Here is a 68,612-nt window from a genome sequence, read left to right as displayed (position 1 = left end):
TTATTTGGCCTGGGTGATAGACACCATGATGTGGTAATTACTAAGTTTTACCTTCTTGTCTGTTGCATTTAATCTTCAGGGACCTCACAAGCATATCTTTTAAACAACATGGTGTCCATAAATTTGACATAATCCTTATGTTACTTGTCTTTTAGCATCTTTTGCTTTTGCCAAATGACTTGTTTAAGAGCTTATTCCTTTGCTACATGGGATTGGAGACTCGTTTCTTAAAGGATGAGGAATTTCAAAATGGCCATCAACGAATTTGAGATTTTGTTCAGTGTCTTTCATAAAACCGAATGTTGGTTCGTTCGCCGACTTAGCTGCAAATTATGAAGTCGAACAGGTCTGGAAAGCCAGAAGTGTGGTTTCGATTCCTTGCTTGGGTTACGCGATCCCTGCACTTGGTCTGCAGGTACTGTCGAAGCAATTGCTTGCATATGTGGAGCATGATTAAGAACAATCATGTGTGAAATGTCTTGTAATATTTGATCAGAAGAAAGGAGAACTGTTTAAGTCCCATATAGTCATCAATTTTCAATACAGGCCATGAAAGACTTTTGTTCAAGTATGCTGTAGAAACTTTGTGTGGGTCACCATGTTCATTATCAATAAATCTAATTCCTTGTTGTAGCCAGTATTTACATGCATGTAGAGCAACCAGAAACGAGATCCATTGCCTCTCCTTGCAACTTTTGACCAAGGTAGTAAAGTATATCAGCATCGGTCTGTGCGTGTGGAACAATCCAAGCATCGAACGCCATCAAGAAAGCTGCAAATTCCGTTGGGTCAACTTTGAACTAGGACACTTCCGGATCCGGTAAAAACATGGCGTTGGCCACATGTCTGTGAGTCTCTAGGAAAACATGGCTTGATGAATGAAGTTGGTTATCAGATACTCCTTCATGATCTTGAACAAAGTTATTTGAAATATTGCTATTTTCCTGCATAAAGTCATTTACATTAGGATTTAACCATGGCTGAAAGGACTGATCAGTGTAATGCACAGGATTCGACATTTGCCGAGATGGCCAGTCAGTGCTGTGATTCACAGGATTGAAAAGTATTTGCTCATCGCCCATATCAGGTTTAATTTCGGATCTGAAAGGAAAGATCTGATTTACCCCACCGTGGTCTGCACCTTATATCTTTACCTTCATCTCTGTTGTTGACTTTAGCTCCGCATCGGCGAATATCTGTTCTGTCGGCCTGGTCTTGGCGATCTCCTTGTCAAGCTGCAGCTTTGTCATCTTCAACTGCGTTTCATGCATGGATGTCTGTGTCATCGAATGTAGCATGGCCTACTCGCTTTCTCAAAAATATGAGCAGACCTAGGAGAGCTAATGGTAGACTTTTTAGAATTAACTGAACGCTTAGACAGCCCACTGATTACAGAATTTTGTTTAGAAATGGATTCTCTGTTAACTTGATCAGACAACTCACGTTCAACACCTTAGATCCAATTCACGACCAAATCCCCGAAACCATGAGCTTCATTCAGCCTAACCTCAGCATGCTGAATAACCTTCATTGTTTCCTCAGGAGTGTCAAGTTCACAGGAACAGAGCTGAGAGAATTTTGCATAACTGAAAAACAGAACTGCAAAATTATCAAGAAAACATTTAACTAAATGCAAATTATGATTGTTCATAAGAGAAACGAATTCAATTTTGCAGATGTCAACGCAGAAAGAGCCGCAGTACTCTTGTTCCACAGCAAAAATATGTGTTCACTTTTGCCCTTCTCCGTCAGAATTCTTTGTCGTACTGAATGTTGTGTGGTGTCCTTTTTCTCTTCACCTCCCAGCATGTCCCAGTATTCGTCCTCCACTGCAGCAATGGAAATGGAAAGGGTAATCTCTCACGTCTCTTGTAGCCATGACTTAATTCACTTTCAATGAATACAGATGTCACTTTCCAACAATTAACACCTGTTGTGCGATAAACTGCTTAACAGTTAAACGTTAACTCCCTGTACTGTTGAGCCAGAAACAGTTCAATATCACCTTGGAACTATCCCAGAATGGTAACTGATAACCGTTTTGAAGTCTAAGATATGTGTGTATTGGCCTCCATTACGGGTAAGACGTTCAATATACAGCCATTTTCCCAATAATTCACCCTACTGTCTGTATATCTTTCTGAACTAATGTGGATGCAAGAACACAAAACAAATACACGCATCAACAGGGTTTATTGAGTGACATTTTATAGCAAGAACCATGGCTTTCGGACGAGTTGGTAACGAGTAGAAGTTGAAGCGTTGACAAGTTTATGAGGTTCTGCTTTCTGTAAAATTCAGAAAATATTTACCAATTTTCCTAGTATTAAGCAAATTCAAAATTACATCCAAATGAAGCAATAAAATACATTGTATACATTGAAATATTGCAAAATTAACAACCACACTTTTGCAAATATAATATAACAGCAGGTGAAATATCTAAACAATTTTGCACTAAATATATATTTTGGCATACATACAATTTCAGGATGTTTAGAAATAAACATAAAACCTAGCAATGAAAGGTACTGACATGTGTCTTAACTTAGTTCTGATATAGCAGGCAGCAAGGTGAGAAGCTGGCTGCATACACACTTGCAAGCATGTGCTTCGAAAAACGAGCTTGGTCATTACGCATGAAGGTTATAACGACATGTGACACGCAAGTAGAGCAGGGTGTTTAATATAACGACGTATGACACACAAGTAGTGCGTGGTGGTAAATTTAACGACATATGACACGCAAGTAGAGCAGGGTATTTAATATAACGACATATGACACACGAGTAGTGCGTGGTGGTAAATTTAACGACATATGACACACAAGTAGAGCAGGGTGTTTAATCTAATGACATATGGCACACAGGTAGTGAAGGGCGTTTAATATAACGACATATGGCACACAAGTAGTGCATGGTGGTCAATATAACGACATATCATATAATATTAGTGCAATGTTTTCAATATAACGACTACTGAAACACATGTGGTGGTGCACTCCGCTAGTGAAATATGTACGTATTGCCACATGTTGCCACATGTCACATGTATTACCAACTGTGGCACGCCGTAGATGAAGATGGCGATGACGGAAATGGTATAAACACCGCATTGGTGCAGCTTTCTAAGATGTGTAAGATGCATTGTATGTTGCGAATAATACAATATGCTATTGCTGACATTGGCCTTTTATGTCCATCATCATTTCAAGACAAATCTAATTGAATTGAAAAATGTGCCTTGTATCTAAAAGGCCAATGCTCCTTCCTTAACACGTAATATATGTAGATTTGTGCTGAACTCCGGGGTATATGACATTTAATATGTAATAGACGTTGCAATGTAGGACCCGCAGTGGTGTGGTCGTGCATGGTTCAGTGGGTGTTACTTATATATTTATCAACATCTTCTCATATTAATTACGACCACATGTATAGTTTCCACGTGGTCATTGGGCATACATGAATATTAAATGCAGGTTTGAAACGTAGTACATGTACATGTAATGTGCTTATCTGGATAGTGTGTAAATACTTATTTAAAGGTTAAATATCATAATCCCTCAAAGGCAACAAGTCTCTGTTATGGAATTTTGTACAATGAGACAAAGTTATTTACTGTCACTGTGTCACAACATCACTGTATCATACAGAACTGAGAAGGTAGTCATACAACAATATCTCTAACAATGCTGTGTTAATGTGCAGACTGTGCCAACATGAAGGGTTATAATATCCATATGGAAATAACCTGTTTACGTAGTGGGATAATACGTGCAATAGTGTAAGCCTCACCACGGGGACCAGCAATCATATGCATTTGGGAAATGCTAGAAGCCACAACCACTTTGGAATTGAGCGTGCAGGTTGTGTATCCACGCGATGGCAAGTGTTTGGTTGTTGTGGAAGGCGGCGTATATAGGGACAACGTTGAGTTTGATACACGGAGAGAGTGGAAACCACCCCCAGGTCCAAATCAACACTCGCTCCTCTGTGAGTCCATATGCCGAGCTGAGACCAGTATCATTAGTAGTTGAGAAATATGACCACGAGGTGGCGTACACTCTCATTTACGCAGCGCAACAGGAACCGGAAGTGTTATGGTTTGAGGAAGGATCCATCGTACCGTCTCACGGATATTTTCATTCAATGACAGGTACAGGTCTGGTGCAGATATGGACAAACGACGTACGGTTTGGGTTTGTGCTACTGAAACCGCCCTCTTACAAGTTCTACATCTACATCGAGACCCCGACCCTCGTGGGCGAAGGCCCTGTCTGGGAGTACAGCTACCAGCAGATGGACGTCACTATCGAACCAGGCTACGACATCGCCTATGCTGAGGGTATTTCCCCCTCAATAACAATGCTGAACAACCGCAATATGGGAGATGTCAAGGTAGCGGAGTTTATAGAATCCTTTTTCTACGACTCACGAGATGTTTCAGTGCATGCAGATCCGACAGTTTTAGACGACGAAACCGACCAGGGGCCTATAGAACGGAATGAAAGTACCACCACTGATAGTCAACAGCGTGTGCGGTTGACAATAAACAGTGCGTTCAATGACACAGCTCCTGAAGGTGTAAGCATCTTCAAGATAGTGCCTATTGTTGAGCCTCTTGACGAAATGGTTCTCGGATATCAGCTGGTCGTGTTTGTTACCGTCCATCCTGACGCTCTAGTACGCGGACCATTCCCCACAGAAAATGTTCAGCTCATTGCTTCCCGCTGTGATACTAACAAGACCTGCGAGGCAGGGCGGCCATGTAGACTCACGTGCCTGGCTGTAGGCAATGACATACAGAAGGTGGAGGTATTCAAGGGCGATAAAAACAGCTCCACTCAAGCCATCACACCTCGAGACACAGTCTACTTCCGATATACAGCCGATGCGAACTTTATTGTCAATGACGTCACTTTCGGTGATACGTACACGTTCAAGGCGACGGGAAGGGACGGTAGCACGGATTCTATAACAGTCCAGGTCACAGTAGAAGATTAGATGTGAAGACGGGTTGGTGTCGTAGTCGCTCCCTATTGACAATTTCTACATTTTCTGATAAGATTACATGTAGTTTCAACTGTCAGTCAGCATAACAATTAATGCATGTAGAATGATTGATTTCAGAACGCGCATTTCTTTTACAGTATGGAACTTGTCGATGTACAGTAAATCATATTTAGGTCATGATACTGAATATAAAATTGAATAAAGTCTTTAGAAGTATTACGTGTTTTGCTGGTTTGCATTTCAATGTGTACAAACCAGACGCTGACAGTTGACATTGGACAGACATATATAACGGTATATAATCGTTGAATAAGGATGTATCCTATTTTATGTTCATGCTTTGCAGATTCGTGGTTGAACAGTTTTCTTGACATGAGATTGTAACATTACACAAAAGCTACAGATAAAGTTTCTTTGACGTTGGCTCTCCCATTAGCTGTTACTACCCTCACCTTCATATGTGCGAAGTCTGCTTACATGATGACGGATTTAGTGGACTGAATGAAACTCTTGTAAATGGTGCATCGTAGGCGCCTTTTGTTTGGTACTTTCACATTGCACCCATGAAGATCCAGGTTAGAATAGGTCTTCAGCAACCCACGCTTGCCGTAAAAGGCGACTATGCTTGTCGTAAGAGGCAACTCACGGGGTCAGTTGGTCAACCTCGCTGATTTGGTCGATGCATGTCATCGTATTCCAATTGCATGGATCGATGCCCATGATATCAATCACTGGATTGTCTTATCCTGACTGGGTTATTTACAGACAGATGTCATATAGCTAGAATACTGCTGAGTGCGGCGTTAAACAACAAACAGATTTTCATATTCTTAAATGTGATAGTAAAGATGGGGCGCAGTTGGTTCTGGATCGAGGCCGCCATAATTCGCAGAGAGTTGTGGTCGTCAGTAGCAGCGGGTTGTATGTTGTGCTTCATGTGTTCCACACCCACGTTCGTAGTTAACCGTCTACGACCTGTGTCACTTTGGTATGTCACCTCACTTAAGATGACAAGTTAACGTTGACTAAAGGGATGTTATTAGTCAGTGGCTCACATTACACCTCGTAGGGCTTCTGATGCGCGATAGGTCGACATGCAATAACGTGTTTGTTGAAAGATTCACCCTCATCTCTTTGGATATCAGATAATCTGCTTTAATCTACGAGGACGTGGACCGTTACTCGCTGTCTTATGGTAGGAACACTGCATTGTAATAGACATGACTGGATGACTATATACTGGACTAATACACACCACATCCTGGCTGGAACGCTATATACTCGACTAATACACACTACATCCTGACTGGAACGCTATATACTGGACTGATACACACCACATCCTGACTGGAACGCTATATACTGGACTGATACACACCACATCCTGACTGGAACGCTATATACTGGACTGATACACACCACATCCTGGCTGGAACGCTATATACTGGACTGATACACACCACATCCTGGCTGGAACGCTATATACTGGACTGATACACACCACATCCTGGCTGGAACGCTATATACTGGACTGATACACACCACATCCTGGCTGGAACGCTATATACTGGACTGATACACACCACATCCTGGCTGGAACGCTATATACTGGACTGATACACACCACATCCTGGCTGGAACGCTATATACTGGACTGATACACACCACATCCTGACTGGAACGCTATATACTGCACTGATACACACCACATCCTGGCTGGAACGCTATATACTGGACTAATACACACCACATTCTGGCTGGAACGCTATATACTGGACTGATACACACCACATCCTGGCTGGAACGCTATATACTGGACTGATACACGCCACATCCTGGCTTGAACACTATATACTGGACTAATACACACCACATCCTGACTGGAACGCTATATACTGGACTGATACACACCACATCCTGACTGGAACGCTATATACTGGACTGATACACAGCACGTCCTGGCTGGAACGCTATATACTGGACTAAAACACACCACATCCTGACTGGAACGCTATATACTGGACTGATACACCCCACATCCTGACTGGAACGCTATGTACTGGACTAATAAACACCACATCCTGACTGGAACGCTATGTACTGGACTAATAAACACCACATCCTGGCTGGAACGCTATATACTGGACTGATACACACCACATCCTGGCTTTAACGCTATATACTGGACTGATACACACCACATCCTGGCTGGGACGCTATATACTGGACTGATACACTACATCCTGGCTGAAAAGCTATATACTGGACTAAAACACACCACATCCTGGCTGGAACGTTATATACTGGACTGATGCACACCACATCCTGTCTGGAACGCTATATACTGGACTAATACACACCACATCCTGGCTGGAACGCTATATACTGGACTAAAACACACCACATCCTGGCTGGAACGCTATATACTGGACTAATATACACCACATCCTGACTGGAACGCTATATACTGGACTGATACACACCACATCCTGGCTGGAACGCTATATACTGGACTGATACACACCACATCCTGGCTGGAACGCTATATACTGGACTGATACACACCACATCCTGGCTGGAACGCTATATACTGGACTGATACACACCACATCCTGGCTTGAACACTATATACTGGACTAATACACACTACATCCTGACTGGAACGCTATATACTGGACTGATACACACCACATCCTGGCTGGAACGCTATATACTGGACTGATACACAGCACGTCCTGGCTGGAACGCTATATACTGGACTAAAACAAGCTACATCCTGACTGGAACGCTATATACTGGACTGATACACCCCACATCCTGACTGGAACGCTATGTACTGGACTAATAAACACCACATCCTGGCTGGAACGCTATATACTGGACTGATACACACCACATCCTGGCTGGAACGCTATATACTGGACTGATACACACCACATCCTGGCTGGGACGCTATATACTGGACTGATACACTACATCCTGGCTGAAACGCTATATACTGGACTAAAACACACCACATCCTGGCTGGAACGTTATATACTGGACTGATGCACACCACATCCTGGCTGAAACGCTATATACTGGACTAATACACACCACATCCAGGCTGGAACGCTATATACTGGACTGATACACACCACATCCTGGCTGGAACGCTATATACTGGACTAATACACACCACATCCTGACTGGAACGCTATATACTGGACTGATACACACCACATCCTGGCTGAAACGCTATATACTGATACACACCACATCCTGGCTTGAACGCTATATACTGGACTAATATACACCACATCCTGACTGGAACGCTATATACTGATACACACCACATCCTGGCTGGAACGCTATATACTGGACTAATATACACCACATCCTGACTGGAACGCTATATACTGGACTGATACACACCACATCCTGGCTGACACGCTATATACTGGACTAATACATGTAGTAGCACCTGATTGTCGGGGTGGTAAACACAACAAACGGCTACAGGGTGGGAGCTGATGGCTGTTTATTCTCTCAGGAGAGAAAGGTGAATAAATACGGCCTGCAACAATGTATAAATAATAAGACATACTGCATACAAGACATGGAACATTGACATTGTTATAATATACATAATGGCCTTAAATCTAATGGACATTCAATAATATGAACTTAAAATAGCGAGAAACCTATGTGACTCACGTAGTAAGAAACCTGCACAATGATACAGTAATATGTATATATATACTTATGACCCTATAATCAGTTTAAACTAAACATAAACCCTGTCTACTGTCGTAACACTAGACAAGTACAATACTACATGATAATTACAAAGATATACGACGTCAGCATATATATAGATACATACATTTATACATTCATGAATAACATATAAACAATACATACCAGATTGGTGAAACCTGTGCCGTGTCTTCAAGGCTTCCAAGATTGTACCAGTTACATCTGCATTGACAAAGTATAAACTAATGCAGATACTATATTTACACTATAATTATACACAACACAAAAGTAAAATAGGTATTTAAAATATGGATTGATCAAATTACTTAAATAATGCACTTTCATACATATGCATTCATTCTTATACACAATTACCTTAATGTGATATGAGGTATAGAATTACTACAGTTTATTTAGGGTTTAGTTTTATTTAGTTAATGTTCAAGTTAAGATGATAATAGCCTAGGATAAATTAGCTATTTATCAATTAAAGAAACTGCTTTATAATACTTTATCATATAAAATAATCGTTACCAGAATACACTGAACTGTGAATTCAATACACAACCTGATTAGCAATAAACCAAGCACAACTTATTTCCAACTTTAAGAATTAGAAATATACAAATACATATAAGTCATCACACAAAAAATATACAACGACTAACCTTCAAATCCATGAAATTATCAGATCCATTGGATCCATGAATAATATTATGAACACGAGATCCATCCAAAATATACACAAAATGACTGATGTATATACGTCCAGTGTAATCTGGCAACTCCCCCAGATTACTAGAAAACAAAGGTATACCTGTGGTCAGCTGTGAGTGACCACAGAGAACAATAGAGTAGTCTAAGCGCAGGGTGGGATACTAAGTGCTGTGGGTGAAAAGCATGCAGTGGTATGGTAAGTCAAGGCTGGATAAATAATAGATGAAACAGATAAGCTATGGCATTAATGTTTAAGTTGAAATACAATTATATGGTAAAAGTAAGACATAGTAAATAAACTATGTACTTAATTCAAATTTGAAAGAGAATGTGTATAAAACTATGGCTAAAATAAAATTAAAACCTAACTTGTATGTACAAAATATTACTCTGCCACATACACACCACATCCTGGCTGGGACGCTATGTATGGGGCCATGGACTAATGCACCCCACATCCTGGCTGGAACGCTATGTATGGGGTCATGGACTGATACACACTACATCCTGACTGGGACGCTATGTATGGGGCCATGGACTGATGCACACTACATCCTGACTGGGACACTATGTATGGGGCCATGGACTGATGCACACTACATCGTGGCTGGAACGCTATGTATGGGGCCATGGACTGATGCACAGTACATCATGGCTGGAACGCTATATATGGGGCCATGGACTGATACACACCATATCCTGGCTGGGACGCTATGTATGGGGCCATGGACTAATGCACCCAATATCCTGGCTGGAACGCTATGTATTGGGCCATGGACTAATGCACCCTACATCCCGGCTGGAACGCTATGTATGGGGCCATGGACTGATACACCCTACATCCTGGCTGGAACGCTATATGTATGGGGCCATGGACTTATGCACACCACAACTCGACTAGAACGCTATGTATGGGGTCATGGACTGATACACACTACATCCAGACTGGAACACTATGTATGGGGTCATGGACTGATACACACCACATCCTGACTGGAATGCTATGTATGGGGCCATGGACTGATACACCCCACATCCTGACTGGAACGCTATGTATGGGGCCATGGACTGATACACACTACATTATGGATAGAACGCTATATGTGAGGCCATGAACTGATACACACCACATCCGGGCAGGAATGCTATGTATGGGGCCATGGACTAATACACCCCACATCCTGACTGGAACGCTATGTATGGGGCCATGGACTGATACACACTACATTCTGGATAGAACGCTATACGTGAGGCCATGGACTGATACACCCCACATCCGGGCAGGAACGCTATGTATGGGGCCATGGACAGATACACCCCACATCCTGACTGGAACGCTATGTATGGGGCCATGGACTGATGCACACTACATTCTGGATAGAACGCTATATGTGAGGCCATGGACTGATACACCCCACATCCTGGCAGGAACGCTATGTATGAGGCCATGGACTAATGCACCTCACATTCTGACTGGAACGCTATGTATGAGGCCATGGACTGATGCACACTACATCTTGGCTGGAACGCTATGCATGGGACCATGGACTGATACACACCATATCCTGGCTGGGACGCTATGTATAGGGCCATGGACTAATGCACCCCACATCCTGGCTGGAACGCTATGTATTGGGCCATGGACTAATGCACCCCACATCCTGGCTGGAACGCTATATGTATGGGGCCATGGACTTATGCACACCACAACCCGACTAGAACGCTATGTATGGGGTCATGGACTGATACACACTACATCCTGACTGGAACACTATGTATGGGGCCATGGACTGATGCACACTACATTCTGGATAGAACGCTATTTGTGAGGCCATGGACTGATACACCCCACATCCTGGCAGGAACGCTATGTATGAGGCCATGGACTAATGCACCTCACATTCTGACTGGAACGCTATGTATGAGGCCATGGACTGATGCACACTACATCTTGTCTGGAACGCTATGCATGGGACCATGGACTGATACACACCATATCCTGGCTGGGACGCTATGTATAGGGCCATGGACTAATGCACCCCACATCCTGGCTGGAACGCTATGTATTGGGCCATGGACTAATGCACCCCACATCCTGGCTGGAACGCTATGTATGGGGCCATGGACTGATACACCCTACATCCTGGCTGGAACGCTATATGTATGGGGCCATGGACTTATGCACACCACAACCCGACTAGAACGCTATGTATGGGGTCATGGACTGATACACACTACATCCTGACTGGAACACTATGTATGGGGTCATGGACTGATACACACCACATCCTGACTGGGAGGCTATGTATGGGGCCATGGACTGATGCACAATACATCCTGACTGGGACGCTATGTATGGGGCCATGGACTGATGCACACTACATCATGGCTGGAACGCTATGTATGGGGCCATGGACTGATGCACACTACATCATGGCTGGAACGCTTTATATGGGGCCATGGACTAATACACCCCACATCCTGACTGGAACGCTATGTATGGGGCCATGGACTGATACACACCATATCCTGGCTGGGACGCTATGTATGGGGCCATGGACTAATGCACCCCACATCCTGGCTGGAACGCTATGTATTGGGCCATGGACTAATGCACCCCACATCCTGGATGGAACGCTATGTATGGGGCCATGGACTGATACACCCTACATCCTGGCTGGAACGCTATATGTATGGGGCCATGGACTTATGCACACCACAATCCGACTAGAACGCTATGTATGGGGTCATGGACTGATACACACTACATCCAGACTGGAACACTATGTATTGGGTCATGGACTGATACACACCACATCCTGGCAGGAACGCTATGTATGAGGCCATGGACTAATGCACCTCACATTCTGACTGGAACGCTATGTATGAGGCCATGGACTGATGCACACTACATCTTGGCTGGAACGCTATCCATGGGACCATGGACTGATACACACCATATCCTGGCTGGGACGCTATGTATGGGGCCATGGACTAATGCACCCCACATCCTGGCTGGAACGCTATGTATTGGGCCATGGACTAATGCACCCCACATCCTGGCTGGAACGCTATGTATGGGGCCATGGACTGATACACCCTACATCCTGGCTGGAACGCTATATGTATGGGGCCATGGACTTATGCACACCACAACCCGACTAGAACGCTATGTATGGGGCCATGGACTGATACACACCACATCCTGACTGGGACGCTATGTATGGGGCCATGGACTGATGCACACTACATCCTGACTGGGACGCTATGTATGGGGCCATGGACTGATGCACACTACATCATGGCTGGAACGCTATGTATGGGGCCATGGACTGATGCACACTACATCATGGCTGGAACGCTATATATGGGGCCATGGACTAATACACCCCACATCCTGACTGGAACGCTATGTATGGGGCCATGGACTGATACACACCATATCCTGGCTGGGACGCTATGTATGGGGCCATGGACTAATGCACCCCACATCCTGGCTGGAACGCTATGTATTGGGCCATGGACTAATGCACCCCACATCCTGGCTGGAACGCTATGTATGGGGCCATGGACTGATACACCCTACATCCTGGCTGGAACGCTATATGTATGGGGCCATGGACTTATGCACACCACAATCCGACTAGAACGCTATGTATGGGGTCATGGACTGATACACACTACATCCAGACTGGAACACTATGTATGGGGTCATGGACTGATACACACCACATCCTGACTGGAATGCTATGTATGAGGCCATGGACTGATACACAATACATCCTGACTGGAATGTTATGTATGGGGCCATGGACTGATACACCCCACATCCTGATTGGAATGCTATGTATGGGGCCATGGACTGATACACCCCACATCCTGACTGGAACGCTATGTATGGGGCCATGGACTGATACACCCCACATCCTAACTGGAATGCTATGTATGGGGCCATGGACTGATACACCCCTCATCCTGACTGGAACGCTATGTATGGGGCCATGGACTGATACACCCTACATCCTGGCTGGAACGCTATATGTATGGGGCCATGGACTTATGCACACCACAACCCGACTAGAACGCTATGTATGGGGTCATGGACTGATACACACCACATCCTGACTGGGACGCTATGTATGGGGCCATGGACTGATGCACACTACATCCTGACTGGGACGCTATGTATGGGGCCGTGGACTGATGCACACTACATCATGGCTGGAACGCTATGTATGGGGCCATGGACTGATGCACACTACATCATGGCTGGAACGCTATATATGGGGCCATGGACTAATACACCCCACATCCTGACTGGAACGCTATGTATGGGGCCATGGACTGATACACACCATATCCTGGCTGGGACGCTATGTATGGGGCCATGGACTAATGCACCCCACATCCTGGCTGGAACGCTATGTATTGGGCCATGGACTAATGCACCCCACATCCTGGCTGGAACGCTATGTATGGGGCCATGGACTGATACACCCTACATCCTGGCTGGAACGCTATATGTATGGGGCCATGGACTTATGCACACCACAATCCGACTAGAACGCTATGTATGGGGTCATGGACTGATACACACTACATCCAGACTGGAACACTATGTATTGGGTCATGGACTGATACACACCACATCCTGACTGGAATGCTATGTATGAGGCCATGGACTGATACACAATACATCCTGACTGGAATGTTATGTATGGGGCCATGGACTGATACACCCCACATCCTGATTGGAATGCTATGTATGGGGCCATGGACTGATACACCCCACATCCTGACTGGAACGCTATGTATGGGGCCATGGACTGATACACCCCACATCCTAACTGGAATGCTATGTATGGGGCCATGGACTGATACACCCCTCATCCTGACTGGAACGCTATGTATGGGGCCATGGACTGATACACACTACATTCTGGATAGAATGCTATATGTGAGGCCATGGACTGATACACCCCACATCCGGGCAGGAACGCTATGTATGGGGCCATGGACAGATACACCGCACATCCTGACTGGAACGCTATGTATGGGGCCATGGACTGATACACACTACATTCTGGATAGAACGCTATATGTGAGGCCATGGACTGATACACCCCACATCCTGGATGGAACGCTATGTATGGGGCCATGGACTGATGCACACTACATTCTGGATAGAACGCTATATGTGAGGCCATGGACTGATACACCCCACATCCTGGCAGGAACGCTATGTAAGGGGCCATGGACTAATACACCCCACATCCTGACTGGAACGCTATGTATGAGGCCATGGACTAATGCACCCCACATTCTGACTGGAACGCTATGTAAGGGGCCATGGACTGATGCACACTACATCCTGGCTGGAACGCTATGTATGGGGCCATGGACTGATACACTCCACATCCTTGCTGGAACTATAAGAACGGGGAAATGGACTGATGCACCCCACATCCTGGATGGAACGCTATGTATGGGGCAAAGGACTGATACACCCCATATCCTGCATAGAACGCTATGTATGGGGAAATGGACTAATACACCCCACATCCTGACTGGAACACTATGTATGAGGCCATGGTCTAATGCACCTCACATTCTGACTGGAACGCTATGTATGAGGCCATGGACTGATGCACACTACATCTTGGCTGGAACGCTATGCATGGGACCATGGACTGATACACACCATATCCTGGCTGGGACGCTATGTATGGGGCCATGGACTAATGCACCCCACATCCTGGCTGGAACGCTATGTATTGGGCCATGGACTAATGCACCCCACATCCTGGCTGGAACGCTATGTATGGGGCCATGGACTGATACACCCTACATCCTGGCTGGAACGCTATATGTATGGGGCCATGGACTTATGCACACCACAACCCGACTAGAACGCTATGTATGGGGTCATGGACTGATACACACTACATCCTGACTGGAACACTATGTATGGGGTCATGGACTGATACGCACCACATCCTGACTGGGACGCTACGTATGGGGCCATGGACTGATGCACACTACATCCTGACTGGGACGCTATGTATGGGGCCATAGACTGATGCACACTACATCATGGCTGGAACGCTATGTATGGGGCCATGGACTGATGCACACTACATCATGGCTGGAACGCTATATATGGGGCCATGGACTAATACACCCCACATCCTGACTGGAACGCTATGTATGGGGCCATGGACTGATACACACCATATCCTGGCTGGGACGCTATGTATGGGGCCATGGACTAATGCACCCCACATCCTGGCTGGAACGCTATGTATGGGGCCATGGACTGATACACCCTACATCCTGGCTGGAACGCTATATGTATGGGGCCATGGACTTATGCACACCACAATCCGACTAGAACGCTATATGTATGGGGCCATGGACTTATGCACACCACAATCCGACTAGAACGCTATGCATGGGACCATGGACTGATACACACCACATCCTGACTGGAACGCTATGTATGGGACCATGGACTGATGCACACTACATCCTGGTTGGAACGCTATGTATGGGACCATGGACTGATGCACACTACATCTTGGCTGGAGACGCTATGTATGGGACCATGGACTGATGCACACTACATCTTGGCTGGAGACGCTATGTAAGGGGCCATGGACTGATGCACACTACATCCTGGCTGGAACGCTGTGTACGGGGCCATGGACTGATACACTCCACATCCTTGCTGGAACTATAAGAACGGGGAAATGGACTGATGCACCCCACATCCTGGATGGAACGCTATGTATGGGGCAAAGGACTGATACACCCCATATCCTGGATAGAACGCTATGTATGGGGAAATGGACTAATACACCCCACATCCTGACTGGAACACTATGTATGAGGCCATGGTCTAATGCACCTCACACTCTGACTGGAACGCTATGTATGAGGCCATGGACTGATGCACACTACATCTTGGCTGGAACGCTATCCATGGGACCATGGACTGATACACACCATATCCTGGCTGGGACGCTATGTATGGGGCCATGGACTAATGCACCCCACATCCTGGCTGGAACGCTATGTATTGGGCCATGGACTAATGCACCCCACATCCTGGCTGGAACGCTATGTATGGGGCCATGGACTGATACACCCTACATCCTGGCTGGAACGCTATATGTATGGGGCCATGGACTTATGCACACCACAACCCGACTAGAACGCTATGTATGGGGTCATGGACTGATACACACTACATCCTGACTGGAACACTATGTATGGGGTCATGGACTGATACGCACCACATCCTGACTGGGACGCTACGTATGGGGCCATGGACTGATGCACACTACATCCTGACTGGGACGCTATGTATGGGGCCATGGACTGATGCACACTACATCATGGCTGGAACGCTATATATGGGGCCATGGACTAATACACCCCACATCCTGACTGGAACGCTATGTATGGGGCCATGGACTAATGCACCCCACATCCTGGCTGGAACGCTATGTATGGGGCCATGGACTAATGCACCCCACATCCTGGCTGGAACGCTATGTATGGGGCCATGGACTGATACACCCTACATCCTGGCTGGAACGCTATATGTATGGGGCCATGGACTTATGCACACCACAATCCGACTAGAACGCTATATGTATGGGGCCATGGACTTATGCACACCACAATCCGACTAGAACGCTATGTATGGGGTCATGGACTGATACACACCACATCCTGACTGGAATGCTATGTATGGGGCCATGGACTGATACACACTACATCCTGACTGGAATGTTATGTATGGGGCCATGGACTGATATACCCCACATCCTGATTGGAATCCTATGTATGGGGCCATGGACTGATACACCCCACATCCTGACTGGAACGCTATGTATGGGGCCATGGACTGATACACCCCACATCCTAACTGGAATGCTATGTGTGGGGCCATGGACTGATACACCCCACATCCTGACTGGAACGCTATGTATTGGGCCATGGACTGATACACACTATATTCTGGATAGAACGCTATATGTGAGGCCATGGACTGATACACACTATATTCTGGATAGAACGCTATATGTGAGGCCATGGACTGATACACCCCACATCCTGGATGGAACGCTATGTATGGGGCCATGGACTAATACACCCCACATCCTGACTGGAACGCTATGTATGAGGCCATGGACTGATGCACACTACATTCTGGATAGAACGCTATATGTGAGGCCATGGACTGATACACCCCACATCCTGACTGGAACGCTATGTATGAGGCCATGGACTAATGCACCCCACATTCTGACTGGAACGCTATGTATGAGGCCATGGACTGATGCACACTACATCCTGGCTGGAACGCTATGCATGGGACCATGGACTGATGCACAATACATCCTGGCTGGAACGCTATGTATGGGGCCATGGACTGATGCACAATACATCCTGGCTGGGACGCTATGCATGGGACCATGGACTGATGCACAATACATCCTGGCTGGAACGCTATGTATGGGGCCATGGACTGATGCACACTACATCCTGGCTGGAACGCTATGTACGGGGACATGGACTGATACACACTACACCCTGGCTGGAACGCTATGTACGGGGACATGGACTGATGCACACTACACCCTGGCTGGAACGCTGTGTACGGGGCCATGGACTGATACACTCCACATCCTTGCTGGAACTCTAAGAACGGGGAAATGGACTGATGCACCCCACATCCTGGCTGGGACGCTATGTATAGGGCAAAGGACTGATACACCCCATATCCTGGATAGAACGCTATGTATGGGGACATGGACTAATACACCCCACATCCTGACTGGAACGCTATGTATGGGGCCATGGACTGATGCACACTACATCATGGCTGGAACGCTATGCATGGGACCATTGACTGATGCACAATACATCCTGGCTGGAACGCTATGTATGGGGCCATGGACTGATGCACACTACATCCTGGCTGGAGCGCTATGTATGGGGTCATGGACTGATGCACACTACATCCTGGCTGGAACGCTGTGTACGGGGCCATGGACTGATACACTCCACATCCTTGCTGGAACTCTAAGAAGGGGGAAATGGACTGATGCACCCTACATCCTGGATGGAACGCTATGTACGGGGACATTGACTGGTACACCCCATATCCTGGATAGAACGCTATGTACGGGGACATGGACTGATACACCCTACATCGTGGACGGAACGCTATGTACGGGGACATGGACTGGTACACCCCACATCCTGGATGGAACGCTATGTACGGGGACATGGACTGGTACACCCCACATCCTGGATGGAACGCTATGAACATGGACTGGTACACCCTGCATCGTGGATGGAACGGTATGTAAGGGGACATGGACTGATACACCCCAAATCCTGGATGGAGCGCTATGTACTGGTCTGATATACACGTCATCCTGACTGGAACGCTATATACTCGACTGATACACACCACATCCTGGCTGGAACGCTATATACTGGACTGATACACACCACATTCATGGCTGGGACGCTATATACTGGACTGATACGCCACATTCTGGCTGGAACGCTATATACTGGACTGATACACCCCACATCCTGGCTGGAACGCTATATACTGGACTGATACACACCACATCCTGGCTGGAACGCTATATACTGGACTGATACACGCCACATCCTGGCTTGAACGCTATATACTGGATTGATACACACCACATTCATGGCTGGGACGCTATATACAGGACTGATACACGCCACATCCTGACTGGAACTCTATATACTGGACTGAAACAGACCACATCCTGGATGGGACACTATGTACGGGGACCTGGACTGATGCACCCCACATCCTGGCTGGAACGCTATATACTGGATTGATACACACCACATTCATGGCTGGGACGTTATATACTGGACTGATACACGCCACATCCTGACTGGAACGCTATATACTGGACTGAAACAGACCACATCCTGGATGGAACACTATGTTATGGGACATGGACTGATGCATCCCACATCCTGACTGGAACGCTATATACTGGACTGATGCTCCCCACATCCTGGCTGGAACGCTATTTACTGGACTGATACACACCACATCCTGGCTGGAACGCTATATACTGGACTGATACACGCCACATCCTCGCTGGAACGCTATATACTGGACTGATACACGCCACATCCTGGCTGGAACGCTATATACTGGACTGATACACACCACTTTCATGGCTGGGACGCTATATACAGGACTGATACACGCCACATCCTGACTGGAACGCTATATACTGGACTGAAACAGACCACATCCTGGATGGAACACTATGTACGGGGACATGGACTGATGCACCCCACATCCTGACTGGAACGCTATGTACTGGACTGATGCTCCCCATATCCTGGCTGGAACGCTATATACTGGACTGATACACACCACATTCATGGCTGGGACGTTATATACTGGACTGATGCTCCCCACATCCTGACTGGGACGTTATATACTGGACTGATACACACTACATCCTGGAAGGAACCCTATGTTATGGGACATGGACTGATGCATCCCACATCCTGGCTGGGACGCTATATACTGGACTGATATACACTACATCCTGGATGGAACGCTATGTACAGAGAGATCGACTGATGCTCCCTTCATCCTTAGTGGAACGCTACATACTGGACTGATACACACTACATCCTGGATGAAACGCTATATACGGGGACATGGACTGACACACATCCCATCCTTGCTGGGACGCTATATACTGGATTGATCCACCCCACATCCTGGCTGGGACGCTGTATACTGGACTGATACACACCACATCCTGGCTGGGACGCTATATACTGGACTGATACACACTACATCCTGGATGGAACGCTATGTACGGAGACATGGACTGATACACATCCCATCCTAGCTGGGACGCTATATACTGGATTGATGCTCCCCACATCCTGACTGGAACGCTATATACTGGACTGATACACACTACATGCTGGCTCGGACGCTATGTACGGGGACATGGACTGATACACACAACATCCTGGCTGTGACGCTATATACTGGACTGATGCTCCACACATCCTGACTGGAACACTATATACTTGACTGATACACACTACATCCTGGATGGAACGCTATGTACGGGGACATGGACTGATACACACTACATCCTGGATGGAACGCTATGTACGAGGACATGGACTGATACACACCACATCCTGGCTGGGACGCTATATACTGGACTGATACATACTACATCCTGGATGGAACGCTATGTACGAGGACATGGACTGATACACACCACATCCTGGCTGGGACGCTATATACTGGACTGATACACACTACATCCTGGATGGAACGCTATGTACGGGGACATGGACTGATACACACCACATCCTGACTGGAACGCTATATACTGGACTGATACACACTACATCCTGGATGGAACGCTATGTACGGGGACATGGACTGATACACACCACATCCTGGCTGGGACGCTATATACTGGACTGATACACACCACATCCTGTCTGGAACGCTATATACTGGACTAATACACACCACATCCTGGCTGGAACGCTAAATACTGGACTGATACACACCACATCCTGGATGGAACGCTACGTACGGGGACATTGACTGATGCTCCCTTCATCCTTACTGGAACGCCATATACTTGACTGATACACACTACACCCTGGATGAACGCTATGTACGGGGACATGGACTGACACACATCCCATCCTGGCTGGGACGCTTTATACTGGATTGATCCACCCCACATCCTGACTGGGACGCTATATACTGGACTGATACACACTACATCCTGGATGGAACACTATGTACGGGGTCATGGAGTGATACACCCCACATCCTGGATGGAACGCTATGTACGGGGACATGGACTGATACACACCACATCCTGGCTGGGACGCTATATAATTGATTGATGCTCCCCACATCCTGACTGGGACGCTATATAATTGATTGATGCTCCCCACATCCTGACTGGAACGCTATATACTGGACTGATACACACTACATGCTGGCTCGGACGCTATATACCGGACTGATACACACCACATCCTGGCTGGGACGCTATGTACTGGACTGATACACACTACATCCTGGCTGGGACGCTATGTACTGGACTGATACACACTACATCCTTGATGGAACGATATGTACGGGGACATGGACTGATACACACCACATCATGACTGGAACGCTATATACTGGACTGATGCTCCCCACATCCTGGCTGGAACGCTATATACTGGACTGATACACACCACATCCTGGCTGGGACGCTATATACTGGACTGATACACACCACATCCTGGCTGGGACGCTATGTACTGGACTGATACACACTACATCCTTGATGGAACGATATGTACGGGGACATGGACTGATACACACCACAACCTGGCTGGGATGCTATATACTGGACTGATACACACTACATTCTTGATGGAACGATATGTACGGGGACATGGACTGATACACCCCACATCCTGGCTGTGACGCTATATACTGGACTGATACACACTACATCCTTGATGGAACGATATGTACGGGGACATGGACTGATACACCCCACATCCTGGCTGTGACGCTATATACTGGACTGATACACACTACATCCTTGATGGAACGATATGTACGGGGACATGGACTGATACACCCCACACCCTGCTGTAAGGTATTTCTAACGTGTACTTTCAACTGTTGGCGATCGTTTACCTGTTTTATTATATCAAACCAATAAAATACTTCAACTTACTTACAAGACATTCAGATGCCAGGCCAGCAATTGCCGATGTTTAGTGGTGTTCGGTGTTCTGACTACTGGGACTACCAGCGAGGGTGGTAATAGGTCACATGTAGGGAGGCACTCGCAGCCTGCTCAAGATTCAGTTTATTCAGAGAAGGAAAACAGTTAGTCATGTAATTTAGCATGCACTCGTCTGGTCGTCTGGGTATTTTTACTTCTAAAGAGTTAACGAAGGGACAAGCCCGTGATCGGCTTCTAAATATAGCAGTTATGAAATCATGTTATTGCTTGCGTAATCAAAGATGAGAAAAAATAATGACTTGTTGACTCGATAATGTAGACTATTAAAGTGCTCTCGAATACCACTGTCGTGTTAGCACTTTATCTTTCACAAAACACGAGCAAAGTGTGACAGAAGGCGAGACTATATCAGAACCTCGACATTCGTGTAAAAAATAAATCCTGGGGCTAGTGCTGACAAACCCTGGAGTGTGGGTCTAGACGAGTATATAGTACTGGTATTAAAAGTACCCTGGTGTGTGGGTCTGGACGAGTCTATGGTACTGGTGGTAACAGTACCCTGGTGTGTTGGTCTAGACGAGTCTATAGTACTCGTGGTAACAGTACCCTGGTGTGTGGGTCTGGACGAGCTCACAGTACAGGTGGTAACAGTACGCTGGTGTGTGGGTCTAGACGAGTCTATAGTACTGGTGGTAACAGTACGCTGATGTGGGTCTGGACGAGTCTTGGTGTAACAGTACCCTGGTGTGAGGGTCTGGACGAGTCTATAGTACTGGTGGTAACAGTACCCTTGTGTGTGGGTCTGGACGGGCTGAGAGAACTGGTGGTAACAGTACCCTGGTGTGACGGTCTAGACGAGTCTATATTACTGGTGGTAACAGTACCCTGGTGTGTGGGTCTAGACGAGTCTATAGTACTTGTGCTTACAGTACTCTGGTGTGTGGGTCTGGACGAGTCTATAGTACTGGTGGTAACAGTGCTCTGGTGTTAGAGTCTAGACGAGTCTATAGTACTGGTGGTAACAATACCCTGGTGTGTGGGTCTAGATGAGTCTATATTACTGGTGGGAACAATATCCTGTTATGTGGGTCTAGACGATCTTAGAGTACTTGTGGTAACAGAACCCTGTTGTGTCAGTCTAGACGTGTCTATAGTACTGGTTGTAACAGTACCATGGTGTGTGTGTCTGGACGAGTCTATAGCACTGGTGTTAACAGTACCCTGGTGTGTGGGTCTAAACGTGTCTATAGTACTGGTGGTAACAGTAGCCTGGTGTGTGGGTCTGGACGTGTCTATAGTACTGGTGGTAACAGTACCCTGGTGTGTGGGTCTAGACGAGTCTATAGTACTGGTGGTAACAGTACCCTGGTGTGTGGGTCTGGACGTGTCTATAGTACTGGTGGTAACAGTACCCTGGTGTGTTGGTCTAGACGAGTCTATTCTTCTGGTGGTACCACTACCCTGGTGTGGGGGTCTTAACGTGTCTATAGTACTGGTGTTAACAGTACCCTGGTGTGTGGGTCTGGACGAGCTGACAGAACTGGTGGTAACAGTACCCTGGTGTGAGCGTCTAAACGTGTCTGCAGTACTGGTGGTAACAGAACCCTGTTGTGTCAGTCTAGACGTGTCTATAGTACTGGTTGTAACAGTACCCTGGTGTGTGTGTCTGAACGAGTCTATAGTACTGGTGGTAAGAGTACCCTGGTGTGAGGGTCTCAACGTGTCTATAGTACAGGTGGTAATAGTACCCTGGTGTGTTGGTCTAGACGAGCTTACAGTACTGGTGGTAATAGTACCTTGGTATGTGGGTGTAGACGATCTTACAGTATTTGTGGTAATAGTACACTGGTGTGTTGGTCTAGACGAGCTTACAGTACTGGTGGTAATAGTACCCTGGTGTGTGGGTCTAGACGAGTCTATAGTACTTGTGGTAACAGTACTCTTGTGTGTGGGTCTAGTCGTGTCAATAGTACTGGTGTTAACAGTACCCTGGTGTGTGGATCTAGACGTGGCTATAGTACTGGTGTAAACAGTACACTGGTGTGTGGGTCTGGACGAGCTGACAAAACTGGTGTTAACAGTACCCGGGTGTGTGGGTCTAAACGTGTCTATAGTACTGGTGGTAACGGTACCCTGGTGTGTGGGTCTGGACGTGTCTATAGTACTGGTGGTAACAGTACCCTGGTGTGTGGGTCTAGACGAGTCTATAGCACTGGTGGTAACAGTACCCCGGTGTTAGGGTCTAGACGAGTCTATAGTACTCGTGGTAACAATACCCTGGTTTGTGGGTCTAGATGAGTCTATAGTACTGGTGGTAACAGTACCCTTGTGTGTGGGTCTGGACGAGTCTATAGTACTGGTGGGAACAATATCCTGTTATGTGTGTCTAGACGATCTTGCAGTACTTGTGGTAACAGAACCCTGTTGTGTCAGTCTAGACGTGTCTATAGTACTGGTTGTTACAGTACCATGGTGTGTGGGTCTGGACGTGTCTATAGTACTGGTGTTAACAGTACCCTGGTGTGTGGGTCTAGACGAGTCTATAGTACTGGTGGTAACAGTACCCTGGTGTGTGGGTCTGGACGTGTCTATAGTACTGGTGGTAACAGTACCCTGGTGTGTTGGTCTAGACGAGTCTATTCTTCTGGTGGTACCACTACCCTGATGTGGGGGTCTAGACGTGTCTATAGTACTGGTGTTATCAGTACCCTGGTGTGTGGGTCTGGACGAGCTGACAGAACTGGTGGTAACAGTACCCTGGTGTGAGCGTCTAAATGTGTCTGCAGTACTGGTGGTAACAGAACCCTGTTGTGTCAGTCTAGACATGTCTGTAGTACTGGTTGTAACAGTACCATGGTGTTTGTGTCTGAACGAGTCTATAGTACTGGTGTTAACAGTACCCTGGTGTGTGGGTCTAAACGTGTCTATAGTACTGGTGGTAACAGTAGCCTGGTGTGTGGGTCTGGACGTGTCTATAGTACTGGTGTTAACAGTACCCTGGTGTGTGGGTCTGGACGAGCTGACAGAACTGGTGGTAACAGTACCCTGGTGTGAGGGTCTAAAGGTGTCTGCAGTACTGGTGGTAACAGTACCCTGGTGTGTGGGTCTGGACGAGTCTATAGTACTGGTGGAAACAGTACCCTGGTGTTTGAGTCTGGACAAGCTGACAGAACTAGTGGTAACAGTACCCTGGTGTGAGGGTCTCAACGTGTCTATAGTACAGGTGGTAATAGTACCCTGGTGTGTTGGTCTAGACGAGCTTACAGTACTGGTGGTAATAGTACCCTGGTATGTGGGTGTAGACGATCTTTCAGTACTTGTGGTAATAGTACACTGGTGTTTTGGTCTAGACGAGCTTACAGTACTGGTGGTAATAGTACCCTGGTGTGTGGGTCTAGACGAGTCTATAGTACTAGTGGTAACAGTACTCTTGTGTGTGGGTCTAGTCGTGTCAATAGTACTGGTGTTAACAGTACCCTGGCGTGTGGATCTAGACATGGCTATAGTACTGGTGTAAACAGTACACTGGTGTGTGGGTCTGGACGAGCTGACAAAGCTGGTGGTAACAGTACCCTGGTGTGAGGGACTAAACGTGTCTATAGTACTGGTGGTAACAGTACCCTGGTGTGTGGGTCTGGACGAGCTCAGAGTACAGGTGGTAATAGTACTCTGGTGTGTGGGTTTAGACGAGCTTACAGTACTGGTGGTAATACTACCCTGGTGTGTGGGTCTAGACGAGCTTACAGTACTGGCGGTAACGGTACCCTGGTGTGTGGGTCTTGAGGTGTCTATAGTACTGGTTGTAGCAGTACTCTTGTGTGTGAGTCTAGTCGTGTCAATAGTACTTGTGTTAACAGTACCCTGGTGTGTGGATCTAGACGTGGCTATAGTACTGGTGTAAACAGTACCCTGGTGTGTGGGTCTGGTCGAGCTGACAAAACTGGTGGTAACAGTACCCTGGTGTGAGGGTCTAAACGTGTCTATAGTACTGGTGGTAACAGTACCCTGGTGTGGGGTTCTAAACGTATCTATAGTACTGGTGGTAACAGTACCCTGGTGTGTGGGTCTAAACGTGTCTATAGTACTGGTGGTAACAGTACCCTGGTGTGGGGTTCTAAACGTATCTATAGTACTGGTGGTAACAATACCCTGGTGTGTGGGTCTAAACGTGTCTACAGTACTGGTGGTAACACTACCCTGGTTTGTGGGTCTGGACGAGTTTATAGTACTGGTGGTAACAGTACCCAGGTGTGTGGGTCTAAACGTGTCTATAGTACTGGTGGTAACAGTACCCAGGTGTGTGGGTCTAAACGTGTCTATAGTACTGGTGGTAACAGTACCCTGGTGTGGGGGTCTAAACGTATCTATAGTACTGGTGGTAATAGTACCCTGCTGTGTGGGTGTAAACGTGTCTACAGTACTGGTGGTAACACTACCCTGGTGTGTGGGTCTAAACGTGTCTATATTACTGGTGGTAACAGTACCCTGGTGTGTGGGTCTAAACGTGTCTACAGTACTGGTGGTAACAGTACCCTGGTGTGTGGGTCTATACGTGTCTATAGTACTGGTTTGTAACAGTACCCTGGTGTGTGGGTCTAAACGTGTCTACAGTACTGGTGGTAACAGTACCCTCTTGTGTGGGTCTAGACGAGTCTATAGTACTCGTGGTAACAGTACCCTTGTGTGTGGGTCTAGACGAGTCTATAGTACTGGTGGTAACAGTACCCTGGTGTGTGGGTCTGGACGAGTCTATAGTACTGGTGGTAACAGTACCCTGGTGTGTGGGTCTAGACGAGTCTATAGTACTGGTGGTAACAGTACCCTGGTGTGTGGGTCTGGACGAGTCTATAGTACTGTTGGTAATAGTACCCTGGTGTGTGGGCCTAGACGAGTCTATGGTACTGGTGTTAACAGTACCCTGGTGTGTGGTACTGGACGAGCTCAGAGTACTGGTGGTAATAGTACTCTGGTGTGTGGGTCTAGACGAGCTTACAGTACTGGTGGTAATACTACCCTGGTGTGTGGGTCTAGACGAGCTTACAGTACTGGCGGTAACGGTACCCGGGTGTGTGGGTCTGGACGTGTCTATAGTACTGGTGGTAACAGTACCCTGGTGTGTGGGTCTAGACGAGTTTATAGTACTTGTGGTAACAGTACCCTGGTGTGTGGGTCTGGACGAGTTGATAGTACTGGTGGTAACAGTACCCTGGTGTGTGGATCTGGACGAGTTTATAGTACTGTTGGTAACAGTATCCTGGTGTATGGGTCTGGACGAGCTGACAGAACTGGTGGTAATAGTACCCTGGTGTGTGGGTCTAGACGAGCTTACAGTACTGCCGGTAACGGTACCCGGGTGTGTGGGACTGGACGTGTCTATAGTACTTGTGGTAACAGTACCCTGGTGTGTGGGTCTAGACGAGTCTATAGCACTGGTGGTAACACTATCCTGGTGTGTGGGTCTAAACGTGTCTATTGTACTGGTTGTAACAGTACCCTGGTGTGTGGGTCTAAACGTGTCTATAGCACTGGTGGTAACAGTACCCTGGTGTGTGGGTCTAAACGTTTCTACAGTTCTTGTGGTAACAGTACCCTGGTGTGTGGGTCTAGACGAGTCTATAGTACTGGTGGTAACAGTACCCTGGTGTGTGGTCTGGACGAGTCTATAGTACTGTTGGTAATAGTACCCTGGTGTGTGGGCCTAGACGAGTCTATGGTACTGGTGTTAACAGTACCCTGGTGTGTGGGCCTGGACGAGTCTATAGTAGTGGTGTTAACAGTATCCTGGTGTGTGGGTCTGGACGAGTTTATAGTACTGGTGGTAACAGTACCCTGGTGTGTGGGTCTGGACGAGTTTATAGTACTGGTGGTAACAATACCCTGGTGTGTGGGTCTGGACGAGTTTATAGTACTGGTGGTAACAGTACCCTGGTGTGTGGGTGTGGACGTGTCTATAGTACTGGTTGAACTCGTCACAGAAAGTACCATGTTACAATAAACAAATAAGTCTTTCCCCACTACTTGACCAACACAGCTACTTTTCACTAATGATCCGGTACTTCGATCTAATTCTCCTGTTACAATGAAGAAATTTGTATTAACAATTATCAAAAATGAAAAAGTCTGATGTTGTTATTTTGTGGGTCTGAAGGATGTCATGATGCATATTAAAGTGGTCAGTATGCCATGACATAATACTGTCAGACAGATATAGTAGATAGCTTTTTTGGAATTGTCTTACACCAAAAGTTTCGATTAAAGCAGAGTCTGTAATCTCTTGTAAGGAAGGGACAGAGAGCATACCACATGCTTTCTTCTATTCTATTGCAGTTAGATTTGCTCCTAATGTAAGCTGTAACGATTTAAGGCAATTATAGAACCCGACGTTTACATTCAAAAACATGTTTTAGGGTGTTTTGTTCAGAATACACCCAATTTGGGTTGACAGACCAGAGCTGTGATTCTTTCCCTATTATTTACAAACCTTAATAGAAATGAGAAATGTTACTGGTATACTAGCATACTGGCATACTGGCATACTGGCATACTGGTATAACTGGCATCTGACAAACTTTTCCAACATGTTAATGTAGAGAAGAACATATTAATAATTTCATTGTAATGCTCGCAACATTTTCAATTTACGATATTTACGTTTTGTGAATATGTCCTACAACCACAATTTTTCTGTTCCTCACTTCGCTTTGTTTTCAAAAGAATTTGAGAATCTAAACTCAGTGTAACTCAGTGTAACTCAGTGTAACAGCTGAGCCTCTGTGTTGACAACGTGGTCTAATGGAGGGTGACAGACACTGCAGCAATGAGTGATAAGGCCGGGGCATAATATGACCTGATGTTGATGGTATATCCACATTTGGCCTACTGAAAGGCAAAACCCAATGCGAATCGGTCAAAGACATTTACTGTCGTGGATGAATCATATCACATGAATAGAACGATATATTTCCTGCCATCGGATCGGTGAAGAAGGAAACGTCAGTTATCACCGATGGGGGCCCTTCTTCACGAACGTGCTGTTAAACTCAAGTACTGTCTGCACCACTGTAGACGTCGAAGCTTTTTTTAAAGATTTATTTCACATTTGGTGTTCTGCAGTCAGGATTAGCCTTCTTTCTGACTGGGCACCTCGCACGAATACTCTAAACGCGTGGACGTCGTAGGATTGTCCTCAAGGATACGCCTGTTGCTAGAGATGTAGACCTGTACAAGTCCCTAAGGCAAACAATATTAGTTTCAGTCATAAATTTCTAGATTAATAAATAATAAGAATAAGTTGTCCCTACAAGAGACTGACGCCCTTACTCGACTTCTCACACCCAGATGAAGAACCGTGAGAAGAACACATCCTCGACCTGGTATATCTTCGTATAACTTCTTCCAGTTTTCATGTCAATGTTTCTGAAAACCAAATGCTATTGCCTTGACAATATAATGTTCGATAACTGCATTCCCCAATATTAATCAATGAAATATGAGTTAAAGTTGGCCAAATCATTATTAACGCATGACCACTGATACCAACAGAAAGGAGTCCCACGGACAGGAACTCGTTATTGGTTGGTTAATATAATATGTACCCAATATGTAAGTATATAACGGGGGGCATATATGTTTAGTTACTGACCAATAACGAGTTCCTTCGAGTCCGACTCACAATGGTCTCACATGTGAAGGAATAAACTGATGGGGTGTGAAACAGGTGTCTGTTATATCATATGAACAACATGCAGAAAATGTGTGATGCATGTTTACTGGTTTACTGTCAGGTATTGTTAAATAAGAACTTCTCGCGTTTATCCGAGTTCATTGCTTGAGTGTTATGATATGCATTAATATGTTCGTTTTATCTTTACCACACTGGCCCTATTCCTCAAAGCGTAGTTTTACTTGCCATGTGGGAAATAACATTGTGGTCATAATCAGCAAGGGAAAGGAGGATAGTGACAGCATCCGGGATGGGGAAGGGGAGTGGGGCATAGGCATTCCATCTGGCCATAGCAGGTTCCGACCATACAGACGGTCCGTAAAACTCTGGATTTCACAAAGCTGTACTGTCCGCTTATATCTAGACATGCTTATTATAAAGATAGAATTACTATACACCCATGGACATATCATTCAGTTAAATCAGCCTTGGAGCAAAGCTACCAGAGATGGTGCGGGCTGTGACAGCTCGTGTCTGTAACCTGTGTCGAAGATGCATGGTTGGAATCCGTATGTCATCCACACGGGTGGGCGGCCACTTCCGGCACGGTCTCTAACGAAGTTATTCTCTTGATAACGTCGCCAACAGTGCCATAGGCAGAACTTTGACGGGTGGTCCAGAAGGAAATGTAGGCCAGAAGCGTGGTGAGTTTAGACAGGTGGTCCAGAAGGAAATGTAGGCCAGAAGCGTGGTGAGTTTAGACGGGTGGTCCAGAAGGAAATGTAGGCCAGGTGCGTGGTGAGTTTAGACGGGTGGTCCAGAAGGAAATGTAGGCCAGAAGCGTGGTGAGTTTAGACGGGTGATCCAGAAGGAAATGTAGGCCAGAAGCGTGGTGAGTTTAGACAGGTGGTCCAGAAAGAAATGTAGGCCAGAAGCGTGGTGAGTTTAGACGGGTGGTCCAGAAGGAAATGTAGGCCAGGTGCGTGGTGAGTTTAGACGGGTGGTCCAGAAGGAAATGTAGGCCAGGTGCGTGGTGAGTTTAGACAGGTGGTCCAGAAGAAAATGTAGGCCAGAAGCATGGTGAGTTTAGACGGGTGGTCCAGAAGGAAATGTAGGCCAGGTGCGTGGTGAGTTTAGACGGGTGGTCCAGAAGAAAATGTAGGCCAGAAGCATGGTGAGTTTAGACGGGTGGTCCAGAAGGAAATGTAGGCCAGGTGCGTTGTGAGTTTAGACAGGTGGTCCAGAAGGAAATGTAGGCCAGAAGCATGGTGAGTTTAGACGGGTGGTCCAGAAGGAAATGTAGGCCAGGTGCGTGGTGAGTTTAGACGGGTGGTCCAGAAGAAAATGTAGGCCAGGTGCGTGGTGAGTTTAGACGGGTGGTCCAGAAGAAAATGTAGGCCAGGTGCCTTGTGAGTTTAAACGGGTGGTCCAGAAGGAAATGTAGGCCAGGTGCGTGGTGAGTTTAGACGGGTGGTCCAGAAGAAAATGTAGGCCAGGTGCGTGGTGAGTTTAGACAGGTGGTCCAGAAGAAAATGTAGGCCAGAAGCATGGTGAGTTTAGACGGGTGGTCCAGAAGGAAATGTAGGCCAGGTGCGTGGTGAGTTTAGACGGGTGGTCCAGAAGAAAATGTAGGCCAGAAGCATGGTGAGTTTAGACGGGTGGTCCAGAAGGAAATGTAGGCCAGGTGCGTTGTGAGTTTAGACAGGTGGTCCAGAAGGAAATGTAGGCCAGAAGCATGGTGAGTTTAGACGGGTGGTCCAGAAGGAAATGTAGGCCAGGTGCGTGGTGAGTTTAGACGGGTGGTCCAGAAGAAAATGTAGGCCAGGTGCGTGGTGAGTTTAGACGGGTGGTCCAGAAGAAAATGTAGGCCAGGTGCCTTGTGAGTTTAAACGGGTGGTCCAGAAGGAAATGTAGGCCAGGTGCGTGGTGAGTTTAGACGGGTGGTCCAGAAGGAAATGTAGGCCAGGTGCGTGGTGAGTTTAGACGTGTGGTCCAGAAGGAAATGTAGGCCAGGTGCGTGGTGAGTTTAGACGGGTGGTCCGGAAGGAAATGTAGGCCAGAAGCGTGGTGAGTTTAGACGGGTGGCCCAGAAGGAAATGTAGGCCAGGTGCGTGGTGAGTTTAGACGGGTGGTCCAGAAAGAAGTGAAAGTCAGGTGGAGGTATAATGATGTAGCAGAGAGTTGTGTAAGGACGACAGTAACGTCTCCATATAATCATCCAGTAGGGTGTCTTTGTAAGGACGACAACAATGGTGAGAGAGAAAAAGGAGAGTGGTGATACAACAACACAGACGTTAATGCTATTTCATTTGTATAATTTTATTTATTCAAACAAGCATGTGACTCTCATATACAGAGGTTACTACTTTCACAGGAAGATTGTACATTCACTATATACACTTTTGTTGTCTACGTTAGTTGTCTACCATACTGTCACTTGTAATGCTGAATCTAGCTGGAGTGACTGGTTGAGTAACCAAGGTTAATAAACAAAATGGACGAGCCGTGCTACAATGCAAGGCTATGTTCTCCTGTGTTAATGGTTCAAGTGACAACGCTAACTTCATTTGTTGTTGCGGATTCTCAAATAAATCTTTAGTGCAACAACTGGAAATACATCAGCATGGACATACCTTTCTGAATATACCATGTGACATATCGGACACCTGGGCTGGTTGTCCTTAATTCTAATATTCATAGCATATATTATATTGCAAGTCGTCCAATGATGTGATGTGGTAAAGTACATGCAGTACCCCCGTTTCGGCCGCCGTGGTACTCAACTGACAACCATTCTGTCGCCTGCGTACAGATGTTACCAAAACTCGTAGTCTGAGGCATAGAATTGTATCACCCTTGGTCGAACTCTGAAACATGACAGAAACCATGCAGACAACGACTGTGTCGAGAGAAAGAGTCCGTTCCCAGACAAGCGTGTATGTTAAGCATATGTTCATATGCAGACATTTAATCACATCCTCAAGAACATCACTTACCGGACATCCATTGACTTGGACTTGGTGCGACGGAACTCTCCCTCGAAGCTGATGGTGCGCTCAAGTTCATCTCTCTTCTCAGTCTGAGCCTGAGTTTCTGTTGTCTCAGGCTCGAGTACACGAAATCTGTATCCTGTAACATAGTGCTCCTCAACATGCTCTGCGTGGAACTGAAACACGCATCACAACATCCGGTCACAACACTACCAACAAATGGGATGCTAGACTGGGGATATCGACGGAATAACAATCAGCGGACTTGGGTAATGATATGTATTATTATGTACGATTTTTTTTGAATAGTTGGCAGTTGGGAGAGAGCACATAACCAACTACATTGTATACTATTAATTGAAATGATATACGCCTTTACTCCCAAACGCGCAGACCACCTCCCTGGTCTGGTGGACAGAGCGTTTGCCCTGAGAATGGAATATCGGGGGTTTGATACCGGCCGTGTCATACCAAAAGACCATGTCTGTGTCGGTCAACTCAGCACATCACTGTGTATGTTCTAGAACTGATACAGCCACTCTATGTCGGCTTTGGACCCTGTCTGTGTGTCGGTCAACTCAGCACGTTACTGTGTATGTTCTAGAACTGATACAGCCACTCTATGTCGGCTTTGGACCCTGTCTGTGTCGGTCAACTCAGCACGTTACTGTGTATGTTCTAGAACTGATACAACCACTCTATGTCGGCTTTGGACCCCGTCTGTGTCGGTCAACTCAGCACGTTACTGTGTATGTCCTGGAATTGATACAACAACACTTTAAGTAGGCTTTTGACCCTGTCTATGTCGGTCAACTCACCACGTTACTGTGTATGTTCTAGAACTGATACAGCCACTCTCTGTCGGCTTTGGACCCTGTCTGTGTCGGTCAACTCAGCACGTTACTGTGTATGTCCTGGAACTGATACAGCCACTCTATGTCGGCTTTTGACCCTGTCTGTGTCGGTCAACTCACCACGTCACTGTGTATGTTCAAGAACTGATACAACCACACTTTAAGTAGGCTTTTGACCCTGTCTGCGTCGGTCAACTCAGCACGTTACTGTGTATGTTCTGGAACTGATACAGCCTCTCTATGTCGGCTTTTGACCCTGTCTGCGTCGGTCAACTCAGCACGTTACTGTTTATGTTCTGGAACTGATACAGCCTCTCTATGTCGGCTTTGGACCCTGTCTGTGTCGGTCAACTCAGCACGTTACTGTGTATGTTCTTGAACTGATACAACCAATCTATGTCGGCTTTGGACCCTGTCTGTGTCGGTCAACTCAGCACGTTACTGTGTATGTCCTGGAACTGATACAGCCACACTTTAAGTAGGCTTTTGACCCTGTCTGTGTCGGTCAACTCACCACGTCACTTTGTATGTTCTAGAACTGATACAACCACACTTTAAGTAGGCTTTTGACCCTGTCTGCGTCGGTCAACTCAGCACGTTACTGTGTATGTTCTTGAACTGATACAACCAATCTATGTCGGCTTTGGACCCTGTCTGCGTCGGTCAACTCAGCACGTTACTGTGTATGTTCTTGAACTGATACAACCAATCTATGTCGGCTTTGGACCCTGTCTGCGTCGGTCAACTCAGCACGTTACTGTGTATGTCCTGGAACTGATACAGCCACACTTTAAGTAGGCTTTTGACCCTGTCTGTGTCGGTCAACTCACCAGGTCACTGTGTATGTTCTAGAACTGATACAACCACACTTTAAGTAGGCTTTTGACCCTGTCTGTGTCGGTCAACTCAGCACGTTACTGTGTATGTTCTAGAACTGATACAGCCACTCTATGTCGGCTTTTGACCCTGTCTGTGTCGGTCAACTCAGCACGTTACTGTGTATGTTCTAGAACTGATACAGCCTCTCTATGTCGGCTTTGGACCCTGTCTGTGTCGGTCAACTCAGCACGTTACTGTGTATGTTCTAGAACTGATACAGCCACTCTATGTCGGCTTTGGACCCTGTCTGTGTCGGTCAACTCAGCACGTTACTGTGTATGTTCTAGAACTGATACAACCACTCTATGTCGGCTTTGGACCCCGTCTGTGTCGGTCAACTCAGCACGTTACTGTGTATGTCCTGGAATTGATACAACCACACTTTAAGTAGGCTTTTGACCCTGTCTATGTCGGTCAACTCACCACGTTACTGTGTATGTTCTAGAACTGATACAGCCACTCTATGTCGGCTTTGGACCCTGTCTGTGTCGGTCAACTCAGCACGTTACTGTGTATGTCCTGGAACTGATACAGCCACTCTATGTCGGCTTTGGACCCTGTCTGCGTCGGTCAACTCAGCACGTTACTGTGTATGTTCTGGAACTGATACAGCCTCTCTATGTCGGCTTTGGACCCTGTCTGTGTCGGTCAACTCAGCACGTTACTGTGTATGTTCTTGAACTGATACAACCAATCTATGTCGGCTTTTGACCCTGTCTGTGTCGGTCAACTCAGCACGTCACTGTGTATGTTCTAGAACTGATACAACCACACTTTAAGTAGGCTTTTGACCCTGTCTGCGTCGGTCAACTCAGCACGTTACTGTGTATGTTCTAGAACTGATACAGCCACTCTATGTCGGCTTTGGACCCTGTCTGTGTCGGTCAACTCAGCACGTTACTGTGTATGTTCTAGAACTGATACAGCCACTCTATGTCGGCTTTGGACCCTGTCTGTGTCGGTCAACTCACCACGTTACTGTGTATGTTCCAGAACTGATACAGCCACTCTATGTCGGCTTTGGACCCTGTCTGTGTCGGTCAACTCAGCACGTTACTGTGTATGTTCTAGAACTGATACAGCCTCTCTATGTCGGCTTTGGACCCTGTCTGTGTCGGTCAACTCACCACGTCACTGTGTATGTTCTAGAACTGATACAACCACACTTTAAGTAGGCTTTTGACCCTGTCTGCATCGGTCAACTCAGCACGTTACTGTGTATGATCTGGGAATGATACAGCCACTCTATGTCGGCTTTTGACCCTGTCTGTGTCGGTCAACTCAGCACGTTACTGTGTATGTTCTAGAACTGATACAGCCTCTCTATGTCGGCTTTGGACCCTGTCTGTGTCGGTCAACTCAGCACGTTACTGTGTATGTTCTAGAACTGATACAGCCTCTCTATGTCGGCTTTGGACCCTGTCTGTGTCGGTCAACTCAGCACGTTACTGTGTATGTTCTAGAACTGATACAGCCACTCTATGTCGGCTTTGGACCCTGTCTGTGTCGGTCAACTCAGCACGTTACTGTGTATGTTCCAGAACTGATACAGCCACTCTATGTCGGCTTTGGACCCTGTCTGTGTCGGTCAACTCAGCACGTTACTGTGTATGTTCTAGAACTGATACAGCCTCTCTATATCGGCTTTGGACCCTGTCTGTGTCGGTCAACTCACCACGTCACTGTGTATGTTCTAGAACTGATACAACCACACTTTAAGTAGGCTTTTGACCCTGTCTGCGTCGGTCAACTCAGCACGTTACTGTGTATGATCTGGGAATGATATAGCCACTCTATGTCGGCTTTTGACCCTGTCTGTGTCGGTCAACTCAGCACGTTACTGTGTATGTTCCAGAACTGATACAGCCACTCTATGTCGGCTTTGGACCCTGTCTGTGTCGGTCAACTCAGCACGTTACTGTGTATGTTCTAGAACTGATACAGCCTCTCTATGTCGGCTTTGGACCCTGTCTGTGTCGGTCAACTCACCACGTCACTGTGTATGTTCTAGAACTGATACAACCACACTTTAAGTAGGCTTTTGACCCTGTCTGCGTCGGTCAACTCAGCACGTTACTGTGTATGTTCCAGAACTGATACAGCCTCTCTATGTCGGCTTTGGACCCTGTCTGTGTCGGTCAGCTCAGCACGTTACTGTGTATGTCCTGGAACTGATACAGCCACTCTATGTCGGCTTTGGACCCTGTCTGTGTCGGTTAACTCAGCACGTCGCTGTTCATGTTCTGGAACTGATACAGCCACACTTTAAGTAGGCTTTTGACCCTGTCTGTGTCGGTCAACTCACCACTTTACTGTTCATGTTCTGGAAATGATACAGCCACTTTAAGTAGGCTATTGACCCCGTCTGTGTCTCCAGCAGCACGTTAATCCCGGCGCCCTGCTGACCAATCTGTAGCTTGTCCTGGCCGGCCACCTGGTGGAAGCCAGCTAACATTCCATTGATGCCGGTATACGTGCCGGAAAACTTCACCCAACCTGGAGCAACAGTTCGTATGTCACACTTGTGGAAGACACTCTCGAGTGTAGAACACATCTCAGCTAAACCTGTCTCAATATTCCTGCTTCAACAATGGACCCGCTTAACTGATACGTCATGATAATAGCTTTTCTCCAAGTGATCTTGGTATGAATTGGTGACATCATTGAGTGAATGGAATCAAGAATGTTTTGAATGGGTTCAAATTGCATCCTTCACATATGTGTCTTGGTGTGTCAGCAACATAGCCGTGCATGAAGGTTTCACAAACATCATAAAACAATATGCTCTTAACTTTAGATTTTCTTAACACATTAACAAACGGAGCCATTGCTGCAGTACGTAAGAAATAGTCTGGATTAGTCTTCCCAAATGATTCCCACTAATTTAAAGTTACCTTCCGAGTGGGCGTTTTTGTCTACATCTTCACCAGCGCTGCCATAGAACAGAGGAAACACATTCTGAAAACCGTTTATTACCGTAACAATAATATAAAATAAATGTATAAAGTGATATAAGATGCTGCCTTCAACTGATATCGACTGATTACAAACTCGTAAACTCGCCCAACCTAAAAATGAAGAGCATATAGCGCGAAATGAAAAATAAGATACTAACATTTAGACGCAGCTTCCCCGTTGGGCATAATAACAGTTTTGATGATCTTAACAAAAACAAACGAGAACATAACATACTTTTATCTTTTGAATTTGAGGAAAGTACAATTTGGGGGCTCCAGTTTGTCCTTACCGGACATCCCTGTGTGGTCTTTGAGCAGGCAGATACTCCCCCTCTGCGTGGAACTCACGTTTCTTGGAGGCTAGACTCTTCGCCATACCCACTACAACAGAACATCTGGTCTATGCAGGATGGTTATATACTTCATCATTTATATAAGGGTAACGCTATTTGTCAGGGTATCGCTTGCCCCCTACGTCTTAATGGCAGACCTCGAGATTCTGCAAATGACAATGCCCTGAAAATATTGTTACCGTAATTTTACAGTAATAGATAGCATTGGTCATTATCATGATAAATATCCCTAAAGTGAGTCAAAGGAAACAAACAGCAACAGCGTATGATAAGAAGCTGCATTACAAGCGATGGAGCGACAGGTGTGGACTTAATTACCAACGTCACACGTGGCGCACACGGCTCACTTCGTTTTATTTGATTTGATAAGAAGGTGTTGTTTTCATTCATTACTAATAACGAGACGTTTTAAATTGACACTTTATTAAACCTAACAAGATCGTTGGATGTTCCGTCTGTGTCATCAGTGCCCCCTTTGACGTTATTTTGTGGCATTGTTTCCGAAAGTGTTTGTTTTGGAAACAACGTACATAGCCATCAGATCAGATCACTCAAAGTGAACAGTCCCAAACCAGATCATACAGGAACTCCACGGAAGTGTCCTGACTTCTGATTTGGTGTTCTAAAACATGACCAATAACATTCTGTGTTGATCTCTAGCTGTAACCGTTGTGTGTAGATCACAGTGGTCTTTTCTTATTCTGTTGGTGACCTTTTCCTTCGTTTGAAGCTGTCACTGACACGATATGGGACTCGAATGTATTAGGGTCGTTTCAGTTTATCTGAACGTCTTTGATGAGTACTCTGATTCTCTTTTCCAAAATGGTACGGACAGCATGTTGATTCAGCTGACAGATCATGGAACTTTACACTTAAATACATCTTTAACAATCTACGGAAAGGTACTATGGACTACCTATTGAATACATCATCTGCCTCCAAACACAAGTACGTTAGTGCATTACTTAAACTGAAGGTGACTTTTTGAATTTGACGGATATTTAATACAAAGAATGCATACACATTCTAATATTATTTTCTGTAAATACGGTATATATCAGTTTCAGTCTGTATGGCATGTACTCACCATGGTAACGAAATGTCTTCAGCCAGCGATTGTCATCCGTCTTCATCAGCAAGTCCGACCAGAATCCATAGCCAAGGGCACAACCGGCATATCCTATTAGGGGACCAGGGTATTCATGCACACTAATAATATTCATATAGTGTTTCTTCCCTACAAATGCAAAGACAAATGAAATGTCAGTGACCTGCACATGCATGTCAAAAGATCTGTTTTACTTACGGGTTTGGTCACTCTTGACACAAGGAACCATTCTTCTCAGCAGTATATGGTAACCGTTTGTATACAGGTGGATACAGCTGTGAGGAAGGACCTCAGTCAATCTTACCTCGGACAGCCACGAGTGCCCCTGTCTCCAGGTCCGTGCATCCATGACACGACATAGAGATTCCGTTACCCGTGCCTGAAATGGATAGAATATCATGTGATTAGCATCGTTAGGAAGGTAAAGTCTTGTTAACACATCTGCAGGAGAAGAAGAAACACACGCGTATTTCTTGCATTTGTAGTTCAACTCTGAACTTATATTATCAGTATGTGTACTGTTGTCCTATTATCTTCGAGATGTTGCATTAACATGCATACTGACCTGTAGGTAGAGTGCCAAGTGCTATTGGCAATAGCTTGAGTTCTGCATCTGGGTCATCAAGGTCTACCCCCTCGTTATAGCGGGGTATTAACGTATGCAGCACCTCCTGGAACAACCCATCTCCCCCGGACACAATCAACCTGTGTGACAGTGTGGAGAGATGGAACAGTCGTACGCATAGAAGCAGCAACAGTGTGGAGAGATGGAACAGTCGTACGCATAGAAGCAGTAACAGTGTGGAGAGATGGAACAATCGCAGACATAGAAGCAGTAACAGTGTGGAGAGATGGAACAGTCGTACGCATAGAAGCAGTAACAGTGTGAAGAGATGGAACAATCACAGACATAGAAGCAGTAACAGTGTGGAGAGATGGAACAATCACAGACATAGAAGCAGTAACAGTGTGAAGAGAAGGAACAGTCACAGACATAGAAGCAGTAACAGTGTGGAGAGATGGAACAGTCGAAGGCAGATGTAGTAACAGTGTGGAGAGATGGAACAATTACAGACATAGAAGCAGTAACAGTGTGGATAGATGGAACAATCACAGACATAGAAGCAGTAACAGTGTGAAGAGATGGAACAATCACAGACATAGAAGCAGTAACAGTGTGAAGAGATGGAACAATCACAAACATAGAAGCAGTAACAGTGTGGAGAGATGGAACAATCACAGACATAGAAGCAGTAACAGTGTGAAGAGATGGAACAATCACAGACATAGAAACAGCAACAGTGTGGAGAGATGGAACAATCACAGACATAGAAGCAGTAACAGTGTGGAGAGATGGAACAATCACAGACATAGAAGCAGTAACAGTGTGAAGAGAAGGAACAGTCACAGACATAGAAGCAGTAACAGTGTGAAGAGATGGAACAATCACAGACATAGAAGCAGTAACAGTGTGAAGAGATGGAACAATCACAGACATAGAAGCAGTAACAGTGTGGAGAGATGGAACAATCACAGACAAAGAAGCAGTAACAGTGTGGAGAGATGGAACAGTCGCAGACATAGAAGCAGTAACTGTGTGGAGAGATGGAACAGTCGTAGGCACTGAAGCAGTTACAGTGTGGAGAGATGGAACAGTCGTAGGCACAGTGGCAGTAACAGTGTGGAGAGATAGAACAGTCGTAGGCACAGAAGCAGTTACAGTGTGGAGAGATGGACCAGTCGGAGGCACAGAAGCAGTAACTGTGTGGAGAGCTGGAACAGTCGTAGGCACAGAAGCAGTAACAGTGTGGAGAGATGGACCAGTCGTAGGCACAGAAGCAGTAACTGTGTGGAGAGATGGAACAGTCGTAGGCACAGAGGCAGTAACAGTGTGGAGAGATGGAACAGTCGTAGGCACAGAGGCAGTAACAGTGTGGAGAGATGGAACAGTCGTAGGCACTGAAGCAGTAACAGTGTGGAGAGATGGAACAGTCGTAGGCACTGAAGCAGTAACAGTGTGGAGAGATGGAACAGTGATAGGCACAGAAGCAGTATGCATGTAACATGACGTTCCTTATTTGGTTATCGACATTATCACGCCTATTTTGCATTATTTTGCAATAAGTAAGTCACATATCAACTCGTCCAAAGAAAAGCAGAGAACAAACATAGTTTACTTGGATTCTTCCCACCAGTTTAAATCCAAACCCATGTCAAACTTACCCGTCCACAGTGGAGAAGTCATACGTTTTGGCTATTTCTTCTGCATGACGGAATCTTTCTGTGACTGCATTTAATATAACATGTTTTTGATAAGCTGTATATCGACAAACATTTTATTAACAAAATCAGTTGGTCATTTCGGGTTCCAAGTTGCAACTTTCGATACCTGTTCACTACTCATACTTTGTACTTGAAGAGAAGAAAGGGGACATTTGAAATTACAGACTACCCTGAATGTGTGTACTGATATGTATCAGTATGAACAGATGATTGACATATACACCATGTGTAGGTAATTCAAAAAATATATATACCGTGTAATATACAATGATAGAAATATATACTATGTGTAGCATACACTGAACGAATATATAAATGTAATGAATAAATTCAATGAGAGAGTTGACATGATCCACACATATACTACATTGTATATGTACGAGGGCTGGCTGAAAAGTTCTAAGCCTAAGTGGGATATATCAATCGGATTGAAACAAACTTTTACCACCAACAAGTACAACCATTTAATGAATCATAGACATAAGAACTGAAACTGTAGTGTTATTATTGTCTTTGTACCAGACCATCTTGTGAACCTACCCATTGAAATCACCAGAAATGGACGAAACTGGCTATAGGGCAGTCATCAAGAACATGCAACTGAAAGGGCTAACTCCAACACAGATACATGCTGACATGGTCTCCACTTTAGGGGATGATGCCCCTTCCTTTTCCACTGTAAAGAAGTGGGCTGCGGAATTCAAGCGTGACAGAGAGAGCCTTGACGATGACCCGCGTCCAGGAAGGCCTTCAACAGCAACCATTCTGGAAAACATTACCCGGGTGCATGACATGGTGATGGCTGATCAACGATTGACCACTCGACATATTGCCAGTGGTGTGGGCATCTCTCGTGAGAGGGTTGAGCACATTATCACCAACGAGTTGGGAATGACAAAAGTTTCTGCAAGATGGGTGCCAAAGCTCTTGACAGCGGATCAGAAACGTGTCAGATTCCTGACGTCCCGTGACAATATATATCGTTTTGAAGCAGATCCCGATGATTTTTTGGCCCGATTTGTAACCATGGATGAGACCTGGATTCATCACTTTCAACCAGAAACCAAAATTCAGTCTTAACAATGGAAGCATCCGGAATGCTCACTAAAGGAGTCCTGTTCCACCAAGACAATGCTCCTGTTCACAAATCGGTGGTTGCCATGTCAGCGATCCATGATTGTGGCTTCGAACTCATTGACCATCCCCCTTATTCACCCGATTTGGCCCCGTCAGACTTCCACCTGTTTCCCAAAATGAAAAAGGAACTAGCCGGTCGCCATTTTCCTAGTAATGATGACGTCATTTCCGCTGTGAATGACTTTTCTAAGGACGGTTGAAGAAAATTTCTTCTTGACCGGCATCCAGGCCTTGCAGCATCGCAGGCAAAAGTGTGTAAACCTGGAAGGGGACTATGTGGATAAATAAATAAAAACCATCGACTTGATACGGGTCTTTCACAGTTAGGCTTAGAACTTTTCAGCCAGCCCTCGTACTTGATATGAGGTGGCACGGGTGGCCCAGTCGTCTAAGGCGCCGCGATTCGCTGTGCAGAGTTGCGTCCCTTGGGCATCCCGGTTCGCCCCGATTATGTTTCTAGGTTTGTCAGCACCATACCCGTGCTCGTGGGTTTCACCGAAGTGGTAAACGTCTGAGACCTGCATCACTTCGGGCTTTCCTCCCATATTAAGCTGACACGCCGCGATATAACTGGAATACTGTTAAAAACAGCGTTAAGCCCAACTCACTCACTCACTCACTCACTACATGACATGATGTATTGCTAAAGGCGGCGTAAAACCCAACTCACACACTCACTCACTTGACATGATGCACATGGTTACCATATAGAGTTGACATAATCCACACATATACCATGTGTATATGATCAACATGCATGTGGTAAAAAAAAAATCAATATTTGATCAATAACAATATCAATACGATATATGTGATTCACATATATACCATAATTAAAGTAACACCTACTTATAAGCTTCGCGTCAATCCCCGCCAGTGCAAACAGTGGTTCTACAATAGTCTCGTACAGCTTGGCTCCTTTCTTCTGTCCCCCGATTGGGTTGACCAGAGTCAGCAGACATTTAGGGCGACCTGAGAGAATAAGAAATGTAGCCTGACATGTTTTAGAAAAATAAAAAGTCAGCGGTTCAAGAAATACAATTTGTTTCTCTGAAAGTAGGAACCAAACATTTTCACTACATGTCAAGAGTTTCCAACCTCCTCAGAACAAATTGAAGCCATTCCTTCTGTTGTCCCGCCTGTACTCACCATGTCCAGTTTTATCACCTACACTGTCTAGCCATTCCGGCTGTTGTCCCGCCCGTACTCACCATGTCCAGTTTTATCAGAGACACTGTCTCGCCATTCCTTCTGTTGTCCCACCTTTACTCACCATGTCACCAGTTTTATCACCTACACTGTCTAGCCATTCCGTCTGTTGTCCCGCCTGTACTCACCATGTCCAGTTTTATCACCTACACTGTCTAGCCATTCCGGCTGTTGTCCCGCCCGTACTCACCATGTCCAGTTTTATCAGACACACTGTCTAGCCATTCCTTCTGTTGTCCCACCTTTACCCACCATGTCACCAGTTTTATCACCTACACTGTCTAGCCATTCCGTCTGTTGTCCCGCCTGTACTCACCATGTCCAGTTTTATCACCTACACTGTCTAGCCATTCCGGCTGTTGTCCCGCCTGTACTCACCATGTCCAGTTTCATCAGACACACTGTCTAGCCATTCCTTCTGTTGTCCCACCTTTACTCACCATGTCACCAGTTTTATCACCTTCACTGTCTAGCCATTCCGTCTGTTGTCCCGCCTGTACTCACCATGTCCAGTCTTATCACCTACACTGTCTAGCCATTCCGTCTGTTGTCCCGCCTGCACTCACCATGTCCAGCCTTATCAGCTACACTGTCTAGCCATTCCGTCATTTGTCCAGCCTGTACTCACCATGTTACCAGTTTTATCAACTAGACTGTCTAGCCATTCCGTCTGTTGTCCCGCCTGTACTCACCATGTCCAGTCTTATCAACCACACTGTCTAGCCATTCCTTCTGTTGTCACACCTGTACTCACCATGTCCAGTCTTATCAATCACACTGTTTAGCCATTCCTTCTGTTATCCCGCCTGTACTCGCCATGTCAGCAGTTTTATCAGCTCCACTGTCTAGCCATTCCGTCAGTTGTCCCGCCTGTACTCACCATGTCCAGTCTTATCAGCTACACTGTCTCGCCATTCCGTCTGTTGTCCCGCCTGTACTCACCATGTCCAGTTTTATCAGCTACACTGTCTCGCCATTCCGTCTGTTGTCCCGCCTGTACTCGCCATGTCCAGTCTTATCAGCTACACTGTCTAGCCATTCCGTCTGTTGTCCCGCCTGTACTCACCATGTCACCAGTTTTATCAACTACACTGTCTAGCCATTCCGTCTGTTGTCCCGCCTGTACTCGCCATGTCCAGTCTTATCAGCTACACTGTCTAGCCATTCCGTCTGTTGTCCCGCCTGTACTCACCATGTCCAGTCTTATCAACTACACTGTCTCGCCATTCCGTCTGTTGTCCCGCCTGTACTCGCCATGTCCAGTCTTATCAGCTCCACTGTCTAGCCATTCCGTCAGTTGTCCCGCCTGTACTCACCATGTCCAGTCTTATCAACTACACTGTCTAGCCATTCCGTCTGTTGTCCCGCCTGTACTCACCATGTCGAGTTTTATCAGCTGCACAGTCTAACCATTCCGTCTGTTGTCCCGCCTGTACTTACCATGTCGAGTTTTATCAGCTGCACAGTCTAACCATTCCGTCTGTTGTCCCGCCTGTACTCACCATGACCAGTCTTATCAGCTACACTGTCTAGCCATTCCGTCTGTTGTCCCGCCTGTACTCACCATTTCACCAGTTTTATCACCTACACTGTCTAGCCATTCCTTCTGTTGTCCCGCCTGTACTCACCATGTCACCAGTTTTATCAACTACACTGTCTAGCCATTCCTTCTGTTGTCCCGCCTGTACTCACCATGTCACCAGTTGTATCACCTACACTGTCTAGCCATTCCGTCAATTGTCCCGCCTGTACTCACCATGACCAGTCTTATCAGCTACACTGTCTAGCCATTCCTTCTGTTGTCCCGCCTGTACTCACCATGTCACCAGTTTTATCACCTACACTGTCTAGCCATTCCGTCTGTTGTCCCGCCTGTGCTCACCATGTCCAGTCTTATCACCTACACTGTCTAGCCATTCCGTCTGTTGTCCCGCCTGTATTCACCATGTCCAGTCTTATCACCTACACTGTCTAGCCATTCCTTCTGTTGTCCCGCCTGTACTCACCATGTCCAGTCTTATCAGCTACACAGTCTAGCCATTCCGTCTGTTGTCACGTCTGTACTCACCCTGTCCAGTTTTATCAGCTACACAGTCTAGCCATTCCTTCTGTTGTCCCGCATGTCCTATAAACGTAACGTGTTTGTGTCTGAGGATGTTGTTCTCCTGATGTTCGATGTAGTGTAGGGTGAATCTGTCCTCCTGTGGCGCCACCCCCACCCTCGCCTTCACGCCCGGCCCCCGGGACACCCCGCCCAGGTAGGCAGTGATCACGTCATCCCATTCGACACGACTGTCTAAAATATAAAAAGTACCATAAAAGTTTCTCTGTTTGCAAAGCTTAGATAATAAAAAACACATGTATTTTACCTGCTAATTTCAGGTGATGTTTACTTTTTGCGAATATAGGAATTAATGTACCAATTGAGGGTCCATTGTTATGTTATATCTGGTACACAGGTTTTATCTTGCCGACAATAACAAGGCGGGGCGCTAGGTGTCACACTGACCCGGCTGTTGAGAAACCTGCAGTTTGATAACAAAATTACAATTCCCCGAAAAGAGAAAGATTGTCTGACCTGTACTTTGACCTTGACCTCTCCAGGTGAGACCCGAGTCGATCAGCTCAAGTCGGACAGTTTTTCCCGACAGGGTAAATTCTCCCGCCAGCCGTACCCCTAGGGGTATCTCTCTGGTGTCTGTACCGAAAACAGAGATGTTCGCTTCAGTGTCCACAGAGGCCATGTTGAACTGATCACTGCAAATGTCAGTGAAAGAATTTCTACTATTTGATAGTTTCCTTCCGGTTGAATTCCGTTCTATATCTTGACCGGCCGACACGGTTAGCGTTATAGCGGGGTCCTCTCAGCTGAAGAACAGGGAGGGTGTTGATTTTTCCAGGAGCGCGGGCTTAATGGCGACGGTGGCAGTCACGAGCAGGCTAGTCATATCAGGTTTTTATACCATTTGTTGTGATAATCGTCATGTAGACACATCGAGACACATTTACATTTTGCAAGCACTCAGCGTCCTGTCCCGCGATCGTGACTGACCTAGAAAGGGGCACAACTAGATAAGAGACGACGGATTTTATGCGGGTATATACATCGACCGACCTGTGACTCACACACTACCAGTGTGTGAATGGTTCAATGTTGCATGTGTAAAAAAAACACGCATTTGTGGTTACTACAATCATTGTTTTTAATGTAATCCTATTGCTTGAATGCGATTCGGTCAAAGTGTGTCGTGGGAGACAATCTACAGTTGGTTCTCTCAAACGCATGTGTAATCTGTTTCCTTAAAACAGCGAACATAACATGCAGTTGTTTTTCTGCGGTAAACGATTTCCATTTATATACAACGCATACATCAAAACACACACACACACGCACACACACACACACACACACACACACACACACACACACACGCACTGGTTACAGTTAATGGCTACCTGTCGGTAGAAAGTGGGGTGAAAGTATTTCTCGAGCAAAGCCATAATCTTTCACGTAGAGACATGGGCATGAAAGACAGTATGGCCGTAACACTTATTCAGTAAATAATCTCCTTTTGTCCCGCTGTGATATAACTGAACCAGTTGTTGACTGCGATTTGAAATGCCCATTGAGCACCATTTAACCTTACTTGGAAAACAAAGTACAACATAAACATATATAAATATATATAGAAAAAATATAGTTTATTGCAAAAACATTAACTGACGAGCAAAAGAAAAGTAACCAACACAAAGACTGAAATCAGCACATGATGATATACTAAATTAAGGGAACTTCTTATCAATTAACAATGTAGGTATGAAGTTTTAATACCAGGTGACAACAAACGCACTGTAAAGATGGTTTCGCGACTGAAGATAGTTATTGGCGCATGTTGAATGGAGCGCACCTGACTGAGATGACTTCATTTGAGTCACAATCGGGGTTGTAGTTTTTGCTTCATCGTTAATTTAAAGATAGAGATAGAGTAATTAATCAAAAGTATCTCTCTATACGCCTCGATAAATAACAGATAAGTTCCCCTTAGACTTGATATTTCCCATACTACACAAGGGCATTGCGTTATGCCTTCTGAAACTGACCTGGATCATCACAGAGACTTCTTTGATAGGCATTTAGAAGTTGGAGTACTAAGTAAGGATAAGAATTTATGGATAAACAACTTCTTTATTACAATTAAGAGCGACGTTTCGGTGTAGGTTCTAACATCGTTATCAAGCAAGTGATATACAGAGTGTGGTTGGCAAGTATATATACAAGTAGGAGGCAATGTTTATACTGAAGAGTAGATATTGTTATACTGGAGTAGAAAAGCCTGTTATGTACACAAGGGTAGTGATGACAATCATCGGTGAAGTCAGTGACATAAACAAAGGATGAAGCCAGTAATATAAACAACGGAATTATGGCTGATTGGGGCATTTGATGAGTTGATGGAACGCCGGGGGTATGTACGAGGGCTGGCTGAAAAGTTCTAAGCCTAACTGTGAAAGACCCGTACCAAGACGATGGTTTTCATTTATTTATCCACATAGTCCCCTTCCAGATTTACACACTTTTGCCTGCGATGCTGCAAGGCCTGGATGCCGGTCAAGAAGAAATTTTCTTCAACCGTCCTTAGAAAAGTCATTCACAGCGGAAATGACGTCATCATTACTAGGAAAATGGTGACCGGCTAGTTCCTTTTTCATTTTGGGAAACAGGTGGAAGTCTGACGGGGCCAAATCGGGTGAATAAGGGGGATGGTCAATGAGTTCGAAGCCACAATCATGGATCGCTGACATGGCAACCACCGATTTGTGAACAGGAGCATTGTCTTGGTGGAACAGGACTCCTTTAGTGAGCATTCCCCGTCGCTTAGCTTTGATAGCTTCACGCAACTGTCTCAGTAGGTCAGCATAATATCTTCCATTGATAGTCTGGCCTTTTTCAAGATAGTCAATCAGCAGAATACCCCTGGAAACTAAAAAGACTGAAGCCATCACCTTTCCAGCAGAAGGAACCGACCTGGCTTTTTGGGGGGCTGGTGATTCCGGATGCTTCCATTGTTAAGACTGAATTTTGGTTTCTGGTTGAAAGTGATGAATCCAGGTCTCATCCATGGTTACAAATCGGGCCAAAAAATCATCGGGATCTGCTTCAAAACGGCATAAATTGTCACGGGACGTCAGGAATCTGACACGTTTCTGATCCGCTGTCAAGAGTTTTGGCACCCATCTTGCAGAAACTTTTGTCATTCCCAACTCGTTGGTGATAATGTGCTCAACCCTCTCACGAGGGATGCCCACACCACTGGCAATATGTCGAGTGGTCAATCGTTGATCAGCCATCACCATGTCATGCACCCGGGTAATGTTTTCCAGAATGGTTGCTGTTGAAGGCCTTCCTGGACGCGGGTCATCGTCAAGGCTCTCTCTGTCACGCTTGAATTCCGCAGCCCACTTCTTTACAGTGGAAAAGGAAGGGGCATCATCCCCTAAAGTGGAGACCATGTCAGCATGTATCTGTGTTGGAGTTAGCCCTTTCAGTTGCAGGTACTTGATGACTGCCCTATAGCCAGTTTTGTCCATTTCTGGTGATTTCAATGGGTAGGTTCACAAGATGGTCTGGTACAAAGACAATAATAACACTACAGTTTCAGTTCTTATGTCTATGATTCATTAAATGATTGTACTTGTTGGTGGTAAAAGTTTGTTTCAATCCGATTGAGATATCCCACTTAGGCTTAGAACTTTTCAGCCAGCCCTCGTACATATACAATGTAGTATATGTGTGGATCATGTCAACTCTCTCATTGAACTTATTCATTACATTTATATATTCGTTCAGTGTATGCTACACATATTATATATTTCTGTCATTGTATATTACACGGTATATATATTTTTGTCTTTGAGGTTGGTGTTGAGGGCTGTGACTCTCTCCCACTGAATGCTGTGGCTTGGGTTGTCACGGATGTGGTCTGGTAGAGCTGATTTAGAGTCATATTTGGAGACTGAACTTTGATGTTCTTTTATTCGGGTTTTGAGGGGCCTAGATGTTTCTCCTATGTAAGCTTGTCCACAGTTGCATGGAATGTGGTACACTGCTCCTGGTGGTTCTAGCTTGTGGCTCGATGATGGTTTCCATGTGGCTTTAATTGTTCTGAATGGTATGACCTCTCTTGAAAATTACATCAATGTTGGCCTGTTTCTTTAAGAGTCTCTGGATTTTGTGGCTTACTGTTCCAAAGTAAGGGAGGCTGATTACAAAGGGCGCAGACTGTTGACAGGGGGATTTCCGAGATTTCTTGGTGATGTTCTGTATCGTCTGTTGTACTAGTTGCTCAGGATAGAGGTTATACTGTGTAAATACTTGTTTGAGCTGGTTTAGTTCAGTAGTTAGATGTTGCTTCGTGGAACAGATGTTTTGAGCTCGTCTTGCTGGGGTTGAAACAATTCCTTTCTTGACTTGAGGTGGATGGTTGGAGGCATAGTGTATGTATTGATCTGTGTGGGTAGGTTTCCGATACACAGTGGTCTGGAGTTTGTCGTTACTATCTTTCTGTACGAGTACATCAAGGAAGGTGGGCTGTCGATTGGTTTCTTCCTCCATGGTGAACTGCATTCGTGCCTTGTGTGTACATAACAGGCTTCTCTACTCCAGCATAACAATATCTACTCTACTGTAACAAACATTGCCTCCTACTTGTACATATACTTGCCAACCACACTCTGTAAGATGGGCGAGTACATTTACCCCACACTGGTGATGTTAACGGATGCATGTGTGTATGTGTGTGTGTGTGTGTGTGTGTGTGTGCGTGTGTGTGTGTGCGCGTGTGTGCGTGTGCGTGTATGAGGGTTGTTTGATAAATTTTGAACCTCAAGCAATTGTGTGATAGTGAAATCTTTTGTTATTGAAATAATGTCACAGGGTGAGATCAACAAAACCTTGAATCAGTTGTTCAAGGTATTTCACTGTGACAAGTGACCTTTTAACACAGTAAATCTTGCACATTGTGGTAAAAGCACGAACTTTAGCACACATTTTAACCATCTCAGCATATTAGAATGAAGATACAGTGCCTTGAAGTCTGGTGTATTGTGCAACAGGAGTGTCATCCGACGTTCAAGTTCTGGTTCATGGTCCTTGAACTACAACTCACCATGCTTGTGTTTGTGCGATCTATTCGTACTGGCAACTTCCATCTGTATGTCGATTCTCTGACCAAGCTTGTTTTCTCTCTTGATCACTACCACTATGCACGATGGATATTAGTCCACCTCCGTAAAAGCTGCACCCAAATATCTATGCTCAGTTCTTGAATGGACAGTTCAAAGTGAACAAGACAACTCATGCTTACTCAAGAATTGCTATTGATCAAGCACATGAGCAGAATCATGCTGTGGTAAAAGATGATGGTGGAGCTGTTGGGGTGACTGAGAATCGAGCTACTCTCCAGAGATGGATGGTCAGTGGACCTGAGATGGCACGTCTCATCAATGACTTTGAAGTTTCATTTGATGATGCACAGAAGACACCTGACATGCTTGAAAGGCTTGGATGTGAACAATACACTGCATTTGTGAAAGAGCGTCTTGTAGGAAGGTCAAAATCTATAGACGACCCAATAAATAATAATAATAATAATAATGATAATAATAAAAGGATCAGGTATGCCCACCATCCCTTTCAGACAGGGGCAAACTCAGGCTTGGCACTAAATCTGACATAGTTTAATGCCTGGAAGATGTTTTGCTGAAGCAAGATGAGATAAATACAGGTACAAAGGTTGTAGTGATAGATGGGCCAGCAATAGTTCACATGTTGAAGCCAGGTTCAACAAAGACTTTCAAAGAGTATTCTCAGGATGTCTTTCTACCATACCAAGTGCCAACGAATAGATATTGTTTGGGATGAATATAGGTCAAACTCTTTGAAAGAACAAACACGAGCTAAGAGAGGTAAAGGAGGGCGCCGTCGAGTACAGCCAAACAATCCAATCTAAAAAAACTGGGATACTTTTTGGGAGACTACTTGAAACTTGCTGACAATAAGAAAGAACCATTCGTGTTTCTCAGCACAGAAGCCAACACTATCCAAACCGACAAGCAAGTCATTAGCACACTGCACGAGGATGTTGTCTGTCAACTGCCTAGAACAACAGAAGGACTAGCGCCTTGCACACACGAGGAAGCAGACAGCCGAATTATGGTCCATGTCGCTGATGCAGCTAAACAGTACAAGATTCTCATCCGTACAGTGGACAGTGATGCTGTTGTGCTTGCTGTACAGCTAAGAATGCTACTTACTGCTTTGTGGATGGCCTTTGGAACAGGCAAACGCTTCTGACTGATTCCGGCACATGACATCGCTTTAGCAATTAGACCAGACAAAAGTCTCGCACTTCCCATGTCACTTTGCCTTGACAGGATTTGACACTGTCTCCTGCATCGCCGAAAGGGGAAAGAAAGAAGCGTGGGGCATATGGAATATGTACCATGAGGTCACTAATGAGTTTGCTGCACTAATGAACCAGCCACAACTGACAGATGTCGATAGGTCTATGGACACTGTAGAGAGAGCTTTTGTTCTACAAATGACAAAACCAGCTTGAAGTGTCATGTGAACGAGGCAAGAGTGGATCTCTTTGCACACAAAGGAAGAGATGTGAACAACATTTCACCAACACAATATGCCCTTCTACACCACGTGAGAAGAGTAGCTTACCAGGCTGGGCATTTTTGGAGCCAGGTTCTTAGACCAGTGGTTGACATACCACGACCAGAAGGATGGGGTTGGACAAGAACTGATAGAGGAACATGGGAAGTCATTTGGAGCAGCCTCCCACAGGCCAGCACAGTGTGCAGAGAACTACTGCGATGTGGCTGCACAAAAGGTTGTGAGCAAACTGCAAGTGCGTGAAAGCAGCATTAAGCTGTACTGCACTGTGCAAGAGTGATGGATGTTGCTGGTATATGTATGTGTAACCAATAAACTGCAATTGAAAACTTTTTCGTCTTGAGATATGAGTATTAGGTATTTTTAACCCTTAACAGCGGAGACAATTTAACAAACACTCCCAATATGCTTATCTTGGATGGGTTATACTTCTTCAGTGACCGATAGGAGAGTCGCCCGCCATACGCGTTGATGCCATATTATTAGGAATATTTCCAATTATCAAGGGTTAACACACTCAACGAGGTTTTCAACTTACTTGGAGATAAAACACATTTATTTACACACCAATATTATGGCTCCAGCTATTTTAGTTGCAAAGAATAGCCGCCAAGGTCGCATGAGGTCAAGTCAACGATGGCACTATATCTAAATTTAGCCGTATTGGTATTATGTATATTGATGCCAAATTTCATGCTTTTACCACAAAGTGCACGAATTTTGAATAATATGGCATAATCCGCTGGACTATTTGGAAGATACAATGATGAAGATAAGGTGACGATAAGGGCCTTGAATATACACATTACTCTTTAAACAGACAAATGATGGCGTTCTTAAAAAATTAGGAAGACATTTTTTTATGATAAATCTCTCTCTATCTGTCTCTCTATCTCTATCTATCACAAATTATTTTGCTGGCTGACTATTGCTTTGTCACATTCCTCGTGGGAAGGGCCGTTCCTGAAACAGAGTACAGAAACACACATGCAGGAAAGAATAAGTAGATCTCAATTCCGTAACAGAAGCATGTACCACACTTGTTCAAACACAAACTGATATCACGTTCAAAACATTAATGATGTTCTTCTGCAATATGTTGTTCATGTTTTCTTACAGATTCATCCACTCTCGCATGTCTGTTGATCTTGAAGCGATGGATCATTGTGAGCCTACAGGGATGATATCATACATAGGTCCAGGCACAGCATGTAATGCCCCTTTCGTCGTCAGAAACCTGGAATGTAATTTGGACTTTACACATCTCTATTACTTAGGAATATTTACGAAAATAATACACGAACACAACAATGACACTCAACATAATGTCTCGTACCTCTGTCAAACAAGAAATGTCATGTGTGTGTGTGTGTGTGTGTGTGTGTGTGTGTGTGTGTGTGTGTGTGTGTGTGTGTGTGTGTGTGTGTGTGTGTGTGTGTGTATGTGTCTCCGTCTATGAGTGGCGCATGACTTCTGTCAAACAAGAGATGTCATGTGTGTGTGTGTGTGTGTGTGTGTGTGTCTCCGTCTATGAGTGGCGCATGACTTCTGTCAAACAAGAGATGTCATGTTTTTGTGTGTGTGTGTGTGTGTGTGTGTGTGTGTGTGTGTGTGTGTGTGTGTGTGTGTCTCCGTCTATGAGAACAATCATTGTTCGGTGCTGCAGTATATGTCAATACTTTACAATTATTGGTCGGTGCTGCAGTATATGTCAATACTTTACAATCACTGTTCGGTGCTGCAGTATATGTCAATACTTTACAATCACTGTTCGGTGCTGCAGTATATGTCACTACTGTACAGTCATTGTTCGGTGCTGCAGTATATGTCAATACTATACAATCATTGTTCGGTGCTGCAGTATATGTCAATACTATACAATCATTGTTCGGTGCTGCAGTATATGTCAATACTGTACAATAATTGTTCGGTGCTGCAGTATATGTCAATACTTTACAATCATTGTTCGGTGCTGCAGTATATGTCAATACTGTACAATCATTGTTCGGTGCTGCAGTATATGTCAATACTATACAATCACTGTTCGGTGCTGCAGTATATGTCAATACTGTATAATCATTGTTCGGTGCTGCAGTATATGTCAATACTTTACAATCACTGTTCGGTGCTGCAGTATCTGTCAATACTGTACAATCATTGTTCGGTGCTGCAGTATATGTCAATACTATACAGTCATTGTTCGGTGCTGCAGTATATGTAAATACTTTACAATCATTGTTCGGTGCTGCAGTATATGTCAATACTATACAATCATTGTTCGGTGCTGCAGTATATGTCAATACTGTACAATCATTTATCGGTGCTGCAGTATATATCAATACTAAACAATCATTGTTCGGTGCTGCAGTATATATCAATACTGTACAATCATTGTTCGTTGCTGCAGTATATGTCAATACTGTACAATCATTGTTCGGTGCTGCAGTATATGTCAATACTATACAATCATTGTTCGGTGCTGCAGTATATGTAAATATTTACAATTTTCGTTCGGTGCTGCAGTATATGTCAATACTATACAATCATTGTTCGGTGCTGCAGTATATGTCAATACTGTACCATCACTGTACGATGCTGCAATATATGTTAATACTTTACAATCATTGTTCGGTTCTGCAGTATATGTCAAAACTGTACAATCATTGTTCGGTGCTGCAGTATATGTCAAAACTGTACAATCATTGTTCGGTGCTGCAGTATATGTCAATACTTTACAATCATTGTTCTGTGCTGCAGTATATGTCAATACTGTACCATCATTGTACGATGCTGCAATATATGTTAATACTTTACAATCATTGTTCGGTTCTGCAGTATATGTCAATACTGAACAATCACTGTTCGGTGCTGCAGTATATATCAATACTATACAATCATTGTTCGGTGCTGCAGTATATGTCAATACTATACAATCACTGTTCGGTGCTGCAGTATATGTCAATTCTTTACAATCACTCTTCGGTGCTGCAGTATATGTCAATACTATACAATCATTGTTCGGTGCTGCAGTATATGTCAATACTTTACAATCATTGTTTGGTGCTGCAGTATATGTCAATATTGTACAATCATTGTTCGGTGCTGCAGTATATGTCAAAACTGTACAATCATTGTTCGGTGCTGCAGTATATGTCAATACTATACAATCATTGTTCGGTGTTGCAGTATATGTCAATACTATACAATCATTGTTCTGTGCTGCAGTATATGTCAATACTTTACAATCATTGGTCGATGCTGCAGTTTATGTCAATACTATACAATCATTGTTCGGTGCTGCAGTATATGTCAATACTATACAATCATTGTTCGGTGCTGCAGTATATGTCAATACTTTACAATCATTGTTCGGTGCTGCAGTATATGTCAATACTTTACAATCATTGTTCGGTGCTGCAGTATATGTCAATACTATACAATCATTGTTCGGTGCTTAAGGTCGTCAAGGCCTAGACCATACAATACTTACGTGTCACTTATTCACTGCATTCAGCGTGATAATGGTATCTAGGCAGTAGGCTTTGCACAAAAGAATTCTGTGACATTTCGCAGAATCCTGGAACAGAAAGGTTCTAACACTAGCATTGGACACACGCCTTCCCATAGTGATGGAACAAGAACGTTTTCTAAAGATTCTGTCTTGAAGTTGCTACGAACATCCTGGTTATACCTTGAAACCCTGTATCGTCAGTTTTTATAGATCAAACATTTTTTTTTTTTGCCACAGAAACTGGACATCTGTGTCCCACTTACTTGACACACCTTTGTTTATACAGCTGGAGTACGTATTTATCACCATACCTGACATCCATTGATAAGGTTTCCATGTGTCGGACCTCCCCGTCCAGAAAGACCAAATGCTGGAGTTCTCTTCTCATGTCCTCAGTGGGACTGCAAGCCTCGCCATGTGCCTCCCTGGCAGAGTCGGACGTCGTCAGACGGAACCTGAACGCCCTCACATAGTGCTCCTCGATATGATCAGCATTGCACTGCAGCACGTTCTGGAGACAAACTACCAACGATAGCAACAATACCTTTACACAGAACACGAGACAAGTCATTGTTAACATTTTCAATACCACTATGCATCGTATCTTTTGAATGTGAGTACCGTTCCTTCTTGACACTGCAACTTACCAGGTCGCCTTCTCTTCTAGAAATGCCCAGCATCCATTTTAGGTAGGATATCTTGCTTGTCTGTTTCTCTAGATACATGTTCATACCAGCGCCATCCTGACCCCAGAGTAACCCCCCAGGCGACCCCTCCCCCCTGTAGAATCCACCCGGGAAGCTGTTGATCCCAGTAAAGGTGCCAGAGAACTTGACCCAGCCTACAAAAGACACAAGACAAAACCACAACTGAATTTACACTGCCGCTCGTCCACAGCATAACAACATATTTAGTTTTCACTGCAAATGTTTAGAATGATGAGAACATTGCTCTCCTAGACTGTGTTCAGATTCCTCTGACATTACATCCATCGTGGAATGAGTGAAATTCACGGAATCATGGGTGTACACAAGGAAGTATCTAACGGTGGTTGGTATCTGAGGGTTTTCAGTATTGATCTCTAAACCAAGGTTATTGTAGTATTCACAGTTCAACCTCCTTGTAACCTGGGTTTCAGGATTCACCTTGCGGTTAGTGCTATTTATTATTTCAAACTCCACCCCCGCCTTAATAGTGCGAGAGTATTACATGTGCCCCACAACCTCACTCACACAAGTTTGAACAACAATAATAATAATAATTCATTTATATAGCGCTGATATATATTATCACGGTCCATGATCACTATGCACTCGATATTCATTCCCACCTGGGGAGTATGCAACCCAAGCTGCCTGTGAAACGCTAGAAGTTTAATGAACAGAGGCACTTGCCTAAGGTGACACCGCATGTGCTACAGTACCGAAGCCCTAGAAACTCTCGGGACTCAGGAAAAACGGTCACCCCTCCAAGGACTCTCCGCGCCCGACGTATCTTAACTTCGATTGATTTGCGACCCAGGAGAGATGGGATAATTTAAATTAAGTAATTGCACCGGTGACGATACAAAGAAACGGAAACTGATAACAGGTCTCATAATCCAGCTTTCTGCCTTATATTCACCTTCTGTGTCAGTGTTCCTCGCAATGTCTTCAGCAGCGCTGGTACAACAGAGTACACATTTAAGCTATTGATTAGGAACTGAACAGATGCATATCAGACAGAAAAATATAAATTTGAATAAATTAAAAGCACAAATGACAGGAAAATTTCTTTAAATTTTCAGTTTAATCGGTTATAATATATATGAAAGATCATTTTAAAAGAATGCGAAAACAGGTTTATTGGTACTCTCCGTTCCCGGGTTCGATTCCCGACATGGGTACAATGTGTGAAGCCCATTTCTGGTGTCCCCCGCCGTGATATTGCTGGAATATTGCTAAAAGCGGCGTAAAACCAAACTCACTCACTCACTCTCCGTTCCCCCGTGCCTGCCGCCTACCGGATGTGTTTGTCTGGTCGAGCAATGGGCAAGTATTCCCCCTCAACAGAGAACTCCCGCTTCCCCGAGAACAGAATTTTAAAATGCACCCACTGAAATACAGAAGGTAACTGCAGTACTGAAGTAATAACGGCGAGTAACGCATGCAATAAATTTTGGTGATGATTGATTGAGTTGTATTTTGTATTTGTTTCTTGTTTATTTTTAGAAAGAAGAAATTCCCAGAAATACAGGCGTTATTACGCTGTATATATGAGTTGCTAACGCCCACCTAGGTAACGGTATGTCTTGAGCCACCGATGGTCATCAGCGTTCCGGAACAGATCAGCCCAGAAACCATACCCTGAGGCAAACACTGCATATCCTACCAAAGGGCCGGGAGATCCGTGGATGCTGACAATGTTCAGACAGTGTTTCTCGCCTGAAAACGTCAAGCAAAGACTAGCAAAACCACAATAAATACAATAATAATATACTTATATTTATGTGATCGATAGTTCTTACTGGAGTAAGCGAGACACAAGCCGTCTCACCTCTAACAACCGCCAAAGTTGCAGTCTCCAGGTCCGTGCATCCGTGACATGCCATACAGATTCCGTTACCCGTGCCTGAAGTAGAATAACACCATGTAGTCGCATTGCTTGTATATCCCACTCCATGCCGTTATTATATGTTTCATAATCAGTATATAAAGTACATATCAGGATACAGATGTCTCACTTTCCTACCTGTGGGCAGAGCGCCGAGTGTGATGGGTAGAGGTTTCAGTTCAACATCAGGGTCATTGAAGTTGACTCTTTTATTAAACCGGGGGATTAGTCCGTGGATGACCTCCTGCATCAACCCGTCCCCGCCGGACACGATGAGCCTGTGCGAGAAGTGTTCACACCATCACCGTCCGTAAGCTGGATTAGGATTGCAAACATAGCCTAATCATGGGTATAGTTAAATGGCTATAATTAAGAAAATAACAAAGATATACCGAAAAGGAAAGAAATGCATATTTGTTTCACACTTTAGATTCTCTAAATCAAGATAATTATTATGATACAATGATGTTCATATGCAGTGTTGGGAAAATACATCTCAAAATGTTCTTTTTTCGTTATATAGTTAGGTTGTGCACCAAATCTTGAAATATTTGGAATGGTATTACCTACAGCTGTACCAAGTTTCATGTTTTTCACCACAAAGTGCACAATGCTTCACGACACGTCCTGCACTGCGGCATCACAAAGTGCACAATGCTTCACGACACGTCCTGCACTGCGGCATCACAAAGTGCACAATGCTTCACGACACGTCCTGCACTGCGGCATCACAAAGTGCACAATGCTTCACGACACGTCCTGCACTGCGGCATCACAAAGTGCACAATGCTTCACGACACGTCCTGCACTGCGGCATCACAAAGTGCACAATGCTTCACGACACGTCCTGCACTGCGGCATCACAATCACATCCCGAGTTTTGAAGAAACTTCGAATGGCTTTTGTAGCATGCTCTTAGTTGACATTAGAAACCGATAGAATTTGGATTACATGAAAGATGATTTTACCGTGGGAAAAGTTTGTTACAATCTTATGTATTGTTCATTAATTACCAAGACATTTTACATTAAAAAGTGTATTTATAATGTGCCAGATTCTAACCACCAACTGGATACTTATAGCGCTACACTATTTTAACCCCGGTAAATGGATCAGTGTGCACTTGATTTTGATTCTCATCTCCCTGAGGAGTATACAAGTCAATCTGCCCGCGGGGCGCTAGACGGTTCACAGCCACATTACCATCTCATTCTACCGGGTATCCACTCACTGCTGGTTGAACAGAGGCAAATTTCGAACAAAGTCACTTGCCACATGTGGAACATGTTCTTCAGTGTTGGGCAGGACCGAAGCCCTAGAAATTCTCAGGAGTCAAGCTGCTGAACGCGGTCACCCATGCAAGTACTCTCCGAGACCGTACACAGGACCAGGTGCCACCACTACCCGCTATGGGTTACATATTTGTGACCAGTGCGCTGTACACAGGACCAGGTGCCACCACTACCCGCTATGGGTTACATATTTGTGACCAGTGCGCTGTACACAGGACCAGGTGCCAGCACTACCCGCTATGGGTTACATATTTGTGACCAGTGCGCTGTACACAGGACCAGGTGCCACCACTACCCGCTAAGGGTTACATATTTGTGACCAGTGCGCTGTACACAGGACCAGGTGCCACCACTACCCGCTATGGGTTACATATTTGTGACCAGTGCGCTGTACACAGGACCAGGTGCCACCGCTACCCGCTATGGGTTACATATTTGTGACCAGTGCGCTGTACACAGGACCAGGTGCCACCACTACCGGCTATGGGTTACATATTTGTGACCAGTGCGCTGTACACAGGACCAGGTGCCACCACTACCCGCTAAGGGTTACATATTTGTGACCAGTGCGCTGTACACAGGACCAGGTGCCACCACTACCCGCTATGGGTTACATATTTGTGACCAGTGCGCTGTACACAGGACCAGGTGCCACCACTACCCGCTATGGGTTACATATTTGTGACCAGTGCGCTGTACACAGGACCAGGTGCCACCACTACCCGCTATGGGTTACATATTTGTGACCAGTGCGCTGTACACAGGACCAGGTGCCACCACTACCCGCTATGGGTTACATATTTGTGACCAGTGCGCTGTACACAGGACCAGGTGCCACCACTACCCGCTATGGGTTACATATTTGTGACCAGTGCGCTGTACACAGGACCAGGTGCCACCACTACCCGCTATGGGTTACATATTTGTGACCAGTGCGCTGTACACAGGACCAGGTGCCACCACTACCCGCTATGGGTTACATATTTGTGAGCAGTGCGCTGTACACAGGACCAGGTGCCACCACTACCCGCTATGGGTTACATATTTGTGACCAGTGCGCTGTACACAGGACCAGGTGCCACCACTACCCGCCATGGGTTACATATTTGTGACCAGTGCGCTGTACACAGGACCAGGTGCCACCACTACCCGCTATGGGTTACATATTTGTGACCAGTGCGCTGTACACAGGACCAGGTGCCACCACTACCCGCTATGGGTTACATATTTGTGAGCAGTGCGCTGTACACAGGACCAGGTGCCACCACTACCCGCTATGGGTTACATATTTGTGACCAGTGCGCTGTACACAGGACAACGTGCCACCACTACCCGCTATGGGTTACATATTTGTGACCAGTGCGCTGTACACAGGACAACGTGCCACCACTACCCGCTATGGGTTACATATTTGTGACCAGTGCGCTGTACACAGGACCAGGTGACACCACTCTCCGCTATGGGTTACATATTTGTGACCAGTGCGCTGTACACAGGACCAGGTGCCACCACTGCCCGCTATGGGTTACATATTTGTGACCAGTGCACTGTACACAGGACAACGTGCCACCACTACCCACTAAGGGTTACATATTTGTGACCAGTGCGCTGTACACAGGACAACGTGCCACCACTACCCGCTATGGGTTACATATTTGTGACCAGTGCGCTGTACACAGGACCAGGTGCCACCACTACCCGCTATGGGTTACATATTTGTGACCAGTGCACTGTACACAGGACAACGTGCCACCACTACCCACTAAGGGTTACATATTTGTGACCAGTGCGCTGTACACAGGGCAGCGTGCCACCACTACCCGCTAAGGGTTACATATTTGTGACCAGTGCGCTGTACACAGGACAACGTGCCACCACTACCCGCTAAGGGTTACATATTTGTGACCAGTGCACTGTACACAGGACAACGTGCCACCACTACCCGCTATGGGTTACATATTTGTGACCAGTGCGCTGTACACAGGACAACGTGCCACCACTACCCGCTAAGGGTTACATATTTGTGACCAGTGCGCTGTACACAGGACAACGTGCCACCACTACCCGCTAAGGGTTACATATTTGTGACCAGTGCGCTGTACACAGGACAACGTGCCACCACTACCCGCTATGGGTTACATATTTGTGACCAGTGCGCTGTACACAGGACAACGTGCCACCACTACCCGCTATGGGTTACATATTTCTAAATTTCCCGATTCGATGTCTGCTTTATAGACACGCTTTTTGTTGAGGTTTTCATCAATTTACTGTTGCAGTATCCCAACAAAACAAAACTTGTGTGACGATGTTTCAACGTTTTTGGAAGAATATGGCCTTGTTAGACTGGAATGAACATGTAAATAGACCAGCAACATCATCGAAGCGTGTCATGGATGTCAGAAACCCCAGACGCCAGGCCGAGACTGAAGTTCTCAAACAGAAAACTTACATCATGTGGGATCGGATTTGGAAGGACTATGTCGCTTTTTTGATAATGACTTGAAACTTTTAACAATGTTATTTGTTACAACATAATGGAATGCATACCGATATTCACGTGTTGCCAATCACCGCATGTATTTTAGATTGAGACACGTGGGTTATAATAAATCGCAGGTTCTGCCAATTTTCCCTTTTGTGTAAAATAGTTACCACGCATGCGCCTGGTTAGGCTCACCTACTTACTGGAAGGTTTTTTAGATATGTATACACTATTGTTTATTTTGGCACTAATGTTTTTACTACAATAGCATGTGCTGTGTGAAATCGCAAAGAACAATGAAGAGCGAAGCGTGGTGTATTTCACGATAAAACATCGTTCTATCATGGCGTAATTTCTGGAGATTCGAACATGCGGTCGCAACTTGATGACGTAAATATGACAACGATATGTTTGAGAGGGAAGTGTCCAGTGAGTTGTTACCCATAGATGTAGCTGGACAGCGCAGATGAACGCAATGACCGCGCGATCGCACCCAAAGGTAGGCGAGGTATAACAATCGGTATTGGGAGAATAGGTACAGACAATCGACGTGAAACGTGTGAGAATATGCGGGAACGACCAAATCTATTTCTTAAGTAATGTGACTCGTAGTTACCCGTCCACATCAGTGAAGTCATATGTCTCAGCGATCTCTTCTGCGTGACGGAATCTCTCTGTGACTGAAATGTAAACAGTATTTCATGTTTATATCTTGTTCATGTATTTCAGATGTTCATCGTTAATGAGGGAAACGTATCATTAACGCCTACTCTAAACACTCCATGACACTTATTGAAACATATTCCAATTTTAAACACTAATTTGTACCAATGCCCAAACGTGTTCCCTTCCTGTATTCCGTTGTACTATCACCGCTGAGGCAGGCATTCCCAGCGTGTTCTCCCATTGTCCGCTTGCAACTGCTTGACTACCTGCATACTGCACGGGTACTACGTTGACTTACTCGACTAACATGTCCATGGACCAACAGTTGACCTTACTTTCACTAAGTAACACCTACTTATACGCTTCGCGTCAATCCCCGCCAGTGCAAACAGTGGTTCTACAATAGTCTCGTACAGCTTGGCTCCTTTCTTCTGTCCCCCGATTGGGTTGACCAGAGTCAGCAGACATTTAGGGCGACCTGAGTGAATAAGAAATGTAGCCTGACATGTTTTAGAAAGAAAACATTTTCAGTCAGCGGTTCAAGAAATACATTTTGTTTCTCTGAAAGAAGGAACCAAACATTTTCAGAACATGTTAAGAGTTTCGAACCTCCTAAGAAAAAATTGAAGCCATTCCTTCTGTTGTCCCGCCTGTACTCACCATGTCCAGTTTTATCACCTACACTGTCTAGCCATTCCGTCTGTTGTCCCGCCCGTACTCACCATGTCCAGTTTTATCACCCACTACCATGTTTTATTACCTACACTGTCTAGCCATTCCGTCTGTTGTCCCGCCAGTACTCACCATGTCCAGTTTTATCACCTACACTGTCTCGCCATTCCGTCTTTTGTCCCGCCTGTACTCACCATGTCCAGTTTTATCACCTACACTGTCTCGCCATTCCGTCTTTTGTCCCGCCTGTACTCACCATGTCCAGTTTTATCACCTACACTGTCTAGCCATTCCGTCTGTTGTCCCGCCTGTACTCACGATGTCCAGTTTTATCAGCTCCACTGTCTAGCCATTCCGACTGTTGTCCCGCCTGTACTCACCATGTCCAGTTTTATCACCTACACTGTCTAGCCATTCCGTCTGTTGTCCCGCCTGTACTCACCATGTCCAGTTTTATCACTTACACTGTCTAGCCATTCCGGCTGTTGTCCCGCCTGTACTCACCATGTCCAGTCTTATCACCTACACAGTCTAGCCATTCCGTCTGTTGTCCCGCCTGTACTCACCATGTCCAGTTTTATCACCTACACTGTCTAGCCATTCCGTCTGTTGTCCCGCCTGTACTCACGATGTCCAGTCTTATCAGCTACACAGTCTAGCAATTCCTTCTTTTGTCCCGCCTGTACTCACCATGTCCAGTTTTATCACCTCCACTGTCTCGCCATTCCGTCTTTTGTCCCGCCTGTACTCACCATGTCCAGTTTTATCAACTACACTGTCTAGCAATTCCTTCTTTTGTCCCGCCTGTACTCACCATGTCCAGTTTTATCACCTACACAGTCTAGCCATTCCTTCTTTTGTCCCGCCTGTACTCACCATGTCCAGTTTTATCAACTACACTGTCTAGCCATTCCGGCTGTTGTCCCGCCTGTACTCACCATGTCAAGTTTTATCAACTACACTGTCTAGCCATTCCGTCTGTTGTCCCGCCCGTACTCACCATGACCAGTCTTATCAGCTACACTGTCTAGCCATTCCTTCTGTTGTCCCGCCTGTACTCACCATGTCCAGTTTTATCACCTACACTGTCTAGCCATTCCGGCTGTTGTCCCGCCTGTACTCACCATGTCCAGTTTTATCAACTACACTGTCTAGCCATTCCGTCTTTTGTCCCGCCTGTACTCACCATGTCCAGTTTTATCACCTACACTGTCTCGCCATTCCTTCTGTTGTCCCGCCTGTACTCACCATGTCCAGTTTTATCACCTACACTGTCTAGCCATTCCGGCTGTTGTCCCGCCTGTACTCACCATGTCCAGTTTTATCACCTACACTGTCTAGCCATTCCGGCTGTTGTCCCGCCTGTACTCACCATGTCCAGTTTTATCAACTACACTGTCTAGCCATTCCGGCTGTTGTCCCGCCTGTACTCACCATGTCCAGTTTTATCACCTACACTGTCTAGCCATTCCGGCTGTTGTCCCGCCTGTACTCACCATGTCCAGTCTTATCAGCTACACTGTCTAGCCATTCCGTCTGCTGTCCCGCCTGTACTCACCATGTCCAGTTTTATCACCAACACTGTCTAGCCATTCCGTCTGTTGTCCCGCCTGTACTCACCATGTCCAGTCTTATCAGCTACACAGTCTAGCAATTCCTTCTTTTGTCCCGCCTGTACTCACCATGTCCAGTTTTATCAGCTACACAGTCTAGCAATTCATTCTTTTGTCCCGCCTGTACTCACCATGTCCAGTTTTATCACCTCCACTGTCTCGCCATTCCGTGTTTTGTCCCGCCTGTACTCACCATGTCCAGTTTTATCACCTACACTGTCTAGCAATTCCTTCTTTTGTCCCGCCTGTACTCACCATGTTACCAGTTTTATCAACTACACTGTCTAGCCATTCCGTCTGTTGTCCCGCCTGTACTCATCATGTCCAGTTTTATCAACTACACTGTCTAGCCATTCCGTCTGTTGTCCCGCCTGTACTCACCATGTCCAGTTTTATCACCTACACTGTCTAGCAATTCCTTCTGTTGTCCCGCCTGTACTCACCATGTCCAGTTTTATCAACTACACTGTCTAGCCATTCCGTCTGTTGTCCCGCCTGTACTCACCATGTCCAGTTTTATCACCTACACTGTCTCGCCATTCCGTCTTTTGTCCCGCCTGTACTCACCATGTCCAGTTTTATCACCTACACTGTCTCGCCATTCCGTCTTTTGTCCCGCCTGTACTCATCATGTCCAGTTTTATCACCTACACTGTCTCGCCATTCCGTCTTTTGTCCCGCCTGTACTCACCATGTCCAGTTTTATCACCTACACTGTCTCGCCATTCCGTCTTTTGTCCCGCCTGTACTCACCATGTCCAGTTTTATCACCTACACTGTCTAGCCATTCCGTCTGTTGTCCCGCCTGTACTCACGATGTCCAGTTTTATCAGCTCCACTGTCTAGCCATTCCGACTGTTGTCCCGCCTGTACTCACCATGTCCAGTTTTATCACCTACACTGTCTAGCCATTCCGGCTGTTGTCCCGCCTGTACTCACCATGTCCAGTTTTATCACTTACACTGTCTAGCCATTCCGGCTGTTGTCCCGCCTGTACTCACCATGTCCAGTCTTATCAGCTACACAGTCTAGCCATTCCGTCTGTTGTCCCGCCTGTACTCACCATGTCCAGTCTTATCAACTACACTGTCTCGCCATTCCGTCTGTTGTCCCGCCTGTACTCGCCATGTCCAGTTTTATCAACTACACTGTCTAGCCATTCCGTCTGTTTTTTTCGGAGGGGAGAGGGGGGGAGAGAAAGGATACCTGACTTTTTAGCATGGAATAAATACTTGCAAATGCTCTATGTGTGTCAGTTCCTATTTGATGATATTTCCATTAACATATTTGAAATAAAACACATTTTTATTTAAAAAAATGTTTTTATACATATTCCATGGTAAACAAAAATCACATTTTCTCATTTTCTATTAAGTCTTCAGGATACTTCATCCTGAAAGCCGTAGTATTTACTAGCGACTGTCTGTTTGTTTAATTTTTTGACACCAACACAGTCATTTCTTGGAATTCTTGCAGCAGTACTTCAGTTGCGTTTTGGGCTCTGCATTCTAACAGTTTCTGTCATAATTACATGTTTTCAGATTTCAGATCAAAATCTTTAATGAACAATCGGGATTCGTTTCATGTTGCGATTGTATGTCTTACTTTCCCTGTTTTTTCATGTTGCACATTAACAATATACAGAAACGTCGCTCATAAACACACACAAACATTTGTCCCGAGAACTGGAACTTTTCACTACAGGGTCGGAACATTTTCGCTGCAATTTTATGTATTTAATGCTTACAAAAACAAAAACATGCTTACACCATGTCATCATCTTATCTTAATTGCGTGGATGCCAACCACTAGATTGTCTGATCCAGACTCAATTATTTACAGACCGCCGTCATACAGCCATCTTCCCGAAGCAAGCCAGTCAAATGACTGTAATGACTTTTATAGTCAGTTAACTCCCCTACCTCGGGAAGACGTCATACAGCTGGAATGCGGCGTTAATGCAACAATCAAGTCTTTATCTGATTGCAATGACATTAAATCTGTATTAAATTACTATGTTTAGTTTAGTTTCGAAACTGAAAACGAAATGTTCTTGACATAATAGTCTTTCACAAACCCGTCCAGTACGAGGAAATATGTTTTAATCAGGAATCAGATTGTACAAGGCTTTTATGGTTGAGCATAATTCAGTCATTTAAAGATTCTACCTTAAATTAAGCTGTGCTATTCATTTTATAGCTGTGCTATTATGCCATGTGATATTATTTCATTCTATTCCACACCACGCCACGACAATGTTCTAGTATGCTATGATATGCTCATGCAGAATTGTGCAAAAATAGCAGTGGAAAGGTTGTTTTGCGTGATCATATAGGCAAGAAAAATTATAGTTATAGTCAGAAAGTATATGCTTTTACCCCTGTCTCAAAATGGCAAATCATAATTTCAATATTTAAAAGGCGTTAAGAATACTCCAGGAATGGTTGGAAATAGTTGACTGTGCTGACAAGTTATGTCCTATTGCTGCGAGAGGTGTGTTCACTCACGTGGAAGACGCACTGCCACACTGACTGCCAACACTATTCCCACGAACATGATTTAGGTAATCTTGTGTTAGAAATTCTGCAGACAATTAAACACATTTAACATTGATAAAACACTTGGCAGATTGACAGTTTTATATGAAGTATACTGAAGAACAAAAGTTCCTGTGACATTGAATAAGATTTAATGCAAAGTTATGTTTTTTACCAAATCTGAAACAATTTCGGTTTGCAACAGAAAAAAGACCATGTAAGTGTTCAAATGGTTTAATTTGCCATGCTGACTTCAGAAAATGCGTGATTTCATTAAAAAAAAACATGAACGTGCTAAAAGTCAATTTACAAATCAATAGCGTGTGTGTCCACCTCTGGTTGCGATACAAGCAACAAATCTTCGTCTTATGGAATGGACAAGGCGTCGCACAAATTTCTGTGGGATATCTGCCCATATCTGCTGGAGCTAGTTTCGAAGTTACTGGAGTGTATGTGGAACACGTGGTGGACGTCGAAGGCGCCGATCCATATCATCCCGCATGTGCTCGATTGGTGAGAGATCGGGGGAGCGAGCCGGCCAGGGGATGACATTCACGTTGTTTTGTTGAATAGAATCCTGAACAAGTCGAGCAATATGAGACCGGGCGTTGTCATGTTGAAAGGTAATGCCTGGGTCATGACGACGCAAAAACTGTAGAACAACAGGGCCGATGATTTCGTCGCGGTAGCGCTGTCCATTGAGATTTCCCTCTACCACTATCAAATGGGTCCTCTGTCTTGCTGTAATCCCACCCCATACCAAAACGCTGCCGCCACAGAACCGATCTTCTTCCATGACACAATGATTGACGTAACGTTCACCTCGACGTC

At 45.3% G+C, this 68,612-nt stretch overlaps 4 protein-coding genes across 5 annotated transcripts; all 4 read right to left on the bottom strand.

The window, feature by feature from the left end:
• Positions 1–32,263: 32,263 nt before the first annotated feature.
• Positions 32,264–46,852, bottom strand: LOC124127860 (ceramide kinase-like). Of its 2 annotated transcripts, none has more exons than XM_046491243.2 (12): positions 46,309–46,852; positions 45,799–46,026; positions 43,371–43,493; positions 41,325–41,388; positions 39,667–39,806; positions 39,406–39,480; positions 39,081–39,173; positions 37,931–38,021; positions 37,578–37,615; positions 36,989–37,179; positions 32,957–33,126; positions 32,264–32,827 (listed from the first exon to the last, which is right to left on the bottom strand). In XM_046491243.2, exons 1-12 carry the CDS (start codon positions 46,472–46,474, stop codon positions 32,776–32,778), a joined length of 1,431 nt encoding a protein of 476 aa, XP_046347199.1. In that variant the 5' UTR covers positions 46,475–46,852; the 3' UTR covers positions 32,264–32,775. The 2 variants fall into 2 exon arrangements, with proteins under 2 accessions (XP_046347199.1, XP_046347197.1); XM_046491241.2 differs by having other exon boundaries at positions 39,081–39,230; positions 46,309–46,849.
• A 2,538-nt stretch (positions 46,853–49,390) lies between these two features.
• Positions 49,391–58,009, bottom strand: LOC124127861. The gene is made up of 6 exons (XM_046491244.2): positions 57,927–58,009; positions 57,548–57,585; positions 56,572–56,765; positions 56,236–56,435; positions 55,904–55,990; positions 49,391–53,650 (listed from the first exon to the last, which is right to left on the bottom strand). The coding sequence occupies exons 3-5, from the start codon at positions 56,653–56,655 to the stop codon at positions 55,942–55,944; spliced, it is 333 nt and encodes a 110-aa protein (XP_046347200.2). The 5' UTR covers positions 56,656–56,765; positions 57,548–57,585; positions 57,927–58,009; the 3' UTR covers positions 49,391–53,650; positions 55,904–55,941.
• LOC125381912 lies at positions 49,885–50,343 on the bottom strand. Its single transcript, XM_048399270.1, has one exon. It carries the CDS (start codon positions 50,341–50,343, stop codon positions 49,885–49,887), a length of 459 nt encoding a protein of 152 aa, XP_048255227.1.
• A 131-nt stretch (positions 58,010–58,140) lies between the features above and the next one.
• LOC124127859 (ceramide kinase-like) lies at positions 58,141–65,364 on the bottom strand. Its single transcript, XM_048399778.1, has 6 exons — positions 65,314–65,364; positions 63,315–63,437; positions 62,910–62,973; positions 58,655–58,794; positions 58,460–58,534; positions 58,141–58,347 (listed from the first exon to the last, which is right to left on the bottom strand). Exons 4-6 carry the CDS (start codon positions 58,764–58,766, stop codon positions 58,187–58,189), a joined length of 348 nt encoding a protein of 115 aa, XP_048255735.1. The 5' UTR covers positions 58,767–58,794; positions 62,910–62,973; positions 63,315–63,437; positions 65,314–65,364; the 3' UTR covers positions 58,141–58,186.
• Between the last annotated feature and the right edge of the window lie 3,248 nt (positions 65,365–68,612).

This window comes from Haliotis rufescens, unplaced genomic scaffold (assembly GCF_023055435.1).
Source record: "Haliotis rufescens isolate VD_foot unplaced genomic scaffold, xgHalRufe1.0.p SCAF_2, whole genome shotgun sequence".
Classification (NCBI taxonomy): Eukaryota; Metazoa; Mollusca; class Gastropoda; order Lepetellida; family Haliotidae; genus Haliotis; species Haliotis rufescens.
The sequence above is the reverse complement of the archived record's forward strand: the minus strand, read 5'-3'. Positions and strand labels throughout refer to the sequence as shown.

Excerpts from the sequence above, each read along its gene's own strand:
- LOC124127860 (XM_046491241.2), bottom strand. The coding sequence starts at position 46,474 with ATGGCCTCTGTGGACACTGAAGCGAACATCTCTGTTTTCGGTACAGAC. Across the intron at positions 39,481-39,666 it reads ACTTGGCACTCTACCTACAG|GCACGGGTAACGGAATCTCT; the intron begins GTCAGTATGCAT and ends TATCCATTTCAG. Across the intron at positions 33,127-36,988 it reads AGAACATGAACAGTAAAGTG|TTCCACGCAGAGCATGTTGA; the intron begins GTGAGTTGACCG and ends TGCGTGTTTCAG.
- LOC125381912 (XM_048399270.1), bottom strand. The coding sequence starts at position 50,343 with ATGGAGGAAGAAACCAATCGACAGCCCACCTTCCTTGATGTACTCGTA.
- LOC124127861 (XM_046491244.2), bottom strand. The coding sequence starts at position 56,655 with ATGAACATGTATCTAGAGAAACAGACAAGCAAGATATCCTACCTAAAA. Across the intron at positions 56,436-56,571 it reads CTAGAAGAGAAGGCGACCTG|AACGTGCTGCAGTGCAATGC; the intron begins GTAAGTTGCAGT and ends GTTTGTCTCCAG. Across the intron at positions 55,991-56,235 it reads ACCTTATCAATGGATGTCAG|GATTCTGCGAAATGTCACAG; the intron begins GTATGGTGATAA and ends TTTCTGTTCCAG.
- LOC124127859 (XM_048399778.1), bottom strand. The coding sequence starts at position 58,766 with ATGCAGGAGGTCATCCACGGACTAATCCCCCGGTTTAATAAAAGAGTC. Across the intron at positions 58,535-58,654 it reads ACTCGGCGCTCTGCCCACAG|GCACGGGTAACGGAATCTGT; the intron begins GTAGGAAAGTGA and ends ATTCTACTTCAG. Across the intron at positions 58,348-58,459 it reads AACTTTGGCGGTTGTTAGAG|GCGAGAAACACTGTCTGAAC; the intron begins GTGAGACGGCTT and ends TGACGTTTTCAG.